Source organism: Vitis riparia, chromosome 13 (genome assembly GCF_004353265.1).
Source record: "Vitis riparia cultivar Riparia Gloire de Montpellier isolate 1030 chromosome 13, EGFV_Vit.rip_1.0, whole genome shotgun sequence".
Taxonomy (NCBI): Eukaryota; Viridiplantae; Streptophyta; class Magnoliopsida; order Vitales; family Vitaceae; genus Vitis; species Vitis riparia.
Window position 1 is genome coordinate 25,431,608 of NC_048443.1, and position 72,089 is coordinate 25,503,696.

At 32.6% G+C, this 72,089-nt stretch overlaps 4 protein-coding genes and 1 pseudogene across 7 annotated transcripts in view; all 5 read right to left on the bottom strand.

The window, feature by feature from the left end:
• LOC117928027 (cucumisin-like) overlaps nucleotides 1–2,266 on the bottom strand; it is a 3,501-nt gene extending 1,235 nt beyond the window's left edge. The window contains exons 1-8 of one of the 2 annotated variants that reach the window (XM_034847775.1): nucleotides 2,126–2,266; nucleotides 1,862–1,950; nucleotides 1,693–1,787; nucleotides 1,362–1,605; nucleotides 749–1,262; nucleotides 539–639; nucleotides 187–423; nucleotides 1–66 (exon numbers count right to left, since the gene is read on the bottom strand). The exon at nucleotides 1–66 is cut by the window's left edge and continues 46 nt beyond it. In XM_034847775.1, the coding sequence (XP_034703666.1) occupies nucleotides 1–66; nucleotides 187–423; nucleotides 539–639; nucleotides 749–1,262; nucleotides 1,362–1,605; nucleotides 1,693–1,787; nucleotides 1,862–1,950; nucleotides 2,126–2,233 (1,454 nt within the window). In that variant the 5' untranslated portion in view covers nucleotides 2,234–2,266. Of the gene's footprint in view, nucleotides 67–186; nucleotides 424–538; nucleotides 640–748; nucleotides 1,263–1,361; nucleotides 1,606–1,684; nucleotides 1,788–1,861; nucleotides 1,951–2,125 lie in introns of those variants that run through there. The other variant, XM_034847776.1, reaches the window with a different exon arrangement.
• Nucleotides 2,267–11,517: 9,251 nt separating this feature from the next.
• On the bottom strand, nucleotides 11,518–15,144 carry LOC117928128 (cucumisin-like). The gene is made up of 10 exons (XM_034847990.1): nucleotides 14,925–15,144; nucleotides 14,666–14,754; nucleotides 14,480–14,574; nucleotides 14,149–14,392; nucleotides 13,533–14,046; nucleotides 13,303–13,403; nucleotides 12,951–13,187; nucleotides 12,719–12,830; nucleotides 12,265–12,478; nucleotides 11,518–12,177 (listed from the first exon to the last, which is right to left on the bottom strand). The coding sequence occupies exons 1-10, from the start codon at nucleotides 15,078–15,080 to the stop codon at nucleotides 11,651–11,653; spliced, it is 2,289 nt and encodes a 762-aa protein (XP_034703881.1). The 5' UTR covers nucleotides 15,081–15,144; the 3' UTR covers nucleotides 11,518–11,650.
• Nucleotides 15,145–22,552: 7,408 nt separating this feature from the next.
• LOC117928130 (cucumisin-like) lies at nucleotides 22,553–53,474 on the bottom strand. 2 transcript variants are annotated; one of them, XM_034847993.1, is made up of 10 exons: nucleotides 53,355–53,474; nucleotides 28,010–28,098; nucleotides 27,837–27,928; nucleotides 25,062–25,305; nucleotides 24,462–24,975; nucleotides 24,229–24,329; nucleotides 23,899–24,117; nucleotides 23,680–23,791; nucleotides 23,241–23,454; nucleotides 22,553–23,159 (listed from the first exon to the last, which is right to left on the bottom strand). In XM_034847993.1, the coding sequence occupies exons 1-10, from the start codon at nucleotides 53,460–53,462 to the stop codon at nucleotides 22,633–22,635; spliced, it is 2,220 nt and encodes a 739-aa protein (XP_034703884.1). In that variant the 5' UTR covers nucleotides 53,463–53,474; the 3' UTR covers nucleotides 22,553–22,632. The 2 variants fall into 2 exon arrangements, with proteins under 2 accessions (XP_034703884.1, XP_034703885.1); XM_034847994.1 differs by lacking the exon at nucleotides 53,355–53,474 and adding an exon at nucleotides 28,334–28,454.
• A 3,133-nt stretch (nucleotides 53,475–56,607) lies between these two features.
• LOC117928129 (cucumisin-like) lies at nucleotides 56,608–60,090 on the bottom strand. 2 transcript variants are annotated; one of them, XM_034847992.1, is made up of 10 exons: nucleotides 59,961–60,090; nucleotides 59,685–59,773; nucleotides 59,502–59,593; nucleotides 59,158–59,401; nucleotides 58,539–59,052; nucleotides 58,306–58,406; nucleotides 57,976–58,194; nucleotides 57,757–57,868; nucleotides 57,318–57,531; nucleotides 56,608–57,236 (listed from the first exon to the last, which is right to left on the bottom strand). In XM_034847992.1, exons 1-10 carry the CDS (start codon nucleotides 60,084–60,086, stop codon nucleotides 56,710–56,712), a joined length of 2,238 nt encoding a protein of 745 aa, XP_034703883.1. In that variant the 5' UTR covers nucleotides 60,087–60,090; the 3' UTR covers nucleotides 56,608–56,709. The 2 variants fall into 2 exon arrangements, with proteins under 2 accessions (XP_034703883.1, XP_034703882.1); XM_034847991.1 differs by having other exon boundaries at nucleotides 59,502–59,596.
• Nucleotides 60,091–67,389: 7,299 nt separating this feature from the next.
• LOC117927522 lies at nucleotides 67,390–70,808 on the bottom strand (annotated as a pseudogene).
• Between the last annotated feature and the right edge of the window lie 1,281 nt (nucleotides 70,809–72,089).

Sequence of the window (72,089 nt, forward strand, 5' to 3'; positions counted from 1 at the left end):
GAGGGTACATACGGGGCCAATGCGTCATTAACCTCAATACTCTTCAATATCGATGCAGTTGGGTTACTGTTTAAATGTAGTAAGAGTAAGACCGAGTATATATATGCCGTACAAATCCTAAAGCATATCACTTATATAATTTACAGTCATCTCCAAATAAAAGTAGGAAGCTGTGTTAATCGATACCTTGTTGAGCTGATGTAGTAGGCAATTCTTTTACCATCTCCTGCACTAAGGCGAGATGCAGGCAAGGGATAAATGCGGCTGTAATCTCTGGGGAATCGGAGTCCATCCACTATCACAGTCCCAACGGCACCTGCCAAGAATGCATTCGATGCTTCTTCAAGCCCATCTCCAAGCCCAATGCAAAGGACAATTTTACCCTTCACTAAATTTGGGTTCAATGAGTTTATTTCGCAAAACCTGCATTTCAGTGATGAAAGCCCTGTAATCTATCACACACGCTTTAAAATTCAGTATTTCTAACGTAGCGCTTTCATTTTCAATTAATTATTTTTATTTCTTTAATAATAAGTACCTGGATGTGTTCCCTCTAAAACCTCCTCCAGTATTCGGGGCATCCCCACCATAAATCAAAGGATACATGCCATTGGGCTCAAATGTGTTTATCGAAATTCCCTGCACAAAGGGCAATGATATAACCTCCACCTCCAAAAATCAGATTGCTTTAATAAATGATATTTGAATGTGATGGTTATTAGTCCAAAGTGAGAGCAAGCTTACTCACCTTATAAACCTTCCTGTCACCTAGTTGCACCTCGGTCAAGAACTTCCGATCTATGGTGCTAGCAGCCACGGAAAGAGACCATGGCGAGACATTTGTGACGGAAACAGGGCTAGGTCCCTTGTTACCAGCAGAAGTTGATGTTAGTATCCCATTTTTCATTGCATGAAAAGCTCCGATTGCACTCGGATCTTCAAAATAATTTAGGCTAGTGGTACCCCCAACTGAAATAGATATTATATCAACCCCATCAGCAATTGCATCATCAAATGCTGCAAGAATATCAGCAGCATGACAGCCATCAGACCAACACGTCTTATACACAGCTATCCGAGCTGATGGAACCCCACCCCGTGCGGTTCCTAAACCAAAGCCCATTAGACTTGCCATGCTGACTAAAGCCCCTGCCGCAGTTGACGCAGTGTGTGTCCCATGGCCTTCTGAATCTCTTGGGGAATGCAAATCTTTTGGGCTAAATTTTCCATCGCTCCGATAGTACTTGGCTCCAATAATTTTACTGCAATAACATCAGTGGAAAGTTTTGTTAAGGAATAAGGATAGTATTTTAAACTTTTGTAACAGGGTATTTAGACACTCTGTTGCGAGTGAGATTTACTTGTTGCAAGTGAAATTGGAAAACCCGTGGCAAGTGCCCTTCCATTTCCTTGGCGGTGGGCCAAATCCTTTATCATCGAAGCTGTCAGACTCTGGCCATATTCCAGTGTCAAGCACTCCTATGATAATGTCGCTTTCAAAACTTGTTCTTTTAACTTGTCGGGGAAACCCCACGAAATCCCACGACCTAGTTGTGTGGAGCTGTTTCTTTTCGTTAGGGAAAACCGAGACCACCCCGTCCATGCCTGAAACTCCAAAGTTACAGTTAATTTTGTAGCCATTACACGCATGAGAAACTTCAATTAAAGAAAGATTTAAACCCACCTACGCACCTTTCATTTGCTGCATTTCCTCCTCTGTTAGCTTCGCTACAAATCCATTGAAACTCCTTTTGTAACTGCGAACTAGAGAACTTGATGCCCTACCTCTGAAAAGGCATTCCATGGGGAAAATTTGGTACCATATATGTAATAAATAAATAAACAAAAGGTGAATTCTGACCTGCCAAAGACTTGCTCCAGCATGTTGGTGTGAATGGCAGACGCCGACAAATCTCCGGCAGGCTTGGCACCCATGTACACAATATACTCCTGCATCCACATCCACAACATGTTTGGTGCAAATCCAGTTTATTAACACTACTCAAGCATGATTTTCAGCGCAAGATTAATCTTAATTTTTCCGCCACGCATGCATGTATGGTTCATGGAATATTGACCAAGCCATTAATTAAGAGAAAGCAAGAGAGAGATGGGTGTTTATTGCCTTTCGAACATCATCCTCGGAAGCTGCTGCAGTAATGTGGGTGCTGAGCAGACTGCAGATGAGACTGAGAAGGAGAAACCACAGAAAGGAGTTTTTTTGTTTTGCCATTAGATGATGGTAATTAAGCTATGCGCTCCGTGGTGCTTGGACATCTATGTACATATATACACATGAGCCTCCCAATCCTCTCTCTTTTAATCTAATGTTACACCTTCCAGGACATTTCCAATAATTTGTATTTAAAAAGATAAAAGAATAAAGAGCAATGCACGGATAAATCAAAAGACTCACCAGTCATCCCCCATAATACCAAAGACTTTTTTTCATCAAAAGATATGCCCATCAACATCTACTTTACATCCCTTCCAATAATTCAATCTTTTTTATTATTATTGTCACTTCTTTTGAGAAAGAATTTTGTTAAAGTTATGAGTAAAGCTCAAAAACTATACAGAGGGAGAGAGTGTGTTGGAGCATCAATCATTACATTAGACTTCATCTTTAGAATTTCATCCCATTATTAATGCCCTTCAATTTATTTTTGGGGTATTATTACCAACCTCTTTTGTAAAATTACCGTCCCAAAATCCTATTTAACAATGTTGAATCCTAATTTCTAGCAGAGAAATATTTTTCATTTTTTTCTCACTTCAATTATTTAAATAAATGTTATATTCCCATAAATTGTGCTTTTTTGTGTCTTTGAATACCACTAAAACATGTATCTGACATAAAATTTCTTTAGCATCCAAAGGTATGTGTTAGATATAAAATAATTCTTTTATATAATTGTTTTATATCATCCAAAGGTGCATGATATAATTGTTTTGCCATTGAAGGTCTCAACCATGTGACTCACGTCGTTGGAGAAAAGGAGGGTGGGAAGGTTGCGTCAGCCCACCATTCCCATAATACATCACCACTTTTTCCGTCAATGTTGACTGGTGTAGCAATTAGAATTTGGGTCACTCCCACGGGTGATTCATCCCTACCGCCTGAATCCAAGTAAATTGTTCTAATTTGAAAGTAACAAAGTAAAGGAAAAAGAGAGGGTCAATGAAATGTGGAAGATGAACCTTTTTGTATTATATACGTTGCTGCCATACTATATCTTTCAACCTGCATTTTATTGATAATTACTATTATCCCATCCTATATATGAAAGGAAAGCAATGGTACTTTCGTAAATATTTTAAAAAATAAAAATAAAAAATATAACAAAAGTTACGACAAAGCCCAATTCCAGCTTTTCTAGTATAAAGATAATATTGGTTTAATTTGGTTCCATGCATTCCAATTGAGCAAAAAGTTGGTCAATATGATAAAAAAAAAAAAAAAAAAAAAAAAATTGAGGGTGTGTTTGTACTTTCTACAAAAAATTCGTGAGTGGGAATCTCTTTCAAGGGAGAAACTTTTGCACAAACTGTGTTGATCCAATGTTGTTTCGTCCATACTATCATTTTCCTTATCAAAAACTCAAATGTTTTCTTGTGTGGATATTAAGAAAGGCCCAAGGTCACATTTGGATAAGATTTTTAAAAAGCTCCATATAAAGATAGTGGAAAAGCAGCTAAACAAGATTGAAGATCTTAAATCAGGTAAAATGTTGTACTTGCCGCATCATTTATTTCAATCTTATAGATAGTACCACAAGAACACCAGGATTCTGGAATTGTATGTGAGGGCTAATACAACAATGGGGGTCCTCACTTGATGTACACCATCATCCCACACCAAAGAAGCAGAGACTATGTTGTCACCTACCTTTCCTTCAACCTTCAACACAAAGGATAGCTTCTGCATGAGGGATGTGAACGATAAAATGCTTGGTTCAACTTGGATTTCGAGTCCCTCTGGAGCACCTATAACAGTTGCTTTATACGTGGACACCGATGATCCAACGTTTGTGACAGTCCTATTGAACACGCCAGTGATGGATATCTTGGTGAGGCTGGAAAGAGCAAAGGAAGGGTAGTTTAGATTCCAGACGGTTCCATTTGTAGCGGCAGAACAGACACAATTACACCCGGTGACGCCATAGAGCCCGAGTACTATAACCTTGTCCACACAAAAATTTTACATAGTCAATCTCATCGGCATCATATACCAAACCAGGATCTATAGCCTTACAGGATCTATATTGCCCGCACCATATGCAAATTCGGCTTCCGGATTTTTTTTAGCACTCATGGGAGTAGCTACAAACACACAAAGGACAGAGATCCATTATTATCAACCCTTTCATAATTTTATAGGTTAGGAATAAAATTAGACATTACCAGTAGTCATAAGAGCAGACTTAATAGCAGCAGGAGACCAGGTGGGGTGAAATGACTTGATGTAGGCAGCTGCCCCAGTAGGATGTGGGCAAGCCATTGACGTGCCAGTTAATATATTGTATTGCGCTACTCGATTATCACCAGGTACTTCGGAGATGGGAAAAATTGGTGACCAGGCCGCCTGGGGCTGTTAAATCTGGCTGCATGCAGTAAGATCACAAAGTCATGATGAATGTCAAGCTACTGGAAAGTCCATGAACAAAGGAAACAGGGGTGTTTTGGCCTGAGATATGTGTAACTGCTCTCAACATAGATTAAGAAAAACCACAATGCTTTCTCAGATGGGAGATGAAAATGTTGAATTGGGTTTACATGATGCAGAGATGAAAATGCCCTGGAATAAATGAGAAGAAAATAAAGAATAATGGCATAAGCTACCTTGAGAAGGTTGAATGTAGTTGGGTTTGGACCCCTTGATGAGAAGGAGGGTACATATGGTGCCAATTTGTTATTAACCTCAATACTCTTCAATATTGATGCAGTTGGGTTACTGTTTAAATATAGTAAGACTAAGACTGAGTATATATATGCCGTACAAATCCTATAGCATATCACTTATATAATTTACAATCATCTCCAAATAAAAGTAGGAAGATGTGCTAATTGATACCTTGTTCAGCTGATCTAGTAGCTAGGCAGTTCTATTACCATCTCCTGCAGGCTGCAGTAAGGCGAGATGCAGGCAAGGGAAAAATGAGGCTGAAATCTTTGGGGAGCCCATCCGCTATCACAGTCCCAACAGCATCTGCCAAGAATGCACTCAATGCAGCTTTAGGCCCAGCTCTATCCAGCCCAATGCAAAGGACAATTTTACCCTTCACTAAATTTGGGTTCACTGAGTTTATTTCGCAAAACCTGCATTTCAGTAATGAAAGTCTTGTAATCTATCACACTCTCTTTAAAATTCAGGATTTCTAACGTACAGCTTTCATTATCCATTGACTCGTTTTCTTTGATCTTTAATAAGTACCTCCTGCAGTATTCGGAAGGATACATGTCATTGAGCTCAAATGTGTTTATTGAAACTCCCTACACAAAGGGCAATGATGTAACCTCCAAAAATCAGTTCCACATAGTTGGAACTTTAATCATTGTAGGCCCCTCTGTAACACTGAATCAATGATAAGTATTAAAAAGCACAATTAATCAAGTTGTATCACGCTTGTATTATAATTTCATTTTTTTATATATACCGAATTTTGTCTCATTATTTTATACTTTGATTTTATCACTTTTATTTTAATTTTATTTATTTATACTTAATTTCATTACTTGCATCAGCATCACCATTGATGATTTAAACTTTATTATACACTTTCAATAATCGAGATACAAATCCAACCGTTTAAACCTTATGATACACATTTGATGATCAACCTACAAAGTCCAATATATATTATTTTCAAATGCTTGAGTTACTCCTTACACGACATTTCAAATTATTTATTCTTAAAAATATAATATAAAAATAAACAATACCCACGAAAGAATTTTAGGTACTCACTAGTCATGTCAGATCAAGAATATCTTGAACCTAATAGCATTAGATCCATGAAAAGTGAAAGGCTACGGAAATTTTACAACAACACCCACTATTTGATGATTTTACTTAATTCTCTAGGAAAGAAAAGACCATTCATGGTGTTTACTTTGTATTGACATGAAGTAATTTCATATACATTTTATTTATATATATATATATATATATTTAATAGATTTATTTACTACCATTATTTTTGTCCATACTCTTATTTCGATTAAATGTATTTTTTTGTGGATATAAAAAAGAGTCTAAAATCATGTTTGAAGGGTTCCAAAAAAGTTCCACATGGAGACGGTGGAAAGTTAAGATCCCTAAAATACTAAACAAATGGCCTTGGAAAGGATTGGAAGCCGTATATTAAGTAAAATCTTGAACTAGACATTTCTTTTATAGTAGATGTTGTGATTAAGATTGGTCCATGGTTCTTTATCTCCTTAAAGATTTTCCACCTTTTATTCATGTGTTTTTTTTTTTTTTTTTGCCTCTTTATTATTCTTTAATTTCTATTTTTGATTTAGTTATAGCATAAGATTCGTATTTATGAATAAGTCATTATTTCCTATACTAGAAGTATTGATTTTTTTTCAGCATATGACTTACATTGATTAAACTATGTAGGAGATTGTATTGTTACATGATTTGTAATGTGGTCTGTATATTTATTAGAAAAATTAAGAAAAATATAAAATAGAGGAAGACTACATTTATGAGCCATTTTTTGAAAATTTTATAACACCACTATCAACCTCGAGCCGACTCTAGGTGTTAATCCAGAACTAATATTCACATATCCTATTAATAAGCAATGTGTTACGTTGAGAAACAACCCTCCTTGTCATGTACAAAAAATTAGTCAAATAATTAATGACACCCATTTTATTTTAAAATTAATTCCAAATTTCCTTAATATTGTAAGCTTACAATTTTCTCTTTTGTTTCCATCTTACTCATGTCACACCATTTAATTTGAATTTTATAGATATCACAATTCCAATGCCTTGATACCAACACAAATATTTTGGAATTTTATATTAGGGCAAACACAACAATGGGGTCCTTATTTGATGTACATTGTTTTCTTATACCCAAAATGTCTTTCACAAATCGATACAAATGTTTTGTACATGGATGACAAGTAAAAATTATTCCACATTGTCAAATTCTCATGGGTGTGGGAGAAGAAACTCATTCCTTTAAAATAGAGAATGTATTCCCTTTTACATGGTCCCATGCACTCTTTTTAACTTTTTAATTGTGAATACAAAGAAAATACCATGAATGGTCTTTCCATTCTTGAAGAATTAAGTAAAATCATCTTAAAGCAAATTTATAGGACTAGACTTTTTACATATCTTGTAACATATTCACAACAAAATGCTTTACACATACCTCATAAAATCAATACAAATGTATTGTTGATAGAGTGCATATTAGAGGTTTTTTTTTTTTTTGAATTATTTTTTATTATCTTATTGATTGACATATTATAAGCATTTAATCTTAAAAGCCAATTGTGGACCCCACATTTTAGTATTCCCGCTTTATGGCAAACTCGCTTCTTATTTATTTGGTGAAAATTTTGATTTTTTTTAAAAAGACTCAAAGTCGCCACTTATTTTTGTTTTATTTTTTAAGGAAAAAAACAAAAGAAAAAAGAAATACTCTGAGTGTGACTCTTGAAAGGAAAAAAAAAAAAAACAAGTTTGTACAAAACCAAGTTTGGACCCAGGGATCAGGTTACTTATTAGGAAGGTACAGTAAAAGACCATAGCACCCTTCTAAACATTATAATAAGGTTTCTACTAAATAAGGTGAAGCAAGTGTGGCAATTGATAAGGAAAGTAATGGATACCAATGAAATGATTAAATAATAAAACGAATCATGTATAAGAATAAGCAAAGTGGGAGTGAGATCGTACCTTAACAGCAAGTAATAGTGCGATATCATGGAAATAAGGTTAGTTCAAGTACAAAATTATCGCATGTATATCAAAGAGCAAATCAAAGATCAAACAATATTCATTAAGCATGACAGTCAACAGTCAAAAGAGAAAAACTCATATGTAGGGCCCCCACCAAAGCCCAATTGATCTTATCTAAATTAATCTCACAAATTTCATTATTTTGGAATTATGAAAATTATCTTCATATTTATTAAAAATCAAGGAAAGTGGAAAATTATTTTAAAATTAAAGAAAATTTGTGAAAGTGCTCACTTGAAAGGAAAAGTAACAAGTTTATTAAAAACGAGATAAAATCCTAATAAAGAATGAAAAATTGTAGGATTAATGAGAACTAGAGTGGACTTAAAATTATTTGAAAAAAAACTAGAACTTTGAAAATTAATTATTTGAAAATTGAAAATTTGAATATTGGAATTTTCGGAAATTAGATTTGAAAGAAATTGAAGCTTCGAAATTTTTTTAAGAATTGGAGTTTTAAAAATTGAATTTAAGAATTGGAATTTTTGAAATTAAATTTGAAAGAAATTGGAAATTTGGAAATAGAAGTTTTGAAAATTGGAATTTTGGAAAATTATTTGAAGATTAAAGTTTTGAAAATTGGAAATTTGGGAAATTATTTGAAAATGGAAGTTTTGAAAATTAAATTAAAAAAAAAAATTGGAATTTTGAAGAATTATTTGAAGATGGAATTTTTAAAAATAAATAAAATAATAACAAAAATAATAATGATTAAATAAATATATGTGAAAAATGGAATTTTGGAAATTGGAAATTAAATTTGAAAATCATAATTTTTTGGAGAATTATTTAGAGATGGAATATTTAAAATAAATAAATAAATAAGTGGAATAATAATAATAATGAATAAATATATAAAATAATAATGATTATTAAATAAATAAATCTAAAAAATGGAATTTTGGAAATTGGAAATTAAATTTGGAAATCGAAATTTTGAAGAATTATTTAAAGATGGAATTTTAAAAATAAATAAATTAATTAATTAATTAATAATAACAAAAATAATAATTATTAAATAAATAAATGTGAAAATTAGAATTTTGGAAATTGGAAATTAAATTTAGAAATCAGAATTTTGAAGAGTTATTTAAAGATGAAATTTTAAAAAGAAATAAATAGAATAATAATAATAACGAAAATAATAATGATTAAATAAATAAATGTGAAAATTAGAATTTTGGAAATTGGGAATTAAATTTGAAAATTGGAATTTTGAAGAGCTATTTAAAGATGGAATTTTAAAAGTAAATAAATAAATAGAATAATAAGAATAATGAACATAATAATGATTAAATAAATAAATTTAAAAATTGGAATTTTAGAAAATTATTCGAGAATGGAATTTTTATGAAAATTGAATATTTAACATTAAATGATGAAGAACTAAAAAAAAATCTAACATGTGGCCCTTTGGGTGATGCATTGGAGGATGTCCATGCATGGTATATGGTTCACAATACAACACCAAGACCAAAGCTGGAGTTATTGTCGAGGCCGTGTACAAAAACAAAAAGGCTGGTTGAGTTGCTAATTCCCAGATTTCTTTGACTAAACTCAAACTATGTTCACTAGGTGCCTGAAGGACAATCAGTGCAGACCCCGCTATACAAGGAATACACCCATGTATCCCCATTTTCATCAATTTCTCTTTCAATAAGAAATGTGCTAAAACAACACTAACAATTATACTCAATGCTCCAAGTGGCATTAAAAATGTAGGCTACAAAATTGTCAATTTTCCCAAAAATCATAGTCACCATGTCAATCCATCAAAGCAGGTCTAATAAATACCCGTATCTACCCGAACTGGTTGGAGGCCACGACGCGACGGCTCGCTGGAGACCCTTTTTCTTGATTACGAAGTTGGATCCGATGAAGGCACTGGAGACGACGCGCGAGAATGAAACCTGTGAGATTATCCGAAAATGATGCATCCATATTCCTCAAGGATGAATCGATTAAACACAACTTTCATCTGGAGAGACATCTCTTAATCCCGGAAAAAATCCCATTCCCCTGTTTTCCCCTCATCTTCCTACAGCTCCCTCTTCCTACAGTTGTTGCACGTTTCTTTCCTCAAAATCTCCCCTCCAGAATCAACTGACCCACACTTCCATCCCATTCCTCCATTTTTCTCTCCTTGATTCTCTCACCCAACTACTGTTTTCAGACGTCCCCTCTATAAGACCTCTTCCCTTTCCTTTTCTCCCATCTCCATTTCCCATTGTTTGGTTTGTCTAGGTGGGGTAGAAAAGAAAAGAATTGGGAATATTTGTAGCATAAATAGGTAGTGGAAATCTCATCATCTTAAAGTCACATTAACTTGTTGACATTATTTTATCTCATGCACCAGTATATGAAGCATCAATTCTTGAACAAATAATAACATAATAGAACATGAGAATACGTACAACAAAAGGAAATAAAATATGAGAATTGTTTTCGAAAGCATAACATTCACTAACCTGTTTGTTGTCAACCCCAAATGGCTCCTAAATGTTTGAATTGCATTCCTGAACAAATGGTGTCTTCTGCTACTTTACTAACTGAGCAAAGGCACTCAAAGCCCCATATCACATGCTCCAAGCTTTTTTTTTTCTTTTTCCCTCACAAAAAAAAAAAAAAAATCGCTCATCCCCTCCAGTTCTCCACCCATTCCCCCTTTTCTCGTCTTTGTACTTTTTTTCCCTTTTCTTTTCGTCTCATCTGGCCACCAAAACAGCCCATCCATCAGTTGTTTTTGTTTCACTTCCCGTCCCCTCTGCTACTTTAAATTTCGTTGAAACAAAATTGAGGTATTAGTCTTTTATCTTATCTTTCAAGAGTAAAAAAAAATTATAAAAAGAATTTTAAAATTACAAATTAATAAATAATCATGACAAGGAAACCAAAAAATGCCAAACCCTTAGTACATGAGTGTCCGATACATCAAACATGACAACATTTTTAATGAAATAATTTTTATTCAAATTTAATTATAATTTTTTTTAGAAATTAGAAAAAAAATTTATTTCCAAAAGTTCTTTTAAAATATTTTTAGGTTATTTTCATGGCATGTTGATTTGTTTAAAAAGATTAATTTTATTCCCTCCTCTTGAAGATTGGTACAAATATATTTAACTGTAATTAATTTCAAATTTTCTACATAAGTGCATTTGTAGAAAAAAAAAATTTAAGAAAATAACTATGGAGTTCTTATTTGACTATTATTTAAGTGTATATTTGAATAAAATTAGATTAATTATGAAATTTTTATTTGACTATTATTTAAATATATATATATATATATATATATATGTTTTGGCAATAATTTCAACCATGATAAAGCTACGTCCTTAAAGAATCACATAAAGGTACGGTGGGGCCCGGAGAAAAGTGCCTAGGGAAAGCAAAAAGAAAAGCTGGGTTGGCCGCCTAGGAGAAAAGTGGCTGGGAGAGGAGAAAGAAGGGTATTGAGACCGAACCTTCGGGTCCACCGGCCGTTTAAGTCGCTCATGCGATTGGTATTCGATCTAATAGCTCGTATGGACAGGTAATACAACCGATACTAAATATTATCATTTATTTCCATCTTATATAGATACCACGTCATTTAGTTCAACATGATAGATGCCACAATTCCGATGCTGCTGGTACAAAACACCAGGCTTTTGGAATTTTATTGGACTGCATACACAATAATGGGGGACCTCACTTTATGTAAACCGTCATCCCACACTAACGAAGCAGAGACTATGTCTTCAACCATCCGTCCATTAACCTTCAACACAAAAGATAGTTTCTGCCCGATGGATGTGAATGATAAAATGTTTGGTTTAACGTTGATTTTGAGTCCCTTTGGGGCACCTATAACAATTGCTTTATATGTAGACATCGGTGATCCAACGTTTGTGACACTCCTGTGGAATGTGCGAGCGATGGATTCTTTGTTGGAGGTGGAAAGCGCAAAGGAAGGGTAATTTAGATCCCAAACGCCTCCATTCGTAGCTTTCGAACAGACACTATGATCCCCGGTGACTTTCCGTAGAGTCTGAACACTATAGCCTTCTCCACACAAAAAATTTACATAGTCAATCTCATCGGCATCATACACTAAACCAGGGTGCACAGCCCTTACAGGATCAATATTGCCTGCACCATATGCAAATTCGGCTTCCGGATTTTTTCTAGCGCTCATGGGAGTAGCTGCTTACAAAACACACAAAGGACTAAGATCCATTACTATCACCTCTTTCATAATTTGAAAGGCCGGGAATAAAATTCAGTCATTACCAGTAGTCATAAGAGCAGACTTAATAGCAGCAGGAGACCAGGTGGGGTGAAATGACTTGATGTAGGCAGCTGCCCCAGTAGCATGTGGACAAGCCATTGACGTGCCGCTTAATATATTGTATTGCGCTACTCGATTATCACCACTCATTTGAGAGATTGGAGAAATTGGTGACCAGGCAGCCAGAATGTGTACACCTGGGGCTGTTAAATCTGGCTGCATGCAGTAAGATCACAAAGTCATCATGAATGTCAAGCTTCTAGAAAGTCTTTATGAACTAAGGAAAAAGGTGATTTGGTCTGAGATATGCGTAACCGTTCTCAACATAGATTAAGAAAAAAACCCCAATGTTTTCTCAAATGGGAGATGGAAATGTTGAATTGGGTTTACATGATATAGAGATGAAAATGTCATGGAATAAATAAGAAGAAAATCAAGAATAATGGCATAAGCTACCTTGAGAAGGTCGTGTGTAATATTGTTTGGACCCCTTGATGAGAAGGAGGGTACATATGGGGCCAATGTGTCCTTAACCTCAATACTCTTCAATATCGATGCAGTTGGGTTACTGTTTAAATGTAGTAAGACTAAGCCTGAGTACATATATGCCGTACAAATTCTAAAGCATATCACTTGTATAATTTACAGTCATCTCCAAATAAAAGTAGGAAGCTGTGTAAATCGATACCTTGTTGAGCTGATGTAGTAGGCAATTCTTTTACCATCTCCTGCACCAAGGCGAGATGCAGGCAAGGGATAAATATTGCTGGAATCTTTGGGGAGTCGGAGTCCATCCACTATCACAGTCCCAACGGCACCTGCCAAGAATGCACTCCATGCTTCGTTAAGCCCAGCGCCAAGCCCAATGCAAAGGACAATTTTACCCTTCACTAAATTTGGGTTCAATGAGTTTATTTCGCAAAACCTGCATTTCAGTGATGAAAGCCCTGTAATCTATCACACACACTTTAAAATTCAGGATTTCTAACGTACGGTTTTCATTTTCAATTAATTATTTTTCTTTCTTTAATAATAAGTACCTGGATGTGTTCCCTCTAAAACCTCCTCTAGTATTCGGGGCATCCCCACCATAAATCAAAGGATACATGCCATTGGGCTCAAATGCGTTTATCGAAAATCCCTACACAAAGGGCAATGATATAACCTCCACCTCCAAAAATCAGATCCACGTAGTTGAAATCTAAATGCTTTAATAAATGATATTTGAATGTGATGGTTATTAGTCCAAAGTGTGAGCAAGTTTACTCACCTTATAAACCTTCCTGTCACCTAGTTGCACCTCGGTCAAGAACTTCCGATCTATGGTGCTAGCAGCCACGGAAAGAGACCATGGCGCGACACTTACGACGGAAACAAGGCCAGGTCCATCGTTACCAGCAGAAGTTGATGTTAGTATCCCATTTTTCATTGCATGAAAAGCACCGATTGCAGCAGTATCTTTAAAATAATCCCGGGGAGGGGGATTCCCAAGTGAATAAGAGATTATATCAACCCCATCAGCAATTGCATCATCAAATGCTGCGAGAATATCAGCATCATCACAGCCATCAGACCAACATATCTTATACACTGCTATCCGAGCTGATGGAACTCCGCCCCGAGCAGTTCCTAAGCCAAAGCCCATGAGACTTGCCATGTTGACTAGGCCCCCAGCTGCAGTGGATGCAGTGTGTGTCCCGTGGCCGTCTGAATCTCTTGGGGATTGCAAATCTTCTTGGCTAAATTTTCCATCGCTCTTATAGTACTTCGCTCCAACAATTTTACTGCAGTAACATCAGTGGAAAGTTTTGTCAAGGAACAAGGATAGGATATATTTAAACTTTTTTAACAGGGTATTTAGACACTCTGTGGCGAGTGAGATTTACTTGTTGCAAGTGAAATTGGAAAACCCGTGGCAAGTGCCCTTCCATTTCCTTGGCGGTGGGCCAAATCCTTTATCATCGAAGCTGTCAGACTCTGGCCATATTCCACCGTCAAGCACTCCTATGATAATGTCGCTTTCAAAACTTGTTCTTTTAACTTGTCGGGGAAACCCCACGAAATCCCACGACCTAGTTGTGTGGAGCTGTTTCTTTTCGCTAGGGAAAACCGAGACCACCCCATCCATTCCTGAAACTCCAAAGTTACAGTTAATTTTGTAGCCATTACACGCATGAGAAACTTCAATTAAAGAAAGATTTAAACCCACCTACGCACCTTTCATTTGCTGCATTTCCTCCTCTGTTAGCTTCGCTACAAATCCATTGAAACTCCTTTTGTAACTGCGAACTAGAGAACTTGATGCCCTACCACTGAAAAGGCATTCCATGGGGAAAATTTGGTACCATATATGTAATAAATAAATAAAAAACAAAAAGAAAAAAACAAAAGGTGAATTCTGACCTGCCAAAGACTTGCTCCAGCATGTTGGTGTGAATGGCAGACGCCGAGAAATCTCCGGCAGGCTTGGCACCCATGTACACAATATACTCCTGCATCCACAACATGTTTGGTGCAAATCCAGTTTATTAACACTACTCAAGCATGATTTTCAGCGCAAGATTAATCTTAATTTTTCCGCCATGCATACATGTATGGGTTCATGGAATATTGACCAAGCCATTAATTAAGAAAAAGCAAGAGAGAGATGGGTGTTTATTGCCTTTCGAACATCATCCTCGGAAGCTGCTGCAGTACTGTGGGTGCTGAGCAGACTGCAGATGAGACTGAGAAGGAGAAACCACAGAGAAGAGTTTTTTTGTCTTGCCATTAGATGATGGTAAGCTATGCGCTTCGTGGTGCTTGGACATGTATACATATATATACTGGAGCCTTCCAATCCCCTCTCTCTCTCTTAATCTAATGTTACACCTTCCAGGACATTTCCAATAATTTGTATTTAAAAAGATAAAAGGAATAAAGAGCAATGCACGGAGGAATCAAAATGACTCACCAGTCATCCCCCATAATACCGAAGGCTGTTTTTCTTATTGAAAGATATGCACATCAACATCTACTTTACATCTCTTTCAATAATTCAATCTTTATTATTATTATTATTATTATTATTATAACTTCTTTTAAGAAAGAATTTTGTTAAAGTAATGGATAAAGCGCAAAGATTATACAAAGTGAGAAAGTACCAAAGCGTCAATCATTACATTAGAAATGCTCTTCAATTTCATTTTCGGGCATTCAACTTTTTTTTTTCTCACTCCACTTATTTTATTTGAGTTTCTACTTTTTTTTTTCTTTCCTATATCACAAACTGGATATAGAAAAATCAACTATCACCCAATAATTTTAAAAAAATATATTTTATATTTTTTCCATGAATGGTGCATTTTTGTGTCTCCCAGATATAGAAAAAAAAAAATTCATCTTTAATTTCTTTATAAAAAAAATAAAAAATTAAATATGATTATGATGAATTATAAACTTATATATTTTAAAATTATTTAACTTTTATATAAATAAAAATAAAATAAAATGAGTTGAAAACATAAGCTTAAATTTTTTTTTTTTACTTTTTAAAATTTTTTGGATATCAAACATAAAATTAAGAGATGTGCTTTATGTAATATCTTCTCATTTAAGTTGTTAGGCCCGTGACTCACGTGTCAGAGAAAAGGAGGGTGAGAAGGTTGTGTCAGCCCACCACAATTGATTACGATTCCATGTAGTTGTAATATTTTGTTTTGTTAAAATTTTTAATTTTTTATTTATATAATATAAAATATAAATATATTTTTTCTTTAAAAAATTATACTTAATCTTGTATATTAATTTTTTCTTAATTTTATTAAACATTTAAATTTTTTATATGCTGAAATTACATATTAATCCACACAACCTTTTAAAATAAGGTATTAATCTTTATATTTAAAAAGATAAAGGAATAAAGATCAGTGCACTATTCAATAAAAGAAATCACCAATCATCCCATGTGTCGGCAAGAATATGTCCTCGATAATACCAAAGGCTGTGTTTTTTTATTAAAAAATATGTTCATCAATATTTACTTTACATTTCTTCTGATAATTTAATATTTTATTATTATTATTATAGCTTCTTTTAAGAAAGAGTTTGGTTAAAGTCATGGATAAAGCTCAAAGATTATACAAAGCGAGAGAATGTTTGTCAAAGCATCTATCGTTATATTAAACTTCATCTTTAGAACTTCATTTCATTATTAATTCTCTTCAATTTCTTTTTAGGGTATTATTACCAACTTTTTTTCTCAAATATTTTTAATTTTTTTCGTTTTTTTTTCTCACTCCAATTATTTAAATAAATTTTATATTTTCTTATAAATCGTGCATTTTTGGCGTCTTTGATTACCACTAAAACATGTTTCCAACATAAAATTTCTTTAGCATCCAAAGGTATGTGTTAGGTATAAAATAATTCTTTTATATATTAAATAAAATATCTTTTTCCATGAAATGCCCTTTCTTTTTAAAAAGTGGAGCTTAGCCTGTCGATTTCTCCGAAAGTGGTCACGATATGGATAGGGTGCAGGAATGGTGGGGTACTCAAGTGGAGTCCAATGCCAATCATGGGGTAAAAGGAGACGACTAGCTTCAAATTGTGCATGAAAGCAAAAATCTCTTTACATTATACTTAATTGTCCAAGAATATTGAAAAAGAAATCACGTTTAATTTCATTAACATTATATTTGGTTCGTATTAAAGAAAAAAAATATTTAAAAAGATAATTTTTTCATATTTGGTTTGATGATGAAAAAAAAAAATCAATTAAAATTATTTAATTTTAATATAATAAAAATAAATAAATAAAATAAAATTTAAAAAAACATATAAAATAATTTATTGATTTTAATTCTAATTTTCATTGAGTTTAACTTTTATTCTTTATTTACTTCCTCTTATAATTTTTTTTTCAATTATTCGAGAACCAAATATAGCCTATAAAAAATAATAATAAATTAAATACAATTAAGATGAAATAAAAACATATATATTTTAAAATTATTTAATCTTTGTATAAAAAAATAAAATAAGTTTTAAATTTATAATTTATATATTTGGGTCACTGCTACAGGTAATTCATCTCTACCGCTCGAATTCGAGTAAATTGTTCTAATTTGGCACGATGGGAATTTATTATAACATAGTATTGGTTTAATTTGTTTCCATGGTTTCCAATTGAGCCAAAAATGGATTCATATTAAAAATAAAAATTCCTCCTCCATAATACCTTCACTTTTTTTTTTTTTAATATGTTGCTTTTATCAAAATCTTTTTAATTTCAATTTTTTTCACTATTTCATCTATTTTATTTATTAATTTTAATTAATTACGGATATCTTAAAAACAAAATAATAATATATAATAACTAATTAATAAAAATAAATTCATCAAATATTACGTTTTTTATGACATTTATTGGTATTTTATTAGTTTTCCCAGTCTAGCAATTATGATAATATACTCGATTATATTATTAATTGAAAGATGGTAAAAATCGTTCTTGTGAGTGTTTTCAGGTGTTAGAAATTTCAATTCATTGAAATCTTAGGCGTGTCAAACTTTAAACCAATTGGTTCAAGTTGTGTTCGATTAGGCTCAAAAGTGATTGATCAATTGTTATCTAAAGATGACATTTCTTTCACTTTTTTTTTTTTTTTCCATTTTAATGTTAATATGAGCCATTGGACTAAACATGAATCCATACTGTTTACACCCATTTTCCGTGTGAGGGAGTCATGGCGGAGAGTTTGAGAGTTTTGAATCCAAGAATCTCTTTCAAGTGAGAAACTTAAATGGGTTGATCCGATATTGTGTCCGTCCATGCTCTCATTCTCCTTATCTAAAACTCAAATGCCTGTTGAGATATTAGGAATGCTTTCCTTATATCATTTAGTGTTGAGATATTAGGAATATTTAGATATTAGGAAAGTTGAGATATTATGAATATTGAGATATTAGGAATATTGAGATACTAGGAATATTAAGATATTAGGAATATTGAGATATTATGAAAGTTGAGATATTAGGATATTAGTTGTTATTTCCTTATATCATTATTTCCTTGTATCATTCTTTCTCATTCTTAGAATGGTGATTACCCTCTATATATACTCTGTACATGAACGAATGAAAGTATGAATGAAAAAACTACAATTTATCAATTTGAAGATGGTATCAGAGCCATGGAACTGAAATCCTGGATATTTTGTCGCTATGGTAGTCCGACAGCGATCAACCATCCTAAGACAAGCCCTAATATTGATAAGTCAACCTTCAAATGCACTCACTGCAATAAGACTGGTCCCACCAGTCTGGATATCCCACAATTTCAAAGCAACGACTCTTGGTATGACTAGGAAAACAATAAGGAACCGAGGGTTTGAACCATGGACCTTTAGATCATGTTTAGGCTATCAACACTTTGTTATTAATTATAATAATCGTGATCAACGGAAGAAGGATTCCAAGAAAACCTCGACTGCAATTGTTGCCGAAATAAAAACAGAGGCTAATGTTGCTGAGAAAGCCTCTGCATTGGTAGCCGCTACTGATCATGGTGGTAAGTTTTTAAATACTTTTACACCTGTTATTAATAGTACATGGATAATTGATTCTGGTGCTACAGATCATATGACTTTTGATTCTAGACAGGTTTCACTCCTTAGACCTTCCTCACAAAAAATTGTTTCCACAGCCAATGGTAACACAACCCCAGTTATTGGGGAAGGATCCTTAACTCTTACTGATACTTTGAATTTGGATTCTGTTTTAGTTGTTCCATCTTTAGATTACAATCTTTTGTTAGTTTCTCAAATCACTACAGCCTTATCTTGTATTGTCATTTTTTGGCCTGAATTTTGTGTGATTAAGGACATCCAAACAAGACAGACGATTGGTTGTGGTATTAAACGGGGAAAACTCTATTACTTGGACTTGCAGTCAAAGGATTCAAATAAGTTGCAACAAGCCTTGATGGCAGATGGATCTGAGGGGGAGAAGAAAAAGTCTGAAATTTGGTTGTGGCATCGACGTCTAGGACATGCTTCCTTTGGTTATTTAAAAAAATTGTTTCCTAGTTTGTTTGCAAAGAGTGATATTTCTGGTTTCCGTTGTGATATTTGTGAATTGGCTAAAAGTCATCGTGCTTTGTTTCCGTTAATTTTGAATAAAAGTTCGTTTCCTTTTATGGTTATACATTCTGATGTTTGGGGCCCATCCAAAGTCCCAACTTTGAGTGGCTCACGTTGGTTTGTTACTTTTATTGATGATTGTACCAGAATGACATGGTTATGCTTGATGAAGACCAAAGATGAAGTGAACTTGTTGTTTCAAAATTTTCATAAAATGATTGAAACTCAATACAATGCAAAGGTTCGGGTTTTGCGTAGTGATAATGGTGGAGAATATCAAAGTTCTGATCTTCAAAAGTATTTGGAAGGACATGGCATCATTCATCAGACTACTTGTTCCAATACACCCCAGCAAAATGGAGTCGCTGAACGAAAAAATCGACACTTGTTAGAGGTTGTTCGTGCTTCCTTGATAGCAGCAAAAACACCAATATCTTATTGGGGAAAAGCAATCACATCTGCCGCATACTTGATCAATCGGGTACCTTCTAGCTCAATTAACTTTCAAACACCTCTCCAAGCTCTTACTAATGTCGTAGTTGCCCCAACCGTCCCAAATCTACCTCCTCGTGTTTTTGGTTGCGTGGCATTTGTGCATCTACACAAGCACCAACGCACCAAGTTAACTTCCCATGCATTGCAATGTGTGTTTGTTGGATATGCATTGCACAAAAAGGGATATCGATGTTACCATCCTCCAACTCGACATATGTATATTACAATGGATGTGGTGTTTCATGAAGATTCAATGTATTTTTCATCCGAGTCTGAACTTCAGGGGGAGTACCATAAGGAAATTCAGACTCTCGATTATGATTATCATATTTCTGAGGAAGATGAATCTGGACAATCTGAACTAGTGAACCAGGAAGTGGGTGAGTTGGATATGAGTGATCAACAATTTGGGTCCGAAGATGTCTTCATTGAAATACCAAACCAATCGTCGTCTGTTGAGGGTGTTCTTAATTTGGAGCCTGATCCATTCATGAAACGGTTACCACATCGTCATAATAGAGGTATTCCTAAACCCATATATGAACCTGAATTGTCTACTAAAGTCAAATATCCCATGAGCAACTATGTGTCTACCCATCGTTTGTCTGAATCAAATAAGTCATTTGTAAATCAATTATCTACTGTAGTTATTCCTAACAGTGTGCAGGAAGCCTTAGCTGATCCAAGGTGGAAAGCAGCCATGAATGAAGAGATGAAATCATTGCAGAAGAATGAAACATGGGAACTCGTAGAATGTCCACCAGGAAAGAAGCCAGTTGGGTGTCGTTGGATCTATACTGTGAAGTACAAGGCAGATGGTAGTATTGAACGATTTAAAGCAAGACTGGTAGCAAAAGGGTACATTCAAACTTATGGAATTGACTACACAGAGACATTTGCACCTGTAGCTAAGATCAACACAATTCGAGTATTACTGTCTTTAGCTGCAAACCTAGATTGGCCATTACAAAAATTTGACGTGAAAAATGTCTTTTTGCATGGCGAGTTATCTGAAGAAGTATATATGGATCTTCCACCAGGACGCATGGTGTCAGAAAAGCAATGTCAGAAGGTGTGCAAATTGAAGAAGTCATTGTATGGGTTGAAGCAATCCCCGAGAGCATGGTTTGGAAGGTTCACAAAGTCAATGAGAGCTTTTGGCTATCGTCAAAGTAATTCAGATCACACTTTGTTCCTAAAAAAGAAACATGGTAAGATTACAGCACTCATCGTATATGTGGATGACATGGTAGTTACAGGAAATGATCCTGAAGAAAGAAAAGCTCTACAAAATTATCTATCTAGAGAATTCGAAATGAAAGATCTAGGTCCTCTGAAATACTTTCTTGGGATTGAAGTTTCTCGATCAAGTGAAGGAATTTTTCTGTCTCAAAGAAAGTATGCCTTAGATCTTTTACAGGAGACTGGAATGTCGGGATGTCAACCTATTAATACACCAATAGAAGAAGGTCTGAAATTGTGTGTTGAGCCTAATCAAGTATCAACCGATAAGGGAAGATACCAAAGACTTGTGGGGAGATTAATGTACTTAGCTCATACAAGACCAGATCTTGCTTATGCATTGAGTGTAGTGAGTCAATACATGCATAATCCTGGAGAACAACATATGAATGCAATCATGCGTATTTTGAGGTATTTGAAGAATGCTCCTGGGAAGGGAATTTTATTCGCAAAAAATGTTGATCATTAGAGTATAGAAGTATATACTGATGCTGATTGGGCTGGTGCAGTGGATGATAGGCGATCTACATCTGGTTACTTTACCTTTGTAGGTGGTAATCTTGTGACATGGAAAAGTAAGAAACAGAATGTCGTCGCTCGTTCAAGTGCAGAAGCGGAATTTAGAGGTATGGCTCTAGGACTTTGTGAGACATTATGGCTAAGACTCCTCTTACAGGATTTAGGTTACCTATCTAGGCAACCAATCCGATTGTTTTGTGACAATAAAGCCGCATGTGATATTGCTCATAATCCAGTACAACATGATCGTACAAAGCATGTCGAGGTGGATAGATTCTTCATTAAGGAAAAGTTGGATGATAAGATTGTGGAATTGCCTAAGATTCGATCAGAAGATCAATTGGCCGATATCCTTACCAAAGCTGTCTCAAGTCAAGTGTTCTCAAAATTTTTAGACAAGTTGGGCATGTGTGACATCTATGCACCAACTTGAGGGAGAGTGTTGAGATATTAGGAATGCTTTCCTTATATCATTATTTCCTTATATCATTTAGTGTTGAGATATTAGGAATGTTTAGATATTAGGAAAGTTGAGATATTATGAATATTGAGATATTAGGAATATTGAGATACTAGGAATATTAAGATATTAGGAATATTGAGATATTAGGAAAGTTGAGATATTAGGATATTAGTTGTTATTTCCTTATATCATTATTTCCTTGTATCATTCTTTCCCATTCTTAGAATGGTGATTACCCTCTATATATACTCTGTACATGAACGAATGAAAGTATGAATGAAAAAACTACAATTTTTCAATTTGAAGAATGCCTTCTTGTGTGTGGATATTAAGAAAAGCCCAAGGTCACAATTGGAGAGATTTTTAAAAAGTCCCCTATAAAGATAGTGCAAAGCTAAAATTCCTAAGATACTGGGAAAACAGCTGAATAAGACGGAAGATCTTAAATTAGGTAAAATGTTGTGCTTGCCGCATCATTTATTTCAATTTTATAGATAGTACCACAAGAACACCAGGATTCTGGAATTTTAGGTGAGGGCTAATACAACAATGGGGGTCCTCACTTGATGTACACCATCATCCCACACCAAAGAAGCAGAGACTATGTTTTCGCCTACCTTTCCTTCAACCTTCAACACAAAGGACAGCTTCTGCATGAGGGATGTGAATGATAAAATGCTTGGTTCAACTTGGATTTCGAGTCCCTCTGGAGCACCTATAACAGTTGCTTTATACGTGGACACCGATGATCCAACGTTTGTGACAGTCCTATTGAACACGCCAGTGATGGATTCCTTGGTGAGGCTGGAAAGAGCAAAGGAAGGGTAATTTAGATTCCTGACGGTTCCATTTGTAGCTGCAGAACAGACACTATTATCCCCGGTGACAAGCCGTAGGGCCCGAGTACTATAACCTTGCCCACACAAAAATTTTACATAGTCAATCTCATCGGCGTCATATACCAGACCAGGATCTATAGCCTTTACAGGATCTATATTGCCCGCACCATATGCAAATTCGGCTTCCGGATTATTTTTAGCACTCATGGGAGTAGCTACAAACACACAAAGGATAGAGATCCATTATTATCAACCCTTTCATAATTTTAAAGGCTAGGAACCAAATTAGACATTACCAGTAGTCATAAGAGCAGACTTAATGGCAGCAGGAGACCAGGTGGGGTTAAATGACTTGATGTAGGCAGCTGCCCCGGAAGCATGTGGGCAGGACATTGACGTCCCGGAAATTATATTGTATAGCACTTCTCGATTATCACCTTTTACTCCAGAAACTGGAGCAATTGGTGGCCAGGCAGCTAGAATGCGGACTCCTGGGGCTGCTATGTCAGGCTACATGCAGCAAGATGACAAAGTCACGATGAATGTCAAACCTCTAGCAAGTGTTTATGAACCAAGGAAACAGAGGTGTTTTCACATGAAATATGTATTATTGTTCGCAACATAGATTAAGAAAAACACTTATGCTTTCGCAAATAAAAATTATAGAAGTAGGATCAGAGATGAAAAGGCTGCAGAATAAATGAGAAGAAAATGGAGAATAAAAGCGTAAGTTACCTTGAGAAGGTCGAATGAAGCTGGGTTTGGACCCCTTGATGAGAAGGAGACTACGTATGGGGCCATTGCGTCACTAACCTCAGTACTCTTGAATATTGATGCAGTTGGGTTACTGTTTTAATGTAATAAGACCGAGTGCCGTACAAATCATAAAGCATATCACTTATATAATTAACATTCACCTCCAAATAAAAGTAAGAAAGATGTGTTAATTGATACCTTGTTGAGTTGATGTAGTTGGCAATACTGCTTCCATCTCGTGCGCTGAGGTGAGATGCAGGCAAGGGAAAACTGCGGCTGGAATCTTTGGGGAGTGTATCTGCCATCAGAGCCCCAACAGCACCCGCCAAGAATGCGCCAGCCCCATTGGTCTTCATATCACAAAGGACAATTTTACCTTTAACTAAATTTGGGTTCAATGTGCTTGGAAAGCAAAACCTGCATTTCAATAGTCAACGTCTAGTAATCTAAAATACACTCTTCAAAAATCATGATATCTAACAATTTTCATTTTCCATTAATTCTATTTCTTTGATCTTTAATAAGTACCTAGATCTGTTCCCACTAAAACCTGCTGCAGTATTCGGGGCATCTCCACCATAAATCAAAGGATACATGTCATTGAGCTCAAATGTGTTTATTGAAACTCCCTACACAAAGGGCAATGATATAACCTCCAAAAATCAGATCAACATAGTTGGAACTTTAATTAATGAAAAAATTGTATGTGATGGTTATTAGTTCGAAGTGTAAGCAAATGAACTGCCATGAAGCTTACTCACCTCAAAAACGTTACTGTCGCCTAGTTGCACCTTGGTGAAGAAATCCCGGTCTATGGTGCTAGCAGCCACGGAAAGAGACCAAGGCGAGAAATTTGTGATGGAAGCAAGAACAGGTCCATCGTTACCAGCAGAAGTTGATGTTAGTATCCCATTTTTCATTGCATGGAAAGCTCCAATTGCAATTGAATCTGCAAAATAATTCTTGGGAGTGGAACCCCCAACTGAAAGAGAGATTATGTCAACCCCATCAGCAATTGCATCGTCAAAGGCTGCAAGGATATCAGCATCAGCACAGCCATCAGACCAACATATCTTATACACAGCTATACGAGCTGATGGAACCCCACCCCGAGCAGTCCCTAAGCCAAAGCCCAACAGGCTTGCCATGCTAACTAGGCCCCCAGCTGCAGTGGATGCAGTGTGTGTCCCGTGGCCGTCTGAATCTCTTGGGGATTGCAAATCTTCTTGCCCAAATTGTCCACTGCTCCGATAGTACTTGGCTCCAATAATTTTACTGCAATAACATTAATTGAAACTTTTGTTAAGGATATATAGTCTTTCAACTTTTAGAGCTTTTTAACTTCATTAATTTAGACTTACTTGTTGCAAGTGAAATTGGACAAGCCTTGGCAAGTCCCCATCCATTTGCTAGGCGGTGGAGCAAATCCTTCATCATCGAAGCTATCTGACTCTGGCCATATTCCACTGTCAAACACTCCTATGATAATGTCGCTTTCAACACTTGTTCTTTTAACTTGCTGGGGAAACCCCACGAAATCCCACGACCTTGTTGTGTGGAGCTGTTTCTTTTCGTTAGGGAAAATCGAGATTACCCTATCCATTCCTGAAATTCCAAAGTTACAGTTTATTTGTTAGCCATATATAACATGCACAACTTACTTCTGTTAGGCGCTATTAATATATTTCCTTACTATATTAGGATTATATATTTATTTACTATATTTCTTATTTATTTAGTTACTATATTAAAATTATTTAAAACTCTTTCTTTTTAGAAGTAAAGGTAAATTAGTCTTTATTCCATTTTATTAGATTTATTTAAATTCTAATGGTGTTATACATATTTTCAAAAAAATTCATAATAAAAAGATCATATATTTTCTTTTCTTAATTTCTTTTTCTATTTAAATCTTTTTTGGATTTCAAAATACATGGTATCAGAGCAAAATTGATCTTTAATGAAACTTTTGATTTATGATCTCATAAAAAATAATTTAATTTCATACACTACTTTTATATCTATTTGATCATAAAATTCATTTGTTTTTGTTTTTTATTTATTTATTGTTTTTTATCATAGGATATGGTAATTGGTGCTTGTTCTTTTCTTATTTGATCATGGTATTTTTGTATTCATTTTCTTCTATTCATATTTGTTTTCTTTTGTTTGATGGTTATTAATTTGTTGTTTATTTGTCACGGATGGTGAATGAGATGACTTCCCTCAATCTATTAGTGTGAGATTGGATGGAAAAAAAAAATTCATATTGAAGTTATGTGATGAAGAAATTTTCTGAAGGGCAAAAAAATGTGGGGTTATATTATTGACACTCTACACAAACCTATGAATGAAAAGAATGAAAAATATGCAACATGGTTAAATGTTTGGGAAGTAAACAATTCAAAAATTATCACTTGAATCAAAAACTCCATTGATAATTCAATAAACATACAGTTGACAAAATATGAAACTACTAAGAAGATCTAGGAACATTTGGAGAGATTGTAGATGCAATCTCATTTTGTATTTCTTCTATTTGTTTGTTAGATATGAATCTAAATTTTGTTTGTTTTTATTTGTTGGATATGAATCCAAATTCTTCTATGGTTTTAGTTTTATATCTTCTACTACTTCTTCTTTCTTTCCTTGATAGTTTTAATTTTATGTTTTCTACTACTTCTTTAAGCATATGCCGTTCCTTTCTAGTCATATTTTCTTCCTAGAGCATATAACTTTTTTATTCCTACTAAATCTCATAACGTAGAATGTGGATCATTCTCCCTCACGTTCTTTTTAGCATTTTCCAAGTTATGACTAAGGAACTTTCTACTTTGTATAAGACAAATATTTGATAAATCGATAAATACTAATATATCAGTACTTGGATTTTACGGATATATAGGAGAAATATTGGTGGATATTTTGACAAAAATATCAATCGAATAGAAATTGTTCAAAATTCATGAAAATGCTTAGAAAACTTAAAAAAAAATGATAAAATAAATAAGAATACACATACTAAAGTTATTTTGTAAGTGTAATTGACATAAGTATGATTAAAGATAATATTTATTAATTTTTTATATAAAAAAATTAGCTTAAATTCCTTTAATATTTTTATATTCATTTATTTTAAAATTTTAAAAATACTTTAATTAAAACATGTTTTATTACATTTTAAATAAAAAATTAAATTGATTTATATAAAATATTTTATTTGAGATTTACTTTCTAAAATTTTATTACAAATATGTGACAACTTTTTCTATTAACATTAATTTATTTAAATAATTAAAATTATTAATAATTTATCTTATCAAATTAATTTTAATTTATAAAATATTACAACTTCATTAATTTTTTTATATTATAGAATTTTATGGGTAAAATAATTAATTTTAAAATAGGATTAATGAGATAAATATGAAAAGTAGTGAAAAATAAAAGGATAAAATAAAATAAAATGATAATATAAATTTAAAATAAAGATAAATTAAAAATGAATAATTAAAAAAATCAAAAAACATGATAAATATAAAATAAAAAAAAAATGGCTTTTTTTGAGAAGGCATAAAAAAATGCGATTTTTTCAACAAGAGTGTTATTCATATTGCTCATAATTCTGTTTTTCATGAAAGGACCACGCATATTAAAATTGATTATCGCATCACTCGTCATCATCATCAGCATAAGACTCTCACTTTGCCTTTTGTTTATTCTTCCGACCAAATTATAGATTCGCTTGTTACATCTACTTCCGTGTTTTCAATTTTTGGTTAACAAATTCTCGATACTTCTTATAATCACATTATGAGTTTGTGGAGATGTTAGAAGTTATTAATATATTACTTATCATATTAAAATTATATATTTAGTTACTATATATATTTATTTAGTTATTATATCTTTTTTTTAATTACTAAATTAAAATTATTTTATTTCTTTTTAGAAATAAGTGTAAATTAGTCTTTATTTTTTTTATCACACCTATTTAAATTTGATGTGCTTATTTTCAAGAAAATTTATAATAAGAAATTCTAAATTTTCTTTTCTCTCTTTTTCTGTTCCCTCTTTTTTTAATTTCAATGGTTCCAAAATATTCAATTAATTGCAGAAGGATGAATTCCACCCACCTTTCATTTGCTGCATTTCCTCCTCTGTTAGTTTCGCTACAAATCCATTGAAACTCCTTTTGTAACTGTGGACCAGAGAAGTTGATGCCTTACTGCGGAAAAGGCATTCCATGGGAAAAATTAGGTGCCATATATGTACTGAGAAATATGAGAGAGAGAGAGAGATAATAAACCTGCCAAAGGCTTGTTGCAGCATGTTGGTGTGAGTAGCATATGCTGAGAAATCTCCGGCAGGCTTGGCACCCATGTACACAATATACTCCTGCATCCACAATATGTTTGGTGAACGTCCAATTTATTAGCCACCATCAACAAGTCTAAGTAAAGCAGACCTGATCAAGCACAACAAATCATCACTACTTGAAGCATGATTTTCAACACAAGATTAATCATAATTTTTCTGCCATGCATGCATGTAAATTAGTAGGCCATGGCCCATGCTTCATGGAATGACCAGACCATTAAGAAAAAACAAAAGAGAGATGGGTGTTTATTGCCTTTCGACCATCATCCTCCGAAGCTGCTGCAGTACTGTGGGTGCAGACCAGAGTGCAGATGAGACTGAGAAGGAGAACCCAGAGAAAAGAGTTTTTTCTTGCCATTAGATGGTAAGCTATGCACATTCTTGTGCTTGGACATGTATCCGTACTTGAGGCTTTCAATCCTCTTCTTTTAATCATCTTAGGCCCCGCTGTAATACTCGATCGATAAGTGTTAAAAAGCGCAATTAATCAAGTTATACCATGTTTGTACCAAGTTTTCTCTCATTATTTTATATATTTTTTACTTTAATTTTATTCATCCGTACTTCATTCCATTATTTATATCATCATGAACACTTTTAATAATCCAATGTCTTAAATTTTACTATACATATTTCACGATCAAATACAAAGTTCAATATACCCTAAACTTTTTTTTAATGCTCTTTAAATACCCTTAAAAAATATTTTCAAAAGAAAAAGTTCTTTAATATCCCAAAGTTTCAAATTAAATAATTTTTTAAAAATTTATTATTTTATATATTAAATAAAAATATCCTTTTTACACAAAAAAAAATTTCCACGGGAGAGACTTTTCATTCATAAACGTAGAGTTTGATCCATCCGTTTCCATAAATGAAGGGGGTTGGCATGGGGACCAATGACAAATGAAGGGGTTGGGATTGGGATCGGTGTGGTCTAATCCAATTGTGTAATTGAAACAAGCAAAGACTTTTTGAGTTACGTTTGGTTTTTCAGAAATATTAAAAATAAATTAATGATAATTAAAATAATATTTTTATTTTGATTTCATTATAAAAAAAAATATGAAAAAATAAATAAATATTATTTATATTTTAGATATAAATATTTAATAAATTTGAAGTATCATATCAATATTAACTCTATCTTCTTTTTTCTTTTTTTTTTCCCCTGATTGTCCTTCAAATTCCCACAACCAAGCATACCCTAAGAATTGTCACTGCCTTCTCCTTAAAGGCATTTGATACATGACCTACTTGTCTGACAGAGAGAGCAATAAGGTTGCCAGCTGCCCGAAAGCTGGTTACAACCCCCCAATAAATGCTGATTGGTTCCATGAAAGCAGGATTCTTAAATATCTGCTTATTGGCTCCACTGATGACTTAAACCGATATGATTTAGTATTAGGTTTAATTTGGTTCCATCCATTCCATTTGAGCCAAAATTGGGTGAGTCCATATTTTTTCTGAAAAATTGGCACCCCAAATTTCTAACATGTTACATTCAAGGATATTAGGGTAATATTTTGGTGTCTCAAAAAATAAAAATAATTATGGGAATGGAAATTATTTTATTTTTTTATTTTATTTTGATGTTTTACATCAGAAAAATATGAAGTATCTACCATATTTAATATTACTTAAAAGTCTCTCATAGACTATTTAAAAAAATTTTACATTATATACATAGATATATAGTACCTTTCATAAAGAATAAGTCGAAAAAAAAAAACTAGTTTTTAATTTCAAACAAAATTTTACTTTAAAAAATGATTGAGAACTATTTTTTAAAACAATTTTTAAAAATATTATTAAGCAAGTTCATATTATCTCACCTTTTCATGGTATCTTCTATGGCACATCTTATATCGTCTGTACCAATTATATCTATTATCTCTTTAAATGAGGTTTTTGGTATACAAGGACATATTTTATTGACAATTTTATCTCCAGTAAACACTGAGTCAATTTTATCTTCCTTGGCACTGTATTGAGGTGTCTACTATGGGAGTACAAGATGCTATATCAAAGACTTGAAGGTCTGTCTAGGTTCTAATTTGCATAACATCTTAAGGTTTAAGCACAACTAGATGACGTAATGTTCTAATTTGCATAAGATCTTAAGGTTTAAGCTCAACTAGATGAAGTAATTTTGTATACATTTCTTTTATATTTAGTAGATTTATTTACAATCATTCAACCTCGTAATTTTTTTATTACATTTATAGACTTTCTCAAAAACTCTGTAGGTGATTTTTCTATGTTACATTGGACATTTTTCTCAAATAATTAACAACTAGATAAAATTTATATATATAAAAGAAAATGGGAGGATAATCTATATGTACTACCTATTTTAGCCCATGTATGTACTTCAATCAATCAAGACGTAATGTTTCACTTGGTATCAAGCTAGAGAGCCTAAGTAGGACAACCTTGTCCACACAAAATGTCAACAGAATTAACCTAATTGGGATCATATATCAAATCAGAATTTGTGAAAACAATGAGTCCACGTTGTATGTTGATAATTTTGTTTCAATTATTTTCTAATTTATGAAACTTTTTAAATAGTGACTTACTCTCTATTGAAGATTCAAGGTTGACATAATTGAGTTAAAATGTTTTAATTATTTGGAAGGAATTTTAAATTAAGAAGTTAAAAAATATATATTTTCAAATAATAAAAATAATCTGAAAAGAAATTTTAAATTAAGATTTTTAAATGGATTTTTTTTTCAAATCTTTTTTAATTTAAAATATGAAATATTTCCAAATCTTATTAAAGTTCTTAAGTTTTTAAATTGTTTTTAGTAAAATACAATTTCTAAATTAATTCCAATTCCACTAGTTTTTTTTCTATATATCCCTTACCTAAATGTGTATTATTTATTTATTTATTTATTTTTATGGAACACATTGAGAGAGATTCAACCTAACTTGCCCTACCATTCTCAATCTTTCAAAAATGATTCAAAGTGTTGAATTTTGGATAGTTTGAAGAGCTACATCCCTTCGATAAGACTGAGAAGTATTTATTAGAACAATTAGAGATTGTTGCATCATGGGTGTAGATCAGGTTGTAGTATTCATTCCTTTTACAATTACTCTCATCCTTATGCCAATGAGTACTCTTAGACGAAAATGAAGTCTCGATCATCTTGTTGCACTTTTCTACTTTAACCACTTCTTACTCTTCATGGTGTGGCTCCACCTTCATAGCTCTATCTAAAATCGTCTTTCCAATCAAAGTGTATAAATTTTGCACCTTTTTCCTTTTCATAGCCATCAAAGCACCTTTATTGATCTTCATAATATTGTTCTTTGTATAAAAATCATAACCCAAATTGTCCAAAGCCCCCAAAGAAATTAAACTTAAAAACATGCTTAACATTACTCAATATTCTCATAACACCATCAAACATCCTCACCTTTATGGAACCCATCCCAATGACTTTAGAACTTGAATTATTGTCCATTCAAACAACACTGCATCACGCTTGTCTTGATAATTTTTTTATTTTTATATTTAAAAAAAAATTAATTACATTAAAAATAAATATATTTTATAAATAAATATTATAATTTTTTGAACAGCAAGTTTTTCATTTTAGATATTAAAATGTGAAAATAAAATTTTAAATTAAACTATTGGAGAAGGCAATACCTAAACTTACCCCAAGTTTTTTTTTTTTTTTTTTTTTTTTAAATCTCAAATCTACTCCTAATCTATTTATTTTAATTTCAAACTCATCTTGTTAGGGGTTAATACAAGCTAAATATTAAAAAAAAAAAAAAACTCATCCCATTGTCATCACTGGTTTTAAGTCAAAAGTGAGAAATTTTCACTTAAAATGGATTGATTCAATATTGTTTTTGTCCATGCTCTCATTTTGATCAAATGTTTTTTTTCTATGGATATCAAAAAGGGACTAAAATCATGTTTGAAGTGGTTCCAAAATAGTTCCACAAGGAGATGAGGGAAAACTAAGATCCCTAAGATGCTAGACAAATGGCCTTAGAGAGTATTGGAAGTCTTATGTTAGGTAAAACCTTGAACTTGATATTTTCTTTATAGTAGATATTGTGATTAAAATTGATCTATGTGTGGACCCGCATTTTTCATGTGCATCCCCACTTGAAAGGCGAGACTCGCTTTTTATTTGTGAAATTTTGATTTTTTTTTTTTCAAAAAAGACTTGGAGTTGCCACCTATTTTAGTTTTTTTTCTAAAGGAAAACAAAATAAGAAATAAAACCCTATGTGACTTCTTATTTGAAAAAGACATATCTGCAAAAATCGAATCTAAATTTGAAGGTCAAGTTATATATCGGTAAGGTATGGTGGTGAGTCGTAGCCAATGATGAAAATATCAGTAATCACGGATATATCGGTACTTCGATTTTACAGCTATATCGGAGGATATTCTAGAAAAAAATATCAGTAGGCTTAAAATTGTTAAAAACTCATGGAAATGCTAGGAAAACCTCATAATAATATAATTAGAAGTATAATAGACATTTTAAAGTTGTTTTATTGAAAATTTTGATATACATATGATATAATTTGCGATATTAGATGTAATTATATCATGTTGATCTATAAGAAATGTTAATTTTGTAATTGTTCTCATTATAAAGTCACAAAATACTTCATTTCATTAAATATCAATAATTTGTACACATTACAATGTAATATCCCTTTAATACCAAAATGAGGATTGATGTGGTTCAATAGGATTGATAGATAAAGGAACCCCGACTTGTTGTTCGAGACAATATTGGTACCAACTCAATGAGCCTCGATAATATTGGTCAAAATTCTAACATGCCATGCATATATCTCTTGAGTCCTGCCCACTGCCTCTACATGGATAGGATACTCAAAGTTCACCCATGTGTTAATGATAAATCTTCCTTCCATATGAAATGGAACTTGGTATGGCATTTTTCTGGAAGGGGAATAACGCAACATACCATACTTTTCATCTGTTGAACTTGAAGGTTGACCATAACTCATTACATGAGGAGGGTAGACGTTAGCCTCATTCAAGGAGTCACTAAATTGAGTCCCTATACTCATAGATTCAAAACTCCCTGAAAGTAACTCCTCGTTATATGGTTCCATCATTCGTTCTCTTCCTCTATAAGGCTTCCCAATAGCTCATATACCTGGACCAACTCTTCTAGAGCCATGGTCTTCATCCTATGTGCAATGTGTGAAAACATTTTCACAAGTAAATTGGTTGATTGGATATTGACTATGTCGACGTTCATCAATATCTCCTCCCCCATTATCACCTCCATCATCAGTTCCACCTCTTGAACCATCGTAACCAGAAGTAGAAGTACCTGCAGCACTAAGTCTACTACTATGGCCAGCACTTATGGAGTCAATCTCTTGGTGGGAATTCAATGCCGCCTGAAGTGAATCATCAGTATCTTTGCTAAAACTTTCAGAGTGAACTTCTTCGGACAACACACGTTCAACATTAACTCCAAATTCTCGAGCATGAGCAGCAATTCGTGGATCAGGATTTCCAACTTCGTCATCCAAGTGTATAGGCCTAACCCATTGGAACAACTGATTATCTTCTTCTTCACCCACCTCGGCTGAAATGTCAAGAAGATCAAGGTAATCTTTTTCAGCAACTCGATCATTTTCTGCCTCCATATCGCGTAACTTTAGCCTCATATTATAGTAACAAAAAACTAATTGCTCCAATCAAGGGTAAGCCAAATGATTTCGTTGCTTTGTGTGGATGAGAGCAAATGTGTTCCAATTTCTCTCACATGCAGAAGATGACGCAGTTTGTGAGAGAACTTTGATGGCTAACTTTTTCAATGTAGGTGTTTGATTCCCATACATAAACCACCATTCAGCTCCAACGAATTTGATAATCATATAAATACTTATGTGGTGAATTTACAATAATGATAATCAATTTTTTCCTATAAAGACTCATCGGGCATCATGGTTGACCTTGCCGCAATTGTCGCTCGATCACCGAATCCTCTTTTTGCATCTCGAAAAAGTGCAAGCTATGTATTCAACATTTAATTTGTTAATATCATATTTGTTAGTAAACGTTCAAATAAATTGATGAATGAAATTATTGTTTTATTGACAAAAATAACAATTTTTTATTCACCTCATTTCCAAATTGACCAAGCGATTCAGTAGTTGGGTCTAATTTTGCAAAAACATCATGGACATCTTGAAGTAGTTCCGGATCACTACCAACTCCACGCCTATATTGAAATCTTGGATTCAAGAAGTATGCTACAATAAAATTTAATAGAGTTAGTATTTTTTTTTAAAGAAACTTAAATACAAAGTAAAAACTTATAAAGATATATAGTACTTAAGTGCCTGCTGTATGAAGTGGATGTTTAAGTGTTTTCTCCCAACGATCTTGTATTATTTTGAACATCCAATCTCCAGCTCCTTGACGAATAAGGTTCTCTTTCATCACGTGCATAAGCTCGTACACAAATGGCATTATGGGAACAACTTCAGAATCCACAAGTCGAAGCACCACGTATAATGGCTCATATAATGAAACTATATTTGTCAATCTGTCCCAATACGTATGGTCAAACAATAATTGCTCCAATTCTCATCCAAGTTTTGTTCAACTGAGTTTGTGTTGTGCCCATTCATCACTCATAAACAATTTTTTCAAATCAGCCATTTTTTTTAGAAGACTGTCTAGAGCAATATAATTGGTATCAAACCTTGTACCTCCTGGTCGAACAATGTCTCCACCACAATACTTTCTCATTTGTGCTAGTAACCAACCATGATTGTAAATGAAGTTAGTTATCTTGCGAGCATTGTTTATCACCTCGATAACACTAGGTCTTTTACCGATGTCTTCAAAGATTAAGTCGATGCAGTGTGCCATACACGGAGTCTAAATTAAGTTATACTTCTTCATCAATTGTTTCCCTGCTTTCATGAACGTTGACCCATTATCTGTGACAATTTGGATCACATTTTCTTTACCGACTTCTTTGAGTATCAATACTATTTCTTATTTCGAGGTGAAATGCATAGAAAAAAGAAAAAAAAATCGTGGTCGGGAAGGTTATAGTAGCAAAAGCCATTGGAATTTTTATTTTATACATTGGAAGAATCCGCTTTGTTATTAATAGACCAGGAAAGGGTACAAGGATAACTGAAAGAAAGGAAATCAATTAGTTATTCATCAAAGTTTCATTTATTCAATGACCAGAACTAGACGAGGATATATAGCTCGTAGACGTAGAACAAAAATTCGTTTATTTACATCAAGCTTTCGAGGAGCCCATTCAAGACTTACTCGAACTATTACTCAACAGAAAATCAGAGCTTTGGTTTCGACTCATCGGGATAGAGATCGGCAAAAGAGAGATTTTCGTCGGTTGAATCGATCATCAGAAGAAGAATTAGGCCAAAAATTAGGATACATTATGGGAAAATAAAACTTCCATTGAAGATAAGCAAATGAAAGGCTTTCATAAAAATTCTTAATAGTCTTCAAAAGCTCGTATCTATACTTGTGGTCTTTGATATAGTTCGATGCATCGACTGACTTAAGGAACATCGTGGTCCCTTTAGAATAAACCATGAAATTAATAATACTTAATTTTGTGGGCCCTATCCATCCATCTGACATTATTGTGCACCCATATGTCTTCCATTTTTCTCTTTGTTGGTTCACATAAGCTTCCATTTCTTTGTACTCCATTTCCAAGTACGTGTTCTTTATTTCATATGGAGATAGAGGTTCGATTCCCATTCCTGCACTTCATATGTAAAACATGTCACAAAATACTATACTTACTAAAAGTATAACACAATATAACATTTGATAAATTAGTAATTACTTGCTTGTTGTGCACCAATAATCATATTCCTGAAGTGATGAGACTTTGCTTTTGCGGGTACGACACTCTCATAAATGAAAAATTTGCTGATTAAGCGTCCCATCGTTTCTTTAATTGCACCACCCTTGAATATATCTTTGATATTTTTTTGTCTTACTGCAGAAGACTTGTAAAGCGAATGGGCAATAGGGGGTGAATGATGCAAATGTCGCATACTCTGTTATTTTCGCATCGTCGATGGTGTACCAGTAGAAGACTCTCCCAGTTTGCGTTTGCTTCCTACAATATTCTCATGTCGTTCACGTTCCCGATTAGATGCTTTCGAGGCACGAACTGCAGATCGATATGCATCCCGCTCATTTGGGTGCATATATGTCGGATACATATACACATCTTCATCATCTTCGTTTACCAAATGTGTATGATGAGTCCCCACTGTGTCACGTAATTGACTACGAATGTCTTCAATATCAACATTTTTCTTTGCTTTTGCTTTTTTTTTTTTTTGTCATGCACCGGCAATCGTATCTCTTCTTTCACTTCGGGTGGCACTCTTGGACACTTTTTGGTGTTGTTATGCGGGTCCTTATGCATTAAATGAGACTTGAATCGCGTGATGCCTCCACTTTTCATTACCAACCCACAAAAATTACAAATTGTTCCATTTCGATTAGCCTTAATTGGTGAACAATACTTCCAAACCAGATCTCGCCCTGGCATGGCAGAACCACCTTCACTAGCCATGCTAAATCTATTGCAAGAAAAATACACTTAAATTTAAATCTATGTTAATTAAACTAATTAAATAATTTAGCTAAGTTAATTTTTTTATTCTAAATGTAATTTACTAAATATAGAAATTAATCATAATTGAATATGAAAATAAATCGCAATAATAAAAAAAATTGAGCATATTTAATATTCCATATATAGTAGTTCATGTTAATTAAACTAATTAAATAATTTAGCTAAGTTAATGTTTTAAATGTAAATGTAATTCTATTCTATGATAAATTTACTAAATATAGAAATTAATCATAATTGAATATAAAAATAAATCGCAATAATAAAAAAAATTGAGCATATTTGATATTCCATATATAGTAGTTCATGTTAATTAAACTAATTAAATAATTTAGCTAAGTTAATTTTTTAAATCTAAATGTAATTCTATGATAAATTTACTAAATATTGAAATTAATCATAATTGAATATGAAACTAAATCGATATAATATAAAAAATTGAACATATTTGATATTCCATATATAGTAGTTCATGTTAATGAAACTGATTAAATAATTTAACTAAGTTAATTTTTTGAATCTAAATGTATTATATGATAAATTTGCTAAATACAAAAATTAATCATAATTGAATATGAAAATAAATCCCAATAATCATAAAAATGAACATATTTCATATTCAAAATATACTAGTTCATGTTAATTAAATTAATTACATAATTTACCATGTTAATTAAATTAATTAAATAATTTAGCTAAGTTAACTAGTTTAATGTAATTCTAAATGTGAATCTAAATCACAAATAATCATCTAAAATAAATATATCAATTTATAATTAAATAATCAAATTAACCTAAATTAATTCAATAAAAATATACAAATTAATTGCAATTGAATGTAAAAATAACATTAAATCATCCTTGCAAACATACTAATTAATTAAAAATACATGAATTAATTACCATTGCAAACAAAATTAATTACAATTTAAAACAAACATACCTTAAAATGATTGAATAATTGAGCAACCTTAGAAAAAATTGGAGTAATAAGAGAACAAATGAATCAAAGCAAAAATGGATGAAATTGATGCAAAATGGGCAATTTATAGGCAAAATTTGGGCCAAAATAGCCATTGGAACCTTAAGTTACCGTTGAAATTTAATTTTGACCGTTGGATCACAAAACGGGATCAATCTGGCCGTTGGATCTCTTTATTTCCGTTGAAATTCAAATCTGGCCGTCGGATCAACACGGGCGTGATCTGGGCCGTTAGATCACGTTGGAGAGAGGGCCGATTTTTCGCAAAAAAAAAAAATCGCCAAAAAATCGACGATGAATTGGCGTCCTAGGCGATTTTTCCTTAAAATCGTTGATTTATCGCTAATCTTCGATTTATCACTAATCGCCGATATATCAGTGATATATCGCCGATTTTTTGGAGATTTTTTGCGAAAAATCGGCCCTCCAACTTATTTCCACGAAATGTCATGTCAATTGCCTCCAATACGCTATATATCGACGATATATCGTCGATATTTCGCGACATTTTCCTCCTTGGTCATAGCACCCCTTTAAACTCGTTTACATATGGTCTCTACTAAAAGAATTGAGGGAGTTGTCATGATTAATTAATTAATCATGAATATCAAGATTAAGGAAACAAATCAATATACACAAAGATGATGGTAAAATCTAATTACAAGAATGTATAAAATAAATGATAAGAGAATTATGCAAAATGATTTATTGATTTGATTAAAAAAATATTTCAAAAAAATAATTTTCAGGGAATTTCAAAGGAGTTTATTAAAAACAATTTCAAATTAATTATTTCAATTTATTTATTTACAAAAAAAAAAAAAGTTTCAATTTATTTTCAATTAATTATTTGGATCAATTTTATTTGTGTTCAATTTTCAAAAAAGTTATTTTCACTTACTACTGTTAAAAGAATTTATTACAAAATTTCAATTTTGCAACAAAAATTATTTTTATTTGCTTTTATTAAAAAAAAATGAATGAATTTTTACAACTTTATTTACAAAGGTATCTCAATTTGATTTTTATTTACAATGGAATTAATTTTTTATAAACTTTATTTATGAAAATATTTTCAATTCAATTTTATCATAAAATAAAATTTTCCAACTTTGATTTGCAATAATGACTATCATCCTATTCTTATTTAAAAAAAAAAACTTTAAGACCAAAATCGCTTTTAATTCCATTTTAATTAAGGAAAAATGATTTTTTTTTTTAAAAAAAAAAAACATTTTTTGGACAATCTTATTTTAAAAAAAAAACTTTTGGGACAATTTTTATTAAACAAATAAATTTTCTAACAATTATTACTAAAAACAAATTATTTTGAATTTTAATTAAAAACAATTTTCCAGATTTTCTTAAAAACATTTTTTTGAATTATTTTTAATAAAAAAAAAAACTCTTTTATTAAGAAGAATATTTTCTGAATTACTATTTTTATTAAAACATATTTACTGTTTGTTCCTCTTATTTAAACAAAATTTTTGTTTTGTTCGATATTCAATTCTGTACACAACAAGTAAATGTATACAAACAAATATTTATAGGAACCAATAAAAATAAAACCAATAGAAGTGAGAAATAAAACGTGTACCCCAACAAGCCTATAGCAAGTTCAATGTCTTCATATGCCTCTTTTTCCTCCATGAAATTTCATTCTTTGTGTATCATGAACCCATGCTCAACCAACAAAATCCCAATAGTAGAATGAGCACATGCAAAATAAAAATGACTAAAATGTAAATATGAAGAAATGTACAAAGTTCAAAACAAATGTGCAAGCCCAAGTTCAAACTTCAAATTAGTCCAATAAATTAAAATGAACCAAAATTAACAAATATAACCCAATTGAAATTAACCACATGCCATAAGCCCTAGTTCAAATTTTTTGAATTAATAACCAAAACACAAGCACAATCTAATAAGCCGAAAATATGATAAATTAAAATAAATTTCACTAGGCCTAAGATTCAATATCCCAAAATTCAAGTTCAATTTAATATACCACAATCAAAATCAACTCAATTTAATATGTAAACCCTAAATGTAACAAAAATATACCACAATATTATCTCATGCCCAAATTAAATAATTCAAATGAGAGCCTATATAAATTATCAACTAATCTAACAAATTTCACCAACAAAAAATGAGTCCAAAGTCCATATTAATTCACCAATCCAAATCTCACAAACAATTACCATTGAAATCAAAGGAAAAATAAAATAAAATAAAATCATAAAATAAACGTACACATTTTTTTGGAGACCATGCATAGATAGGAGAGAAAAATTGACAGTGTGTTGAAATAGGAAAATAAAACAAAATAATAAAAAATGAAATAAAATGAAAATGAATGAGAATGAGAAAGAAAATGGAAAGTGATGAGGTGAAAGATGAGGGAAACAGGGGATGGTCGTCAACTGTTGGAGGTGGCATCATTGGCCATGATTGTCTAGGCCATAGTATGGAGATGGGTTTCATGGAAAATAAAAGAAAAGGAAAAAAAAAATATGAAGAAATGAAATGATGAAAATAGGAGAAAATGGATAAAGGAATGGGGCGCATGGTAGTGGAGTGTGGTGCGTGGGAGAGGAAGAAAAAGGGAAGCCCCCCCAAAAAAAAAAAGGGGGAAAAGGAAAAATAGAAGAAAGAGAGGTAGAGTGTCTTGGATGTGGGAGTATCGGGATAGGTAGAGTGAGTAGGATGGGAAAGGAAAATGAGGGAAAATAAAAAAGAAAAGTAAAATAAAAATATAATATAATATAATTTATAAAATAGAAATAAAACAAAATAACAAAAATTAAGATTTAAAGGGTATGAGTGGGCGAAAAAAATCAAATGTATTCGAGTTTAAAATTTAAGGATAAAATTGGGCTCAAAATCAATGTAAAAAAAAAAAATTGGACAAATTTTGGGGTCTACACCATGGTTTTTTATCTCCTCAAATATTTTCCACGTTATATTTATCTGCTTTTTTCTCTTTGTTGTTCTTTAATTTTTATTTTTTATTTAGTTATAGCTTAAGAATCGTATTTATAAATAACTTATTACTTCCTATATTGGGAGTATTGATTTTTTTTCTGCTTATGACTTACATTGATTAAACTATGTAGGAGATTCTAAGGTTACATGATTTGTAATGTGGCTTGTATATTTATTAGAAAAAATAGAAAAAGATAAAATAGAGAAAGGTTACATTTGTGAGTCATTTTTTTGAAAATTTTATAACACAACTATTAACCTCAAGCTAGGTCTAGGTTAATCCACAACTAATATTCACACATCTTGTCAATAAGCAATGTGTTACATTGAGAAACAACCTTTCAAATCATGTACAAAAAACTAGTCAAATAATTAATGACACCCATTTTATTTCAAAAATTAATTCCAAATTTCGTTAATGTTATAAGCTTATAATTTTCTCTTTTATTTCCACCCTATTGATGTCACACCATTTATTTTCAATTTTATATATATATCACAATTCCTTTGCATTGGAATTTTATATGAGGGCAAACACAACAATGAGGTCCTTACTTGATGTACATTGTTTTCTCGCTTCCCGAGGATCCCTAAAGGAACAAATGGACCTTGGGAATGGAGTCTTAATAGCCCAAGGATTAGGAGTACCAAAATTTCTTAAGGATGTACCAAATTTTTTAATGATAATGAAATTTACTTAAGGATGTACCTATGGTTCCAAATCCCATTCTGAGGTTGGGAACGACTTGCAATCACTTCCTAAGGGTCCCTAAAAGATCAAATGGACCATGGGAATGGATATAGGGATCTCGGTAGCACGATGATCAGATATACCAAATTTTCTTAGGGATGTGCCTGGTTTCAAAAATCCATTTTGGGTGAGGAATAACCTCCAATCACTTCCCGATGATTCCTAAAAGAACAAATGGACCTTGGGAGAGGAGATCAAGGTCTTGATAACCCAATGATTAGATGTACCAAAATTTCTTAAGGATGTACCGAGGGTTTCAAAGTCCATTCCAAGATGGGAAACAATTTTCAATGACTTCCCTAGGGTCCTCATAATCAAATGGACCATGAGAAGGGATAAAGGGGTCCCCGTGGCCTAATGATCAGATATACCAAATTTTCTTAAAGATGTGCCTAGGTTTCAAAAATCAGTTTTGAGGTAAGGAATAACCTCCAATCACTTCCCGATTATCCCAAAAGAAACAAAGGGACACTAGGAAATGAAATAAGGATCTCAGTAGCCCAAGGATTGGATGTACCAAAATTTCTTAAGGATATACCAAATTTTCTTAAGAATGTGCTAAATTTATTTAAAGATATATCTAGCCTTCTAAATCCTATTCTGGTGTGGGGAACAACTTGCAACTACTTCCTAAGGGTAAATAAAAAAATAAAAAAATCAAATAGACCATGGGAAGGGATATAGGGGTCCCGGTAACCCGGGGATCAGATGTACCAAATTTTCTTAAGGTTATACCTAGGAATTCAAACTTTGTTCCAAGATGGAAAATGACCTCCAATCCTTTGCTAAGAGTCTCCAAAGGAATATATGGATCATGAGAAGAAAGATAAGGGTTATGATTCCCCTAGGATTGGATGTATCTATTTTTATTAAGGATGTACCTAGGATTTCAACATTCGTTTCAAGATGGGGAAAGACCTCCAATCACTTATCGAGGGTCCCCAAAGGAATATATAGACCATGATAAGGGAGATATGGGTCCATGTTCCCCTAGGAATGGATGCACCTATTTTTCTTATGGATGTACCTATTTTTTATGAAATTAATATAAAAGGCTAACTACATTTTTTTTATGAAAAAATATATTTTCTTTTATATTTCATTTTAATTAAAAATTAAAGATTTTATTGAAACAAAAATTAGATTCACGATCAAGTTAAAACCATAAGAAAAAAATATAAAATGATCATCACTTATTGTGATTTTGATATTATAAATTTAAAATATAAAAAATAATAAAAATAATAAAATAGTATTACAAATATATTTTTACTTTTACGTGTGATAGGATTTACAAAATAAATTATCTTTTATTTAGCATTAATATAAACAATGTTATATCATAAACATCTAAATAATAAAATATAATTTTTAAATTTAAACCTTGATTTATCAAATGCATTACTATAATTAATATTTAAAATCATTAAGTATATTATTTATGGGATAATATTTTCATTTTTGTCAATTATATATTTATGTGTTTATTTAATTTTTTATATTAACTATTTATTATATATTATCATTTTAAAGTTAATATGTCCAAAAATAATTAAAATCAATAAATATGGGGAGATTAGAGAGTGAAAAAAAAAATTAAAATTAAAGAATTTTTATTAGATAATACATTAACATATTTAAAAGAAATTAAATGTCAAATGAGAGATAGAAATATAGGATATGGTGGTAAGAGTGAAGAAAAAATGATAAAAGAAAAAGGTAAAATGTAGAAACGTGGGAAGAAAAAAGAATAAAAAAAAGGTAAAATGTCGAAAATTGGCAAGAGGTGAGATGTGTTAGGGAGTTTATGTGAGAGAAATAAAAAATAAATAAAAAAGGTGATTGGAACAAATTCATAAACATTACTGGGAGCATGTATTTTTTTTTCATTTTATGTTAAAATTGAAGAAGTAAAAGTAAAGTTATAAAAACTATATTTTTTATATTGGTAGTGTATGGTATCACGATTATCCCATTTTTTAAAGTGTCATGAAGAGAGAAAAGTGGGTTGTTGGGGGCAAAAGAGGAAAAAAAAAACCAAGAGCCAAGTAAGAGGGATAAAGGTGCAGTAGACTCCGGAGAATAGTGCCTAGGGAGAGCAAAAAGTAGCAGGACTCCGTATTGTTAAACTTTGATGGGTACTTGAGTACTGAGTACTGTATTATTTAATAATGGCAGGGCTTTGTGTTATTAGAAACAAATTGGAAATTTATTACTTTAGTTAAATAAGGAATAGATTAGTTAAATTATAAATAAATAGTAATAGTTTTTTCCTCTTATATTTTGTTAGGTGAAGAGTAGATTTTCAGGATTATTTTCTCTTCAAAGTTTTTGAAGACTTCTTTTGAGATAAGGGAAATTAATGCAGTTGTTAAATTTTTTTTGAAATAATTTATATATATATATATATACAGTATTTGAAAACGTTTAAGTTATATTCCGTTTTATGCATGGATCAAACCTATTTTGCATGAAAAGTATGTTAGAATTTTATATTTTGTTTTTGACAAATAGATGTGGAGATATTATATGTTGTAAATTTGAATAAATGAAATAAATATTTGACTCTGGTTTGTTTGACCCTTGTCAACGAGATATAATAGTTGACTTTTGACTTTTGGCCCTTGTCAATGCGATATAATAGTTGACCTTTACATTTCTTGGTGGGGAATGTAAATGATTTGAACCCTAACCTCTAGGGGTTTCGATTAGAGGTTACTAGTACTAGTAGTGTTTGGTTCCGTCCACCTTAAAGGAACAATTTGATGCTAGCCACCCATTTGAAAAGTCCCACCTAACTGGGCACCCTTTGATATTTGATGACCATAGTAAATAAATTATTGGAATGTTTTGACTGAATTTGATATGAAAATGTTTGAATCAGAAATAAATGCATATAGTTAGAAATTTTGAATGTATTGGCAAAAAAAAAAAACTTAACTCATAGGTTTATGAAAATGATTTATTACAATATCTCCTATTTTGCAAGTGAATTTGAAATATTTGATTCATGGACTGTATTAATGTTCCTTATTGGGTTGTGAGCTCATTCCTATTTGTTGACTACTTTTCAGGTACCCTTAGTTCGGGTGAGGAGTGATGGCTAGGCTGAGGAATTGTCATCATTAGGATTTGACTTAGAATTTTATGTTAGATTTTGTTTAACTGTTAGTTATGTTCATTTGGATCTTTTGGTATTTGGAAGCTATTTGGATATTGATCCTTTAAATTTTATGTTAGTTCAAAGTTGAGTTTTGGAGATTTTGAAATTTGTTTTAGTACTTGAATTGTTTAAGTTTGCAAATATTTGGACAATGGATTTTGGATAGTGGATGTTTTAGTTTTGAAATTGAATTTTGAGGATTTTAGATTTTATTCCGCTACTCTAAACAGGTATTTGGTAATTGATAACTTCCGATTACAAGATAATTGTTTGGGTCAGGTTACACTATAAGCCTTCGGGTTTGAAGTGTGAAATGACCATCACGCCCTTGGAGTGGGTCTTGGGGCGTGACAGAGTGCTATCAGAGCACTAGGTTGTGATCTTGATGGGAACTTATTTAGTTTACCTTTGGGAATAGATGAGTGACGTATTAGTTTAAGTTTCAACTTCATCTAGTCTAATTCCTTTTATTCCTTACAATTCTGATTTGCTTATTTGACTTCTTAGTGACTAATTTAGTTATACATGTTGCTTTATAAGACACCATGCCACCAAGAAGACTTGCACCTTCCCAAAACAGTCAGGCTAATGATGATATACCTCCTCCACCTGAGGCTTTGCTCCCTATGAGTACTGAAGGGCTTTCTAGATATTTAGGGACTTTGGCTGGCTTGGTTGAGCGTCAAGCTAGAGCTACTGGAAGTAATGGTCAAGGACAATCCTCATCTACTAGGGGTAGCTCCTTTGACAACTTTAAGAAGTTAGGTCCCCCTTACTTTTCTGGTACTTCAGATCCAACAGAGGCAGAGGTTTGGATTATGAAGATAGAGAAATTCTTTGATGTCATTGATTGTTCTGAGGAGCAAAAGTCTCATATGCAGCATTTATGCTAGACAAAGAGACAGACCATTGGTGGCGCATGACTAAGAGGCTTTTGGAGGATAGGGGGCCTATTGTTTGGAGTCAGTTTAGGCTTTTTATAAGAAGTACTTTCCTGACAGTGTTCGACAACAAAAAGTGGGAGAGTTTGTCCGTTTGGAACAGGGGAATTTGACTATGGCCCAGTATAAGGCTAAGTTTACCGAACTATCACGTTTTGCCCCACAGTTGATTGCTACAGAGGAGGAAAAAGCAGTAAAGTTTCAGGATGGACTGAAGTCTTATCTAAAGAATAAGATATCAATTCTGAAACTTAGTGTTTATTCAGAGGTGGTAGACAGAGCCCTTATTGCAGAGAAGGATAATGAAAAGCTTCACCAATATAAGGAACAACAAAGGAAGAGGAATAGAAATGATGGTGCTCATGGTAACCAAGCACAGAAAATGTCTGCTCCAAGTAGAAATCAGAATAAAGGAAAAGCGGCACAAAATTTAGATGAGATTTGTCCTACTTATGGCAAGAAGCATGTGGGTAGGCCATGCTATAGAGAGACAGGAGCTTGCTTTGGTTGTGGAAAACAATGACATATGGTTCGGGATTGTCCAGAGAGTAGGAAGTTTGTATTTGGGAAGCCTAAAGAAGAGAATAAAGAGGATTGATAGAAGCCCAAGGCTCAAGGACGGGTATTTGCTATGACTCATAGAGATGCTCAGGCTACGTCTGATGTAGTGACAGGTACTCTTCAAATTCACACCTTATTTGCTAAAGCCTTATTTGATCCTGTATCAACACACTCTTTTGTTTCCATATCTTTTGCTGGTTTGTTGGGTATGCCGATTGATAATATGGACTTTGATTTATTTGTTGCTACTCCTTTGAGAGATTCTGTTGTGGTTAATAAAATAATTAGAGATTGTTGTGTGATGATTGGGTATAGAGAGATGATAGTTGACTTAGTACTTCTGGACCTTCAAGATTTTGATGTGATTTTGGGGATGGATTGGTTAGCTTCTTATCATGCTTCTGTTGATTGTTTTGGGAAAATAGTGACTTTTAGCATTCCTGGTCAGCCTAATTTTAGTTTTGAGGGGAAGCATGTGGACAAACCACTGCGTGTGATCTCAGTCTTGCGAGCTAGTTCTTTGCTCAGGAAAGGTTGTCAAGGCTTTTTAGCTTATGTTGTGAATGAGGAAAATGATTTAAAGTTGGAAGACATACCCATTGTAAGGGACTATCCTAATGTCTTTCCAGATGATCTACTTAGCTTGCCACCAGAGAGGAATGTGGAGCTCACCATTGATTTGGCACCAGGGATAGCTCCTATCTCTAAGGCCCCTTATAGGATAGCACCTATGGAGCTTAAGGAGTTGAAGATTCAACTCCAGGAGTTGTTAGATAAGGGCTTCATTAGGCCTAGTGTTTCACCTTGGGGAGCTCCTGTTTTATTTGTAAAGAAAAATGATGGATCTATGAGACCCTGCATTGATTATAGAGAGTTGAATAAGGTGACGGTGAGGAACAGGTATCCCCTTCCTCAGATTGATGATTTGTTTGATCAGCTTCAAGGTGCTTATGTGTTCTCTAAGATTGATCTTCGGTCTGGTTATCATCAGTTAAGGACTAGAGGTGAAGATGTACCTAAGACTGTTTTTCGGACTACATATGGGCATTATGAGTTTTTGGTTATGCCTTTTGGTTTGACTAATGCACCTGCTGCTTTTATGGACTTAATGAATAGGGTATTCAAGCCCTATCTAGATCAGTTTGTGGTAGGTTTTATAGATGATATTTTGGTGTACTCAAAGAGTAGGGAGGAGCATGAGTGCCATTTGAGTATTGTATTACAGACTCTTAGAGATAAGCGATTGTATGCTAAACTAAAAAAATGTGAGTTTTGGTTAGACAGAGTTTCTTTCCTTGGGCATGCGGTGACCAAAGATGACATCTCAGTTGATCCTGGAAAAGTAGATGCTGTGTCAAATTGGAGGAGACCTACTATTGTGACCGAGATTTGAAGTTTCTTGGAACTGGCTGGTTATTATAGGCAGTTTATTGAGGGGTTCTCTAAGATTGCCTTACCTCTAACTAGTTTGACTCAGAAAGGGATTAAGTTTGAGTGGTCTGATGATTGTGAACATAGTTTCCAAGAGTTAAAGAACAGATTGGTGACAACTCTTATTTTGACTATCCCTTAAGGTTCGAGAGGGTTTGTGGTGTATAGTGATGCCTCTCATTAGGGTTCGGGTTATGTTCTTATGCAACATGGGAAAGTTGTAGCTTATGCTTCTAGGCAGTTGAAGCCTTATGAACTCATGATTTGGAATTAGCTATAGTGGTTTTTGCACTTAAGATCTGGAGACATTTTCTTTTTAGTGAAACTTGTGAGATATTCACAGATCATAAGAGCTTGAAGTATTTATTTTCCCAAAAGGAGTTGAACATGAGACAGAGGAGATGGATTGAACTACTTAAAGACTATGACTGCATTATTCAATATCACCCAGGGAAAGCGAATGTTGTAGCTGACGCCTTAAGCAGGAAATCTATTGGTTCCTTAGCAGCTATTAGAGGTTGTCAGAGGCAATTATTGGGATATTTGAGGAGTTTGCAAGTCCATATGAGAGTTTTGGACTCGAGAGCTAATGTGACGAACTTTAGAGTGCAACTAGACTTAGTTGGGAGAATTAAGGCCCTACAAAAGAATGATTTGAATTTAGTGCAACTTATAGAAGAGGTTAAAAAGGGCAGTAAGTCTGACTTTGTTTTATCAGATGATGGGATTTTGAGGTTTAGGACTAGACATTGTGTCCCAAATGATGGAGACCTAAGGAGAGAGCTTTTGGAGGAAGCTCATTGTTCTAGGCTTACGATCCACCCAGGAAGGACAAAGATGTACAAAGATTTGAGACAGAACTATTGGTGGTCAGGTATGAAGCGAGATATTGCACAATTTGTGGCTCAATGTTTGGTGTGTCAACAAGTGAAAGCTGAGCATCAACGACCAGCAAGGTTTTTGCAACCACTTTCTATTCCCGAGTGGAAATGGGAACATATTACTATGGATTTTGTGACTGGGTTACCAAGGACCTTAGGGAGCAATAATGCAATTTGGGTGATTGTTGATCGATTGACAAAGTCTGCTCATTTTCTGCCTATGCAAGTTAATTTTTCTATGGATCGTTTGGCTTCTCTTTATATTAAGGAGATTATGAGAATGCATGGTGTACCCATTTCTATAGTATCTGACAGAGATCTTCGTTTCACTTCCAGATTTTGGCATAGTTTACAGAAAGCATTAGGTACTAAGTTGAGTTTTAGTACTGTTTTTCATCCGCAGACTGATGGTCAATCAGAGAGGGTAATTAAGGTCTTGGAAGATTTGTTGAGAGCTTGTGCTTTGGACCTAAAAGGTAATTGGGATGATTATTTACCCCTAGTGGAGTTTGCCTATAATAATAGATTTCAAGCTAGCATTGGGATGACACCTTTTGAGGCATTGTATGGTAGGAGATGTCGATCTCCTATTTGTTGGGATGATGTTGGAAAGAAGAAACTTTTGGGGCCTGAACTTGTGCAGTTGACTGTTGAAAAGGTCTTTTTAATTAAGGAAATATTGAAAGCAGCACAAAGTAGACAGAAGAGTTATGCTGATAATCACAAACGAGATTTGGAGTTTGAGGTGGGTGATCATGTTTTCTTGAAAGTTTCACCTATGAAGTCTATAATGAGATTTGGAAGAAAAAGGAAACTCAGTCCTCGTTTTGTGGGACCATTTGAGGTATTAGAAAGAGTAAGCACTTTGGCTTATAAAGTGGCCTTGCCCCCAAGTCTATCTAAGATTCATAATGTATTCCATGTTTCGACCTTGAGGAAATATATTTATGATCTCTCTCATGTTGTGGAGTTGGAGCCTATTCAAATTTCTGAGGCCTTGACCTATGAAGAGGTACCCGTTCAAATTGTGGATGTGATGGATAAGGTACTACGACATGTTGTTGTCAAGTTGGTAAAGGTCCAGTGGAGCAATCATAGTATCCGAGAGGCCACTTGGGAGTTAGAAGAAGAGATGAGAGAAAAGCATCCTCAATTATTTCAAGACTCGGGTATGTCAAGTTTAGAGAACTAAACTTTTGTTAAGGAGTGGAGGATGTAACGCCCAAGTTTTTATTTTTAGGGGTAATTTAGGAAATTATTAATTTAATAATTTAATTAATTAATTAATTAATTTAATAAAAAGGAAGATGGGTGGAAAGGTAATTTTACGAATAAATACCTTAGGTATAAATTAGAATTTTGTTCTTCTTGTTCTTTTCTTAATCACATTCCTGTTCGCTAAGAGTTCCTGAGAACATAAGATTGAAGTCAGATTTCAGGGTTTGAAGAACATATCTCTATAGGTAAGATTCTAATCCCTACATTAATATTTTATATTCATTAGTTAATTTTTAAGCACATTAGATATTTTTTGGAAAACCCAAATCTAGATTAGGGTTAGTTTTTTTTTTTTTATTCGTTTTAATATCAAATAGTGAAAATTTAAGATTTTGATTTATTGTTGGAATTGGGGAGATCTTAAGTTGTTTTAGAAAAAAAAAAATTCCTATGAAGATTTCGATTTAGATTAGGGTTAGTTTATTATTTTTTTTAATTCGTTTTAATATCAAATAGTGAAAATTTAAGACTTTGATTTATTGTTGGAATTTGGGAGATCTTAAGTTTTTTTTTTTTAACAAAAAAAAAAAACGCGTGTGCACTGGTTGCATGCGTGTGGGAATTGTGCATCCACTTTTTTTTGTAAGGATTTCATGGTTGAAATCTAGTTGGTGGATTTTCACATACTCTATTATTAGACTTTGATGGATACTTAGGTATGTAATATTCAATAGTAGCAGGACTCCGTATTGTTAGACTTTGATGGGTACTTGAGTACTGAGTACTGTATTATTTAATAATGGCAGGGCTTTGTGTTATTAGAAACAAATTAGGAATTTATTACTTTATTTAAATAAGGAATATTAGTTAAATTATAGATAAATAGTAATAGTTTTTTCCTCTTATATTTTGTTAGGTGAAGAGTAGATTTTTAGGATTATTTTCTCTTCAAAGTTTTTGAAGACTTCTTTTGAGGTAAGGGAAATTAATGCAGTTGTTAAATTTTTTTTGAAATAATTTATATATATATATATATATATATATATATATATATACAGTATTTGAAAACGTTTAAGTTATTGATTCGCATGAATACCCAGTCGGGTCATTTAATCAAAAACATTTATAAAACCTATGACCTCATACTAGTGTAGCAAAGCTACTATAGTATAGTGGCTCTAGGGTCGAACTCTGGGATGGGTTTTCATTCTACCAGTGATATACTCATGATTAGAAATTAAATTTAATGATTTCCTTTATCAAAAACTTAAAGCTTAAAAAGAAAATAAAATTTGTTTTGAAAGTATTTGAACCTAAATTAACATAAACTAATTAAAAATGGAAGAAAGAAAGTTTCTCGGAGCTAAGGATTGCTAGGATCAAGTTTAGAATGCAAAGTGGAAAATTCCGGATTTTTCTCCTCGCATTGGGGATTTAACCTATAGTTATTTCCCGAACCGGTGTAGGTTTAACAATGAAGATTTAATCCATAAAAATCAATAGAAATGGTAGTCAAGGTCCATTAATGGCTTTAGACACTATATAGGTCTTCACCTTGAACCACTTTCCAATGGCTCGTACATGATAACTAATGGACTAATATGGATCTAGCAATAAGCATCCATAAAGACCTGAAGCTTACCATGTATTGGCCATTCAAAGTGATTCTAAGGGATTTAAAGCAAAACTTTAGATTAAAAAGCCATTTATGAACTTCAACTACCTGAATTTAATGCACGAGCATTTTCCACCTTTTCATCTGGACTTTTCACCTAGCTTCCTTCACTCCAAGAAACCAAGAGTTTAGCCTCTCATCCTCTGAGAAAACATCCTCAGAGGTTGTTTGGCTTCCAAGAAAGAGAAAATAGTAACGAGAAAATAGAAAATAAGAGTGCTATGTATATTGCTAAGTGTTCAGCTTAACACTCGGGTTCCATGTCTTCAAGAGGTGATTTCCACCCCTTATATAGTTTTTACAAAAGCAAAGCTTTTCATTGGCTTGATACAAGGAGAAGAAAGGAAATTACATCAAAAGAAACTTAAGAAAATATCTAAAGTGGAGTCGGCAAAAACAGAGGAGATTTCGCACCACGCAAGGGGTGTGCGAAATTAAAGGAGGTGTGCGAAATTCGCACACCATTCAGAAGGTGTGCGAAATTTTCGCACACCTGGAGCAGTTTTCTTCTGAAGGTCATAACTTCCTTGTTTCAGCTCCAAATCGTGCACGGTTTGAAGCGTTGGATTCTTGACTTCTTGAGCTTTGAAACGGTATATAGCATGTAAAAAATGGACTTCGGGAAGTGCTCCAAAAGTGCCAAAGAACACTGCAGCTGCTGTCCTCAGATTTCCTCCTTGCTTCTCTTTTGATTTTCTTTGCTTCTCTTTGCTTTTCTTCTTTGGTTGGCTTGTCTTAATGATCCAAAAAGATGTCAAAACACTAAAACTAGCCACAAATATGATTAGAAGTCATTGCTAGGTCCTTAACATGCCAATTGGAATAAAGGTGAAGAATTACTACACAAAAGTGCTTAAAACAATATGACTTAAAGGTGTAAAATGGCACTTTTGGGTAGTAATCAGTTATATTCCGTTTTATGCATGGATCAAACCTGTTTTGCATGAAAAGTATGTTAGAATTTTATATTTTGTTTTTGACAAATAGATGTGGAGATATTATATGTTGTAAATTTGAATAAATGAAATAAATATTTGACTCTGGTTTGTTTGACCCTTGTCAACGAGATATAATAGTTGACTTTTGACTTTTGGCCCTTGTCAATGGGATATAATAGTTGACCTTTACATTTCTTAGTAGGGAATGTAATTGATTTGAACCCCAACCTCTAGGGGTTTCGGTTAGAGGTTACTAGTACTAGTAGTGTTTGGTTCCGTCCACCTTAAAGGAACAATTTGAGGCTAGCCACTCATTTGAAAAGTCTCACCTAACTGGGCACCCTTTGATGTTTGATGACCATAGTAAATAAATTATTGGAATGTTTTGACTGAATTTGATATGAAAATGTTTGAATCAGAAATAAATGCATATAGTTAGAAATTTTGAATGTATTGGCAAAAAAAAAAAAAAAAAAACCTTAACTCATAGGTTTATGAAAATGATTGATTACAATATCTCCTATTTTGCAAGTGAATTTGAAATATTTGATCCATGGACTGCATTAATGTTCCTTATTAGGCTGTGAGCTCATTCCTATTTGTTGACTACTTTTCAGGTACCCTTAGTTCGGGTGAGGAGTGATGGCTAGGCTGAGGAATGGTTATCATTAGGATTTGACTTAAGATTTTATGTTAGATTTTGTTTAACTGTTAGTTATGTTCATTTGGATCTTTTGGTATTTGGAAGTTATTTGGATATTGATCCTTTAAATTTTATGTTAGTTCAAAGTTGAGTTTTGGAGATTTTGAAATTTGTTTTAGTACTTGAATTGTTTAAATTTGCAAATATTTGGATAATGGATTTTGGATAGTGGATGTTTTAGTTTTGAAATTGAATTTTGAGGATTTTAGATTTTGTTCCGCTACTTTGAACAGGTATTTGGTAATTGGTAACTTCCAATTACAAGATAATTGTTTGAGTCAGATTACATTGTAAGTCTTCGGGTTTGAAGTGTAAAATGACCGTCATACTTTTAGAGTGGGTCTTGGGGCGTGACATTTATTGCCTTTCGAACATCATCCTCGGAAGCTGCTGCAGTACTGTGGGTGCTGAGAAGACTGCAGATGAGACTGAGAAGGAGAAACCACAGAGAAGAGTTTTTTTGTCTTGCCATTAGATGATGGTAAGCTATGCGCTTCGTGGTGTTTGGACATGTATACATATATATACTGGAGCCTTCCAATCCCCTCTCTCTCTCTTAATCTAATGTTACACCTTCCAGGACATTTCCAATCATTTGTATTTAAAAAGATAAAAGGAATAAAGAGCAATGCACGGAGGAATCGAAAGGACTCACCAGTCATCCCCCATATACCAAAGGCTGTTTTTCTTATTGAAAGATATGCACATCAACATCTACTTTACATCTCTTTCAATAATTCAATCTTTTTATTATTATTATTATTATTATTATTATTATTATAACTTCCTTTAAGAAAGAATTTTGTTAAAGTCATGGATAAAGCGCAAAGATTATACAAAGTGAGAAAGTACCAAAGCATCAATAATTACAGTAGACTTCATTTTTAGAATTCCGTTCCATTATTAATGCTCTTCAATTTCCAAAATCAACTATCATCCAATAATTTTTTTAAAATATATTTTATATTATTTCCATGAATGGTGCAGTTTTGTGTCTCCCAGATATAGAAAAAAAAATTCATCTTTAATTTCTTTATAAAAAAATAAAAAATTAAATATGATTATGATGAATTATAAACTTATATATTTTAAAATTATTTAACTTTTATATAAATAAAAATAAAATAAAATGAGTTGAAAACATAAAATTATATTTTTTTTTTTACTTTTTAAATTTTTTTAGGATATCAAATATTAAATTAAGAAATGTGCTTTATGTAATGTCTCTCTTTTAAGTTCTTAGGCCCGTGACTCGCGTGTTAGAGAAAAGATGAGAAGATTGTGTCAGTCCAACGACAATTGATTACGATTCTATGTAGTTGTAATATTTTGTTTTGTTAAAATTTTTAATTTTTTTATTTATATAATATAAAATATAAATATATTTTTTCTTAAAAAAATTATACTTAATCATTTATATTAATTTTTTCTTAATATTAAAATTTTTATATGCTGAAATTACATATTCATCCACACAACCTTTGAAAATAGGGAATTACTCTTTATATTTAAAAAAATAAAGGAATAAAGATCAATACACTAATCAATCAAAAGGACTCACCAATCCTCGATAATACCAAAGGCTGTGTTTTTTTATTAAAAGATATATTCATCAACTTTTACTTTACATTTCTTTCAATAATTCAATCTTTTTTATTATTATTATAGCTTCTTTTAAGAAATAATATGGTTGAAGTCATGTATAAAACTCAAAGATTATACAAAGGCAGAGAATGTGTGTCAAAGCATTTATCATTATTATATTAAACTTCATCTTTAGAACTTCATTCCATTATTAATTCTTTTTAATTTCTTTTTAAGATATTATTACCAACTTTTTTTCTCAAATATTTTTCATTTTTTTCATTTTTTTTTTCTCCCTCCAATTATTTAAATAAATTTTATATTTTCCCATAAATCGTGCATTTTTTGTGTCTTTGATTACCACTAAAACATGTTTCCAACATAAAATTTCTTTAGCATCCAAAGGTATGTGTTATGTATAAAATAATTCTTTTATATATTAAATAAAATATCTTTTTCCATGAAATGCCCTTTCTTTTTAAAAAGTGGAGCTTAGCCTGTCGATTTCTACGAAAGTGGTCACGATATGGATAGGGTGCAGGAATGGTGGGGTACTCAAGTGGAGTCCAATGCCAATCATGGGGTGAAAGGAGACGACTAGCTTCAAATTGTGCATGAAAGCAAAAATCTCTTTACATTATACTTAATTGTCCAAGAATATTGAAAATGAAATCACGTTTAATTTCATTAACATTATATTTGGTTCGTATTAAAATATATATATATATATATTTAAAAAGATAATTTTTTCATATTTGGTTTCACAATGAAAAATACAAAATAATAATAATAATAATAATAATAATAATAATTTAATTTTAATGTAATAAAAACAGATAAATAAAATAAATTTAAAGAAACAAATAAAATAATTTATTAATTTTAATTCTAATTTTCATTGAGTTTAACTTTTATTCTTTATTTACTTTCTCTTATAAATTTTCTTTCAATTATTCAAGAACCAAATATACCCTATAAAAAATAATAATAAATTAAATATAATTAAGATGAAATAAAAACGTATATATTTTTAAATTATTTAATTTTTATATAAAAAAAGTTTTAAATTTATAATTTATATATTTGGATCTCTGCTACAGGTGATTCATCTTTGCCGCCCGAATTCAAGTAAAATGTTCTAATTTGGCACAATGGGAATTTATTATAACATAGTATTGGTTTAATTTGTTTCCATGGATTCCAATTGAGCCAAAAATGGGTCCATATTAAAAATAAAAAATAAAATAAAATAAAATTCCTTCTCCATAATACCTTCACTTTTTTTTTTCATTTTTTAAAATATGTAGCTTTTATCAAAATCTTTTTAATTTCAATTTTTTTTTCACTATTTCATCCATTTATATTTATTAATTTTAATTAATTACGGATATCTTAAAAACAAAATAATAATATATAATAACTAATTAATAAAAATAAATTCATCAAATATCATGCTAGCTTTTGATGACAATTATTGGTATATTATTAGTTTTCCCAGTCTAGCAATTATGATAATATACTCGAGTATATTATTAATTGAAAGATGGTAAAAATCGTTCTTGTGAGTGTTTTCAGGTGTTAGAAATTTCAATTCATTGAAATCTTAGGCGTGTCAAACTTTAAACCAATTGGTTCAAGTTGTGTTCGATTAGGCTCAAAAGTGATTGATCAATTGTTATCTAAAGATGACATTTCTTTCACTTTTTTTTCTTTTTTTTTTTTCCATTTTAATGTTAATATGAGCCATTGGACTAAACATGAATCCATACTGTTTACACCCATTTTCCGTGTGAGGGAGTCATGGCGGAGAGTTTGAGAGTTTTGAACTCAAGAATCTCTTTCAAGTGAGAAACTTAAATGGGTTGATCCGATGTTGTGTCCGTCCATGCTCTCATTCTCCTTATCTAAAACTCAAATGCCTTCTTGTGTGTGGATATTAAGAAAAGCCCAAGGTCACAATTGGATAGATTTTTAAAAAGTCCCCTATAAAGATAGTGGAAAGCTAAAATTCCTAAGATACAGGGAAAACAGCTAAATAAGATTGAAGATCTTAAATTAGATAAAATGTTGTGCTTGCCGCATCATTTATTTCAATCTTATAGATAGTACCACAAGAACACCAGGATTCTGGAATTTTAGGTGAGGGCTAATACAACAATGGGGGTCCTCACTTGATGTACACCATCATCCCACACCAAAGAAGCAGAGACTATGTTGTCACCTACCTTTCCTTCAACCTTCAACACAAAGGATAGCTTCTGCATGAGGGATGTGAATGATAAAATGCTTGGTTCAACTTGGATATCGAGTCCCTCTGGAGCACCTATAACAGTTGCTTTATACGTAGACACCGATGATCCAACGTTTGTGACAGTCCTATTGAACATGCCAGTGATGGATTCCTTGGTGAGGCTGGAAAGAGCAAAGGACGGGTAATTTAGATTCCTGACGGTTCCATTTGTAGCTGCAGAACACACACTATTATCCCCGGTGACAAGCCGTAGAGCCTGAGTACTATAACCTTGCCCACACAAAAATTTTACATAGTCAATCTCATCGGCGTCATATACCAGACCAGGATCTATAGCCTTTACAGGATCTATATTGCCCGCACCATATGCAAATTCGGCTTCCGGATTATTTTTAGCACTCATGGGAGTAGCTACAAACACACAAAGGATAGAGATCCATTATTATCAACCCTTTCATAATTTTAAAGGCTAGGAACCAAATTAGACATTACCAGTAGTCATAAGAGCAGACTTAATGGCAGCAGGAGACCAGGTGGGGTTAAATGACTTGATGTAGGCAGCTGCCCCGGAAGCATGTGGGCAGGACATTGACGTCCCGGAAATTATATTGTATAGCACTTCTCGATTATCACCTTTTACTCCAGAAACTGGAGCAATTGGTGGCCAGGCAGCTAGAATGCGGACTCCTGGGGCTGCTATGTCAGGCTACATGCAGCAAGATGACAAAGTCACGATGAATGTCAAACCTCTAGCAAGTGTTTATGAACCAAGGAAACAGAGGTGTTTTCACATGAAATATGTATTATTGTTCGTAACATAGATTAAGAAAAACACTTATGCTTTCGCAAATAAAAATTATAGAAGTAGGATCAGAGATGAAAAGGCTGCAGAATAAATGAGAAGAAAATGGAGAATAAAAGCGTAAGTTACCTTGAGAAGGTCGAATGAAGCTGGGTTTGGACCCCTTGATGAGAAGGAGACTACGTATGGGGCCAATGCGTCACTAACCTCAGTACTCTTGAATATTGATGCAGTTGGGTTACTGTTTTAATGTAATAAGACCGAGTGCCGTACAAAGCATAAAGCATATCACTTATATAATTTACATTCACCTCCAAATAAAAGTAAGAAAGATGTGTTAATTGATACCTTGTTGAGTTGATGTAGTTGGCAATACTGCTTCCATCTCGTGCGCTAAGGTGAGATGCAGGCAAGGGAAAACTGCGGCTGGAATCTTTGGGGAGTGTATCTGCCATCAGAGCCCCAACAGCACCCGCCAATAATGCGCCAGTCCCATTGGTCTTGATATCACAAAGGACAATTTTACCTTTAACTAAATTTGGGTTCAATGTGCTTGGAAAGCAAAACCTGCATTTCAATAGTCAACGTCTAGTAATCAAAAATACACTCTTCAAAAATCATGAAATCTAACAACTTTCATTTTCCATTAATTCTATTTCTTTGATCTTTAATAAGTACCTAGATCTGTTCCCACTAAAACCTGCTGCAGTATTCGGGGCATCTCCACCATAAATCAAAGGATACATGTCATTGAGCTCAAATGTGTTTATTGAAACTCCCTACACAAAGGGCAATGATATAACCTCCAAAAATCAGATCAACATAGTTGGAACTTTAATTAATGAAAAAATTGTCTGTGATGGTTATTAGTTCGAAGTGTAAGCAAATGAACTGCCATGAAGCTTACTCACCTCAAAAACCTTACTGTCGCCTAGTTGCACCTTGGTGAAGAAATCCCGGTCTATGGTGCTAGCAGCCACGGAAAGAGACCAAGGCGAGAAATTTGTGATGGAAGCAAGAACAGGTCCATCGTTACCAGCAGAAGCTGATGTTAGTATCCGTTTTTTCATTGCGTGAAAAGCTCCAATGGCAATTGGATCTTCAAAATATTTTCGGGGAGTTTTACCCCCTACTGAAATGGAGATTATATCAACCCCATCAGCAATTGCATCATCAAATGCTGCGAGAATATCAGCATCAAAACAGCCATCAGACCAACATATCTTATACACAGCTATCCGAGCTGATGGAACCCCGCCCCGAGCAGTCCCTAAGCCAAAGCCCATGAGACTTGCCATGCTAACTAGGCCCCCAGCTGCAGTGGATGCAGTGTGTGTCCCGTGGCCTTCTGAATCTCTTGGGGATTGAAAATCTTCTTGCCTAAATTGTCCATTGCTCCGATAGTACTTGGCTCCAATAATTTTACTGCAATAACATTAATTGAAACTTTTGTTAAGGATATATAGTCTTTCGACTTTTAGAGCTTTTAATTATAGTAGGGTATTTAAAGACTCTGTCCTTAAGATTTACTTGTTGCAAGTAAAATTGGAAAAGCCTTGGCAAGTCCCTATCCATTTGCTAGGCGGTGGACCAAATCCTTCATCATCGAAGCTGTCAGATTCTGGCCATATTCCACTGTCTAACACTCCTATTATTATGTCACTTTCAACACTAGTTCTTTTAACTTGCTGGGGAAACCCCACGAAATCCCATGACCTTGTTGTGTGGAGCTGTTTCTTTTCGTTAGGAAAAATCGAGACTACCCCGTCCATTCCTGAAACTCCAAAGTTACAGTTTATTTGTTAGCCATATATAAAATGCCCGAGTTACTTCCGAAATATCCAATTAATTGCAGAAAGATGAATTCCACCCACCCTTCATTTGCTGCATTTCCTCCTCTGTGAGCTTCGCTACAAATCCATTGAAACTCCTTTTGTAACTGCGGACCAGAGAATTTGATGCCCTACTGCTGCAAAGGCATTCCATGGGGAACATTAGGCACCATATATATATATGCAATAAATAAATTAGAAAAAAAAATTAAGATGGATACTGACCTGCCAAAGACTTGCTGCAGCATGTCGATGTGAATGGCAGATGCCGAGAAATCTCCGGCAGGCTTGGCACCCATGTACACAATATACTCCTGCATCCACAATATGTTTGGTGCAAATCCAGTTTATTAACACTACTCAACCATGATTGTCAACACAAGATTAATCTTAATTTTTCTGCCATGCATGTAAAAATTAGTAGGCCATGGCCCATGCTTCATGCTTTATGGAATGACCAGACCATTAAGAACAATCAAAAGAGAGATGGGTGTATATTGCCTTTCGACCATCATCCTTCGAAGCTGCTGCAGTACTGTGGGTACAGACCAGAGTACAGATGAGACTGAGAAGGAGAAGCCAGAGGAAAGAGTTCTTTCTTGCCATTAGAAGGTAAGCTATGCACATTCTGGTGCTTTGGACATGTATATATACCCAAGCCTTTCAATCCTCCAGTAAACCCCTCTGTAATACTGAATGATGATAAGTACTAAAAACAAAATTAATCAAGTTGTATCAGGTTTGTATTATAATTTCATTTTTTTTATACCCAGTTTTGTCTCATTATTTTATACTTTGATTTTATTACTTTTTACCTTAATTTTATTGATCTATACTTAATTTCATTACTTGCATCATCATCATCGTTGATTTAAACTTTATCGTACGCTTTCAATGATCAAGGTACAAAATCCAACCATTTAAACCTTATGATACACATTTGACGATCAAGATACAAAGTCCAATATACCTTAATTTTTTCTAATTTTATGGTACATATATTAAATGCTTGAGTTACACATTGTTAGACATTTCAAATGATTTATATTTAATAAATAAAGAAAGAAATAAACAACACCGACCAAATGTCCTCATGATTGTGACCTTAATATACCAAAGAATTTTAAGGACTCGTGAGTTATGTCTTGGCAAGAATATCTTGACCCTAATAGCATTAGGTCCATAGAAAATGAAAGACCACTATTTGATGAAAGAAAATTTTACATCGGCATCTACTCTACAACTCATATAAAAACCTTATTAGTATGAAATTTCATCAAATATCTTTTTTATCATTTTTATTTGATATTTTTACTATCTTTCCTCTAATTCGAAATAAGGTAGATATTTGATAATTTTTCAAACCAATGAAATTTAGTTGTATTTAACTAAAACTTGAAGGAGAAATTAACCTAATTGCAAAATCAACCTTTAAAAAAAATTCATACTATTAAGTCAATACTAGAAAAAAGTATAATAATCAATCTATTATAACCTTTTTCAATACTTTTGTCCCTGAAAAAGTAAAACAAAAAGGAATCACTACGTCTTTAGAATTTTATCCCATGGTTAATGCTCTTTGAATACCCTTTAAAAATATTTTCAAAAAAAAAGTTCTTTAATAACCCAAAGTTACAAATTAGATAATTGTTTATTAAAAATTATTATTTTATATATTAAATAAAAATATCATATTTTCCATAATTTTTTTCCATGAGAGATTTTTTATTAATGTTTTTAAAACCGGATCGATCATTGAATCGAAAAAGTTACTAGTTCACGATTTACTAATTGTACTGACAATTGGATCATGGTCGAATCAATGACATCATAAATGTATATTTTATATATTATTAAAATTAAATATAATTTACAAAATTAAATAATAAATTCTAAGGAACGCAATGTTTTTAGAAATTTATTTAAAATCATATTGTTTTCATTAATTTAGATTAAAATTATAAATTTTAAAAATCATAAATTTTAAAAATATATATAATTATAAAATAAAACAAATAATAATGAAAATAAAAAATATAATAAAATCTGAAAATATGAGTAAAAGACTCATAATTTTTTCCTCGTATTTTAATTTAACTATGACATCAAAAAAATAACTTCTCTATCACATATTTCCTTTTCAACCATCGAGAAATATTTATGTATATAATTAGTATTTTTTAATCAATAACAAACTTCTATATATATAATTGATATTTTGAAGTTTTTCTATAATCAATCCAAAAGATTCTTTTACTCATTTAATCATCAACATTGCATGCAAATAGGATACTGGTAGCCTAGAATTTAATTTTTTTATTTAAATTTTATAAAATTATACCCACAAATTTAATTATAAGCTTAAAACTTTCATATTACAACTTAAAAGTTTCAAAAGTTTATTAAATTATTGGAGATAATTTTTTACAAGCTTACAACTTATCGTCATCGTGATGACATTAGGATACGTCATTGTTGGGATGACGACATCATAAGTTTATTAAATTATTGGTGGTAACTTTTACATGCTTATAGCTTACAACCACCGGCATTGGGAGGATGTCATTGTCGTCGATTGATGGGATGGCGTTGTCGTCGGGCAGTGGCGACGCGTTTGGGGGAGGGGGGGAGAGTTGGTGGGGTTGCAAATTTTCATTCCAAAAAGTACGGCCTCACCCACATGTTTTTATATATCAAGGGTGAGGTCCGTGGGAATGGGACCAGTGGTCTAATATCAATTGTGAAATTAAAAGGGTCCATCAACTACAAATTATGCATGGAGAAAGCAAAGACTTTTGGAGTTATGTTTGGTTTTCCACAAATATTAAGAAAAAAAAAAGTTAATTAAAATAGTATTTAAATCAAAATATGAAAAAACAAATAATAAATAAATAAATAAATATATATATATATATAAAATAAGTTTGAAGTATCATATAAATATTAACTCTTTAGCTTTTTTTTTTTTTTTTTTTTTTTTTTTGTTTCTTTCAGATTGTCCTACGTGAATTGTCATCTCCTTCTCGTTGAATGCATCCGGTACATGACCTACGTGTTTCACGCAGAGTGCGACAAGGTTGCGCCAGCTAGCGCCAGCCAAGTTGGTTATGACCACTTGTATTTGCTGATTGGCTCCACTGATTTCTCATCTCCACCACTTGTTTGTTTTAAATTTAATAAATAAATAAATAATGGTTGGATGGGAATTTTTTAAAATGGACTTAATTGTTGATTCAAACTGATATGATTTAGTATTGGTCTAATCTGGTTCCATTCCATTTGAGCCAAAACTGGGTGGGTTCCTATTTTTTCCGGAAAATTGGCACCCCCAAATTTCTAGCAAGTTATATTCAAGGATATTAGGGTAATATTTTGGTGTCTCCGAAAATAAAAATAAGTATTGTAATGGAAATTAGTTTCTTTTTTTATTTTTATTTTTATATTAGAAAAATTATGAAGTGTCTCCTATATTTATATTATTTGAAAATCTCTCCAAATAATATTTTAAAATTTTTTATATTGTATACATAAATATATAGTACCTTCACAAAATAAATTAATTAATTAAAAAACCCATTTTTCAATTTCATAAAAAGTTTATTCCTAAAAATGATTGAGATCGAGAAGGAGAAACCAAAAAAAATAGTTCTTTCTTGCCATTAGATGGTAAGCTATGTACATTTTGGTACTTTAGACATATATATATACCTGAGCATTTCAATCCTCATCTTTTAATCATCGTAGGCCCTTCTGTAATACTGAATCGATGATAAGTATTAAAAAACCACAATTAATCAAGTTGTATCACGTTTGTATTATAATTTCATTTCTTTTATATCGAGATTTGTCTCATTATTTTATACTTTGATTTTATTGTTTTCTACCTTAATTTTATTGATCTATACTTAATTATATTACTTGCATCATCATCATTCATCATTACCATTGATTTGAACTTTATTGTATGCTTTCAACAATTGACATACAAAATACAACCGTTTAAACCTTATGATACACATTTAACGATCAAGATGCAAAGTCCAATATACCTTAATTTTTTTCCAATTTGATGGTACATATATTAATATGATTTTCAAATGCTTGAGTTACACCTTGAAGGATATTTTAAATAAATATATTTTAAAAATAAATAAATAAATAAACAACATCGACAAAATATCTTCATGGTTGTAGCCTTAACAAGGATGAAAATATCGATAATTACGGATATATCGGTACTTCGATTTTACGGATATATCGGAGATATATCATCGGATATATCGGAGATATATCGACGGATATTGGAAAAAAATATCGGTAGACTTAAAATTATTAAAAACTCATAGAAAGTAAGGAAAACCTCATAATAATATAATTAGAAGTATAATGGACATTTTAAAGTTGTTTTATTAAAAATTTTGATATATATATTCATACTACTATGTCATCACTAGAAAATTATAATAATCAAAGGCTCATAACCTTTTTCAATACTTTTATTGCATCCCATTGTCAATGCTCTTTGAACACCCTTGAAAAATATTTTCAAAAAAAAAAAGTTCTTTAGTATACTAAAGTTACAAATTAAATAATTTTTTATTAAAATTTATTGTTTTATATGCTAAATAAAGATATCCTTTTCCACAATTTTTTTCCATGAGAGAGTCCTTTCATTTCAAAAAGTAGAGCCTGACCCACTGATTTCTATAGATCAAGGGGTGGGGTCCATGGGGACGGGGACTAGTGATCTAATCTCAATTGTGGAATTAAAAAGGACCATTGACTATAAATAATGTGGTAAAGACTTTTGGAGTTATGTTAGGTTTTCTAAAAATATTAAGAAAAAAAAATAATTAAAATAATTTTTTTATATTTTGATTTTATTATAAAAATATATTAAAAAACAAATAAATATTATTTAAATTATATATATTTAATAAGCTTGAAGTATCATATAAAATATTAACTTTAGCTTCTTTTTTCTTTTTTCTTTTTAAATTATCCTTCAAATTTCGATAACCAAGCATAACCTAAGAATTGTCATTGTCTTCTCGTTAAAGACTTTTGGAATATAACCTACCTTTTTTACACGGAATTGAATATGATAAAAGTTATGCCAGCTAAGTTGGTTACGACCCCTAGTATGTTCTGAATATTGATTGGTTCCACAAATTCTTACATATCTGCTTATTGGCTGCACTCATCACCACCACTTTTCTAGCGTCAAAGTATATTGCTTGAATTTGGTTGGATGGGAATTTTTTATACTTGACTTAAACCAATATGATTTAGTATTAGATTTAATTTGGCTCCATCCATTCCATCTGAAAAATTAGCACCCCCAAATTTTTAACATGTTATATTCAAGGATATTAAGGTAATATTTCGATGTCTCAGGAAAAACAAATAAGTATTGGAATGGAAATTAGTTTTTTTCTTGATGTTTTATATTGGAAAAAATATGAAGTATCTCCATATTTAATATTATTTGAAAATCTCTCCAAAGAATATTTTTAAAAATTTTACATTATATATATATATATATATATATATATATATATATATATATATATATATATATATATATATATATATATATATATAAGTCGGAAAAAACTATTTTTCAATTTCAAACAAAATTTTATTTCTAAAAATTATTGAGAAATATTTTTAAAAATATTACCGAACAAGTTCATATTATCTCACCTTTTCATGGCATCTTCTATTATATATGTTAGCCCTTCAAATGAGGTTTTTGGCATATAAGGGCATATTTTATTAACAATTTTATTTCATTTAAATATTGAATCCATTGTATTTTAATTATCTTATTTTTATGGGTGTTATGCAACTTCAAACTATTTCAAAGTTAATTAATTTACAAGGTATATATATTCTTAAACTAATTAGAGCTTAAGAAATAGCTCCAACATGTTAAATAGAAAATAATTTAAGGGAATAACACAAAAAATAAATAAATAAAGCTTAGTGCACAAAAATCAAAGCAAAGTGTTCAAACATCATGAAGAGCATTCAAACAACATGTGGGGCATTCAAATGTCCTCAAGGAAATTCACATATATACCCTCCACAATACACTCTAACATAGGTCCCCTATTTTGTATTTTTTGATCTATTTTTTTATATTTTAAAAATGTTTTGATAAATTTAAACTTGGAATAACTCTCCAAAACTATCTCCAATATCTTTCAGTATAAAGATATGACTTTATTGAGTTTAAAAAAGAAAATAATATATTCATCCTTATAACCCTAATTCTTCATCTTTTAATTAGTTTTTAAGAGTAATCTTGAAATCTTCCCTTAATGAAATAGAAAGTGTTTGATCTACTATCCTTAGCACGGTATTGAGGTGTCCATTATGGGAGTACAAGGTGCTACATTAAAGACTTGAAGCCCTAATAGGTTTTTATTGATATAAGATCTTGGGGGATAAGCACATCTAGATGAAGTAATTTTATAGGTATTTCTTTCATATTTAATGGATTTATTTACTATCATTCAACCCCATAATTTTATTTTTTTTCATTTTTGAACTTTCTCAAAAACTCTTAGATGATTTTTCTATATTGCGTATGATACTCTTCAAAAAAAAAAAAAAAAAAAAAAGAAGAAGATAATCTATGTGCATTACCTATTTACCCATACTTCAATGAATCAAGACATAATCTTTCCCTCAGTATCAAACTAGAGAGCCTAGGTACCACCAAAACCTTGTCCACACAAAAGGTCTATATAATTAACCTAACTGACATCATATATCAAATCAGAATCTTCGAAAGATTTATGTCACCCCAATCATATATAAATTCCACGTCTAGATTTGTATCAACAATCATTGAAAAAATCACCTCCATAATTTCAAATATTCGGAGGAGCATCTATCAGTAATGCAGACTTAGGTGATATTTGTTTTCTTATTGAATCGAAAAAACAAAATATTTTATTTTTTTTCTATTCAATTAAAAGTAACATGTATATTGATATTAATCAAAATAATTAAAGTGAATTTGTTATCAATAAGTTTAGTTTAGTTATATTGGTTGATATCAATAAATTGCTTTTAGTTGAATAGAAAAAGTCAAATATTTTGATTTTTTCTTTAGCCAAAAAACAAACATTACCTTAATTAGCAACTGGTGACCATGCATCTAGACTGGAGTGATATATGCAAGTAAGGACCACTATAACATGTGGGGAAACCAATAGGTATCCCAGATAAGTTATATTACAAACACTACTTTGCTATGAATCTAGAAATTTTCCCAGAGTTGAAAAATCAAAGATTGGGCATTACAATAAGAATTAATTGAAATCACCAACTTGAATAAAAAAAATTTGTGTTTTTTTTTCAACATTTAGTACTACTATTCTTGCAATGCAACAAACATATTGCATCTCAATAGAGCATTCTAATGACTCGCTCCTAATCCACACGATTTTAAAGCACGTCGATGTAGTTAATTAAGAGGAATCATATATCAAAACTTTTTCGTCCTCATTGTATATCACAAGCTTATGGGGTCAAAAAAACTTTAACACTAAGATCAAGAATCTGCTCTGATACCATTTATAATTGCCCTCTTCCAATCATATAAATATTATTCGGATTGGTCGGGGACCTCTTCGAAGGTCGTAGATCAAGTCTCACTCTAAATCCAAAGGCATCTCAAGACTTTAAAACACATTTACATAATTAAGAAGAGTTTATGCATATATAACATCAATAACTTTTTCGTTAATCCAACATAAAATACCATGGAATATGTCATGTAAATCACTGAAATTCTCCTTAATAATAAATATCCATAATAATGAATAAAATGGCACAAGATTTATTATAAGACACGTTATGTCAGTTTATTTTTAATAAAACAAGAACTAAAATGTGAGCAACGTAACAAGATACTTTAGGAAGAAATAAAAGCCACAATGGGGCTCCTCACTTGATCAATCCCATCATCATACACCAAAGAACCCGATGGCACAGGTTTATCTACTCCTGCTCTAACCCTCACACTGAAGGTCTTCTTCTGGACAAGGGATTTGAATGAAAGGACACTTGGTTCAACTAGGACGTTGAGTCCTGAAGGAGCACCCAAAATTGCTCTATAAGTTGAGTCTGCTGATCCAACATTCGTGACAGTCCTAGTGAAGATGCCAGTGACATTTACTCCAGACTTAGTAGATACGGCAAAAGAAGGGTAGTTTAAATCCCAAACTGTTGCATTGGTGGCTGTAGAACAGGCGCTCTTATCTCCAGTGATAAGTCGCAACTGCTTAGTGCTGTAGCCTTGCCCGCACAAAAATTTGACATAATCTGCCTCTCCAGCAGCATCATATATCAAGCCAGGATGTGCAGCCTTTATAGGATCTATCTGACCTGCCCCATATGCAAACTCCTGGTCTCTGTTGGATTTAACACTCATGGGAGCAGCTGCAAAGAACAATATAGAAACATGAGAATTAGTTGTATATAATGGTTAATTATATTTCTTCTAGATATGTATATGTGAAAGCAATTTTGTTGTGGGCGTTAGAAGAATGACTTCTGGCTGAAGTTATAAATATTGTTTCACAGGGTATAGAATGTGACTCTAAGCAAATTCCCAAAATGATTTGGAAGATGTTAATGAATTGCTTTTGGTTAAAAATACTTGAAAAAGGAAGATGGCTAATTCTTCCCCAACCCCTGCTTTCATTGATGTCTTATATAATTAGAATATGGATCAAACCATTACCAGTTGTCATTAGAGCAGATTTAATAGCAGCAGGAGACCATGTTGGGTGAAATGATTTGACATAGGCAGCAGCCCCAGAAGCATTTGGACAAGCCATGGATGGCCCGGAAACTATATTGTATGGGACTACTCGTGTCCCAATCATATCCTGTTACAGTTGAAGCCTTTGTCCATGCTGCTACAATGTCCACTCCCGGTGCAGTTAAGTCAGGCTGTATCATAATGTCAAGAATTTGCAATTCAGAAAAGAGACTGGACTACTCAGAAATAAATCACCAGAGAAGATTAATTAACAGATCATTACCTTGAGAATGTCACTTGTAACAGGGTTGGGGGCCCTCGAGGAAAATGAAGCTACAAATGGGGCCAATTCGTCTTCAACCTCAACACTCTTCTGTATAATTGCAGTGGTTTTCTGTTTATACAAGGAGTGCATGAAATTAGATTAGATCATCTATCATTATGCAGAGAATCACCAAAGAAAAGGCTATCAAAACTGGAAAGTGTGATAGCTTGAAGAATATATACCTAGTTGAGTGCAAGTATTGAAGAACTCTGCCACCATCACTTAAGCCCAAGGAGGATGCAGGTAAAGCATAACTGGTGGAAAAATCATTGTAGCATTCATCTTGAAATACAGTATCCGCTGCTCCCACCCATCAGTGTCCGAATCACAGAATAGGATTTTACCATTTACCAGACTTGTCGACGAGTTGAAAAAACAGTACCTGCATTTCATGATAACTTTCATGCACTTTCAGCCTTCAAATATCATACGTTACTGAAGCTTCAAGTGCTTCTAGTGAAAAATTAAATGTCTGATCTCCACCTGGAAGAAGAACTATTATAACCTCCTGTAGTATTTGTGGCATCTCCACCATAAATGATAGGGTACATACCCTTCATCTCAAAAGTATTTATAGAGACTCCCTACATCCACCAGTAAGAGGTTACTCTTAAGTAGACATGAAAGCGAAATTAACAGATAAATATGCATACATATTCACCTCATAAACCTTGTTGTTTCCCAACTTGACCTTGGTCACAAACTTTCTGTCAATGGTGCTAGTAGCAACTGAGAGAGACCAAGGTGAGAAATTTGTAATAGTAGCATGATTCGGGCCCCAATTACCAGCAGCATTAGATGTGAGTATCCCATCTTCATAGAATGAAAAGCTCCAATTGCAATTCAATCTTCAAAGTAATCGTAGGAATCTATTTCCCCAACTGAAAGAGATATAGTATCAACTCCATCTGCAATGGCATCATCAAACCCTGAAAGGATATAGCATCGGAACAACCATCTGACAAACATATCTTGTACACTGCGATGCGAGCAGAGGGAAGCCCTCCTCTAGCTGTCCCTGAGCCAAGGCCTAGTAAGCTTGCCATGGATGCAGTGTGTGAGCCATGGCCTTCTGAATCTCTCGGTGATTTAATACCTGTTGGCCCCAGTTTTCCATCACTTCTGTAGTATTTAGCTCCAATGATTTTACTGCACAGCATCACAATTTTTGTTGAGAAGCAGGGGATCTCTCTGTATATATATCGACTAATGATGATTATGGTAATAATAGCTACTTGTTGCGAGTGAAATTGGACGAGGTTTGACGAGTACCCTTCCATTTGCATGGTGGTGGACAGAATCCTTCATCACTGAAACTAGACGGCTCAGGCCAGATCCCAGAATCAAGCATTCCAATGATAATATCGCTTTCAGTTGGTGTTCTTTTAACTTCTTGGGGAAAGCCCATGAAGTCCCATGATCTTGTTGTGAGGAGTTTCTTCTTTCCATTTGGGAATACAGACACTACCCCGTCCATGGCTGAATATACATACTTAGAATCAGATTATTGATAAGCAAATAAAATACAGTTTCAAATAATGTCTTGAAAATTATGATTCCCCCACCCGAGAGTTTCGTCATCTCCTCCTTAGTCAGCTTGGCAACGAACCCATTGAAGCTACTCTTGTAGCTATGAAGTAGATATTCGGATGCACCACTGTCGAACAGTAGCCATTAAAGACGTGAGGCCAGTACCACTCAATGGATTCTTGGCAGTTTTCCAGATGTGCTTCTTGTTTGATCATAAACCATATGTATATATATACATAAAGAGAATCTTCAGTGTTGCTTCACTGATCACGTTGAGCTGATAATTTTCACATGGTAAACTTCCATTTTGTCTTGAATTTTTTTTTTTTTAAATTTATATCCCTTTCTATTTGAATTGTTCTTCCCAAGCATACAACTTTAATGATCTAACATGATTTTTTGGCTTGGTTGAAAGTGGCGGGGGGGGGATTAAATTCAAGGCCGTTAATCAACCTGAAATTTCAAGTTCCATACCATATAAAGACTTAAATTGTCAGACAATAAGCTAACACCAACTATTTGATTAGAAAAACTACAGAAGTGTTTCATGAACTCATGTCATTGTATTTGTGTAAGATGCAATAGTTAGCATCTTTTTATGTTAAAAGGAAAAATATCGATACCTGTCAAACACTTGATGTAGCATGTAAGTATGAAGGGCTGAAGCCGACACATCACCCTTTGGAAGGTCCCCCATGTACACAATATACTCCTACAATGACAATAAACACAACTGATTAAGTTACAAAATATTTTTAAAAAAAATGCATTTTACCCATCAAGGACCATAAGAGAGACAAATTATTACCATTCGATCTTCTGCAGAAGTAGTTCTGGTGCAGCAAATAAGCAAAGTGGAAGTGATTATGGGAAGATAGGTTTATAATAATATCATGTATAAGAGAAGAATCAAAATCCTAATTAAAATAAAACAATAATATACAAACTGCAGAACCAAATACATTCATGCCCCGTATAAATTGATATACGTTAAATTCCTATTGCACGTCTATTTTCTAAATTCATGCTAACTCTATTTGCTTTAAATTCCTATTGAGTTCTCTAAAAATAAAAATTAAATCATTTGAGTCAAATTTCAACCATCTATGTCTTGACTTGAATTCTCTTGATACTGAGCAATTAATGAGAATAAACATATATCAAGTTTAAACTCTTATCAAACTTGATTCAAGAAATCATTTTTATGTCTTCTTCAAAACTTCATTCCTTTTGTGATTACTCTCATCCTTGTGCCAATGAGTACTCTTAACCAAAATAGAGTCAGGATCATCTTTTTGCATTCCTCTACTTCAACAACTTCTTTAACACTAGTAAAAGATTCTTCATAGTGTAGCTCCACCTTCATAACTCCACCTAAAAATATTGTCTTCCCAATCAAAGTATGTAAAATTTTCACCTTTTTTCCTTTCATAGCTATCAAAGCACCTTTATTGATGATCTTCATAATATTGTTCTTTGCACAAAAAATTATAACCCAAATTGTCTAAAGCCCCTAAAGAAATTAAACTTCTCATCAACTTAGGAACATGCTTAACATTATTTAATGATTAACACTCAAAATTGATGGTTTTTAATAATATATATAATAAAAAAATGGTTTTTGAATCATTTTTTAGTGCAAATCATTATCTTTTAGCTTATATGTTAAGTCCCAAATTGAGGAGTAATGTTTACATCTATTGAAGAAGGCAAGGAAAAGAGATATTTCAATATAAAAGAGTGGATTTTGGCACCGCTTCAATACAAGGTAGAAAGTCAATCCAAATATAGTGAGTTTAAGGTGTTATGCAAATACATTGCAATGACAAGCAATACTGAATTTCGATACCATAAGCGAATTTCGATGTCACAGTAGAGGTATCAAAATCATTTGAATCAAATATCAACATAATAATCATTTTAATAAAAGCAATCTTAGAGTTTTCACTCTTACAAATTGCAATATAACTTGATGATACTTATCCATGATCTC

Excerpts from the sequence above, each read along its gene's own strand:
- LOC117928130 (XM_034847993.1), bottom strand. The coding sequence starts at position 53,462 with ATGGCAAGACAAAAAAACTCTTCTCTGTGGTTTCTCCTTCTCAGTCTC. Across the intron at positions 25,306-27,836 it reads GGAAATGCAGCAAATGAAAG|GAATGGATAGGGTAATCTCG; the intron begins GTGGGTGGAATT and ends TTGGAATTTCAG. Across the intron at positions 24,976-25,061 it reads TCCAATTTCACTTGCAACAA|TAAAATTATTGGAGCCAAGT; the intron begins GTAAGTCTAAAT and ends ATGTTATTGCAG.
- LOC117928129 (XM_034847991.1), bottom strand. The coding sequence starts at position 60,086 with ATGTGCATAGCTTACCTTCTAATGGCAAGAAAGAACTCTTTCCTCTGG. Across the intron at positions 59,597-59,684 it reads CTGCAGCAAGTCTTTGGCAG|CAGTAGGGCATCAAATTCTC; the intron begins GTCAGTATCCAT and ends ATGCCTTTGCAG. Across the intron at positions 57,237-57,317 it reads GTCTGCTCTTATGACTACTG|CTACTCCCATGAGTGCTAAA; the intron begins GTAATGTCTAAT and ends GTGTGTTTGTAG.
- LOC117928128 (XM_034847990.1), bottom strand. The coding sequence starts at position 15,080 with ATGTATACATGTCCAAGCACCACGAAGCGCATAGCTTACCATCATCTA. Across the intron at positions 13,404-13,532 it reads GTGACAGGAAGGTTTATAAG|GGATTTTCGATAAACGCATT; the intron begins GTGAGTAAACTT and ends CCCTTTGTGTAG. Across the intron at positions 12,479-12,718 it reads TTACACACGACCTTCTCAAG|CCAGATTTAACAGCCCCAGG; the intron begins GTAGCTTATGCC and ends TACTGCATGCAG.